A 72,089-nucleotide genomic window follows, 5' to 3' on the forward strand; every position below is an offset into this window, starting at 1 on the left:
TGGAAATAGGAATTAGATTATTAAATTTACAAAATTAATTTTAATTTTTAGGACTGGTATTTAGGGCCCCATTACGATATCGGGCGGATTGCCTCCGCCACGGTGGCGGTGGCCACCGCCACACAGGCGGAGGCAATCCGCCCGACAACCACTCTCGTGTTCCCCTCCACCTGATTAGGATGGCGGAGGGGACAGCGGCGGACGGAAAGACCGTCCGCCACTTTACCCCCGCGGTCGGCTTGCGACCGCGGCGGTAATAGATTAATATGGTGGCGGTGTCCAATGGACACCGCCAGCCATATTACAACGGCAAAAAGCAGAGGCCTTTCTGCGGCGGCAATGCCGCCACTGAAAGGCATGCAGTGATTGCTGTGGGGGCCCCATGCAGGGCCCCCATGTTGGCACCACTGTCTGGGGGGCACATGGGTGGTACCTATGGTACCCCCCGACATTTGCATATGCAAAGCGGCAGGCACCGCGCGAGGCCTGCCGCTTTGCATATGCAAATGCAAAACAGCATTTTTTACTTTGTGGCGGGCGGTGCAGAGTGCACCGCCAGCCACAATGCAAAAACTACAGGATGTGCCCGCCACTGTGGCGGGCACATCCTAATTCCCCCCACGGGACACCCGCCCTTATGGCGGGCGGTCCCGTTCTACGTTAGGGTGGCGGGCGGACAATGTCCGCTCCGTCATCCTAATGGGGCCCATAGTGTTTAAAGGGGATAAAGGTGGGGGGATGATGATAAAAATTGAAAAATTGAAATAATTATTATAAAAAATAAAATAAAATGATGTTTCATTTAAAATATGTAATATTTGTTTAGGAGATTTATGAGTGTGATGTTGGTTTGATAGGGGAAAAGGGTGGTGATTGTATATATAAATATTAAATGTATTATTTCATAAAAATATAGAATAAAAATAATCCTTTGTTATTATTTGTGATTTTTAATAGATTTTAATGATTCTATTGTCATGAATATGTGTTATTTTTTTAACAATATAACACAAATCATAACAAAATAGTTAAAATAATAAAAACGATTTATAAAATAAAAAAATATTTAAAAAACTATTCTATATATTTTTAATTTTTATATTACATTTAAATAGGTTTAGTGTCCAGCATCTACAAAATTAAATGTAAATTACTGTTGGAATAGTAAATTATATAGGTTCAGTGTCCAGCACCTACCCTGATTAAATGTAGATAGGAGTTGGAATAATAAATTAAATAGGTTCATTGTCCAGCACCTACTCTAATTAAATGTAGATTGGAGTTGGAATAGTAAATTAAATAGGTTCAGTGTCCAGCACCTACCCAAATTAAATGTAAATTGGAGTTGGAATAGTAAATTAAATAGGTACAGTGTCCAGCACCTACCCTAATTAAATGTAAATTGGAGTTGGAATAGTAATTTAAATAGGCTCAGTGTCCAGCACCTACCCTAATTAAATGTACATTGGAGTTGGAATAGTAAATTAAATAGGTTCACCAGCAAGCGCGAGCACATTACCTGCACGCCATCGGGCGGACCAGAGCCGTGAGGGGAACGGCGGCATTGAGAGAAACCGGCGGAGGTGCGCTGGACAACACGCCGCACTACAGCCCCCAGCAGCCTTAGGGGCGGCGCGCCTGTGACGCGCTGGAAGCGCCCGGAGGCGCTAGATAACGCTGACCTCCCAGGAGCACAGTGGGGGAACACCAGCAAGCGCGAGCACATTACCTGCACGCCATCGGGCGGACCAGAGCCGTGAGGGGAACGGCGGCATTGAGAGAAACCGGCGGAGGTGCGCTGGACAACACGCCGCACTACAGCCCCCAGCAGCCTTAGGGGCGGCGCGCCTGTGACGCGCTGGAAGCGCCCGGAGGCGCTAGATAACGCTGACCTCCCTCTCGCCCCCGCGAGTCGCGCGCGGGAGCGCCCGGGGCTAAGCCCGGGCAAAGGGCGGGCCCTCTGTGGCCCTCAGAGGCCTGAGGAGACTGGACTGGGCCAGGGACCCTGTAGCGCCCAATTCTGACTGTCATCGTGCTGTGTGCACGTAAGAATTCTACTTTTATAATTTGTTACTATTGTTGTTATTACTTGATTACTTGATCGTGAGTGAGCACGCTAGTGTGTATTTTGACAGCCTCACTGCTTATGATGTCCAAACCCAAATCTGACAAGGTTAAGGTAGGCCCAGCGTCACTGGATAATTTTTTGGTTAGGAAAGTAAACCAAATTAACCATAACAGACGTGCATCGTTGGGGAAGGCCATTATGACAGGGGACTCACTAGAAACACCCCCTGATATTACTCCACCCATAGATCCTGTTGCTAACATTACTGATCTCATTACTATTGACCCCCTTGTGCCCATCTCAGTAAGTGTTGAGGTCTATGCCGAGCCACCAGTACAGCTAATGGACGACACCGATGTTTTGAATGAGATCCAAACTGTAACCCAACCTGAAAATAGGCCCCTGAGAACATGTAGAACAGTATCTCAAAAAGATAATGGTAAACCTAATAACTCCAAGGGTAAAAAAAAGGATGGTAAGATGACTAGTGGCCCTGCTGCTATAACCCCTTTTGTCTTTACGGGCATTAATGGTAATGGGGCTCATCAAAATTCTGACTTGCTTGCCTCTTTATTAAAAAATCTTGAAGCTTCATTAACATCAAAAATTGAAGAGCTTATCAAGCCTTTAACTAACAAGATTGACAATTTAGCAAAGGAAGTTATAAGGCTGGGTGGTCTCTTATCATCACATAAGACTGCAACATTTGGTGGTTCAGTTCACAGTGGGGGGAAAGGGAAAGAATCTGATAAAGCCAATGACACACGGATCAAGGATAGGGATAGGGGGAATACTGTTATAGTGGTACCAGCGGAGCCTGATAGATCCAACATATTGGATACCCCAGTAGTATCAGCTCCGCAACCAGCTCCGCAACCACAACTATCTACAACACCTCAAAACAGTAGAACCCTTAGTCACCCAAGGCACAATCGCTACTTAAACCTACCACCTGATTGTGCTCCATATGTGGCAGTACTAACTAATGTCCCTCCTTGCGGCACACATCCTGCATCTCCTTATGATGAGTCCCATAGTTCCTTGAAAAACAAGACTGTAGCTTGGCTTAACAAAAATTGTGGTTTTCCCATAGCATATTCGGACCAGATCATGGTAGTTAGACGTGTGAATTGGGTGGGACCCTCTAGAAAATCTAGCTCTGGTGACTGTATAGTCATTAATTTTAAACATCCTCAGCATGTGGCGACTGTTCTCTTGAGAGCTTCTTCACTGGTTTATAATGAAAACAGTATCTGTGTACGCCCGCTAGGCTATTTTTATGCGCATCTCTGTAAACCTACACCACAACAGAGCTTATCCAGGCGGGCATTTGAACCTTACACCCCTGTTCAAGATTCTCAATTCTTTTATAACATCATGAATCCTTGTAGGTCAGCTGGACCCATTGATGTTTATAACAGGAGTAATAGTGTTGGCCCCTATCGATACGGCACGGATCTAACTATACAGAACAGGTATGAAGCACTATCTGGCCTTGAAATGTGCGACTGACGGATGGCACCTGCGGCTCAGGATACTGTGGCTACAGGTGAACTTACAAACATAATCTCAGATATTCCGGAGGTTACTAACCCAGCATGCCAAGCTATTTCCTGGAATATTGCAGGTCTTGCGGCGAAAATGTGTGATGAAAATTGGGTGATCTACATCAAACAGTTTTCGATTATCTGCCTACAAGAAACCTGGGAGGTGGGCTGTAACCTCTTTTTGGAAGGATACAAGTCATTTTATGTACCCGCTTTGCCATCTTTAAGGGGTAGGCCGAAGGGGGGCCTGGTAATTTTTATTTCAATACTATTACCTTGCGGAGTACGCAGAGTTGAAGCCAAGCACACAGGTGTATTGGGCTTGGTCTTATCCGGAGGAAATGTCAGTGTGGGTCTGGTGAATTTTTACAATGCTATCTACGACAGTGAGGTTAGGAATGATATTTGTTTCCTACATTCTTTTGTTTCTAATAATATGAAAGACCTAGGCCATAACCTGCTGATTATGGGGGATTTTAATTTACATCCCTGTATAGATCCTTTACATAAAAGTTTACCTGAAATGTTCTGTGAACGTGCATGTTATCTCCATATGGAACACACCAAGGAGGGGGAATTGTGTAACAATCTGATGGATGATCTTGACCTCTCTTTGGGGCTGTCTTTTAAAGACCCGTTGTATTGTTTTGATACCCCAACTTTTAAGGGACATGGTAGGGGTACCTTTATAGACCATATACTGGCCTCTCGGACGATGCAAAATTTTTTAGACTCTTTTTGCATTGTCTCGAGCGAGTTCAGTGACCATAATCCCTTAACAATCTGCTTGAAATGTCCCTGGGCAAAGAAGGGAAATAAGACCATTTCTCAAGGTAGCTTGGGAACAACTGACGGCAGGAGGAGGTTAAAATGGTCATTGGAATCTGCGGATATCCTCTACAAAAATATTGTGGAGAGCTGTACAGAGGAGATTAAAGTTTGCATGATTGAGGGGGATGACCCCAGGCTAGTACTAGAATCCTTTCAAAATGTGTCGGAGAAGGTGTCAGCGCTTCTTACTGTCCCTAATAAAAATCAGGCTAAAACAGGCCCGAAATGGTTCAGCCATGACTGCACCAAAGCTGCTCGCAACCTAAGGATTGCCTTGTCAGCCTCACCGAGGAACCGGGAGGAGGTAAAGGCCTGCAGGAAAGAATATAAGGCTATTACCATCGCCCGTAAGGAGCTCCTTAGGAAGGAGGCTTGGCAGGAATTACTTGATCCCTCCACCCTGAAGAGCAGCACCAAGTTCTGGGCAATGGTTAAAAAACCTTTTTTAACCGATGACCCCTGTAATGAACTTGCTTGCTGCATAACTAAAGCAGAATGGGAAAGCCACTTCAAAAGCCTGTACTTTCTAGAGGGTGCTGGTACTAGTGCTCCAGCCCCACTTGTGGGGAGCAGTAACATAACATTTGAAATAAGCGAGGTTCGGGTTGCCATCTTGGGTCTTACAGCCAATAAAGCACCAGGTCCTGATGGAATTCCGCCGGACCTTTATAAATATGATCCAGCTTTCTGGGCTCCAATTCTGACTGCTGTATTTAATGCTGCGGCCAGGGTAGGCTGTCCGGAAACGTGGGGATTATCAACTATAGTCCCTATCTTCAAGAAAGGCGACAGGGGAAGTCCTCTTTGTTATCGACCAATATCCCTTATCGATTCGCTGGTTAAAATTATGGGGAGAGTTCTACTTCAACGTCTAGTAAGCTGGGCGACTGATAATAACATTATGTCAACTTGCCAATATGGTTTCTGTGAAGGCCGCTCTACCATAACTCAGTGCCTTAATCTGTTTCTTATCTTGAACAAATACACTGTTGTTCAAAAGGGAGTAATTCACTTAGCCTTCATGGATCTGTCGTCAGCCTTCGACTGTGTCAACAGGGGGAGGCTATGGCAGACCATGAGGGACAAAGGCGTTGACAGGGGGATTGTGGATTTCCTTGCGGACCTACACAATGATACAAAAGCCAATGTGAGGTTCTCAGTGAATGGGGAAACCACAGGCAAGTTTAGCACCAACAAAGGAGTACGGCAGGGGTGTATTCTGGCCCCATTTCTTTTTAATTTTTATATAAACGACCTAGAGTCTGCATTGCAAGAGATAAAATCAGATTGTCCAAGAGCAGGAGAGAGGGGCATTCCCTTGCTTCTATACGCGGATGACGCGGTTTTAATATCACGAACAGAGAAGGGTCTTCAAGCACTGCTGAATGCTTTTAATAACTTTATGTCTGACAGGGATCTTATGGTCAATAACTCGAAATCTTACATTATGCATGTTGGCCGTCAACCAAAAAAGAAGTTTGTTTTTAAATTAAATGATGTTGTGATCCCTGTTACTAATACATTTTCATATTTGGGTGTTTTATTTGATACTAAGCTCAACTGGGCTCCACATCTGGCCAGAAAGAAGGGTGAAATGACCAGAGTGAATGCCTCGATTTTTAATTTTGCCAGTAAATTGGGGAAAAAGCCGATGGTTGCCATGATGCAACTATATAGTGCTAAATCCATATCCACCGCAGTATACGGCAGTGAGATATGGGGCTATACAAATGGTGAACAAATACAAATAGCCGAAAATAACTTCTTAAAGCGCTTGCTGTGTGTCCCAGGTAGTACACCGAACTTAGCTGTACATGAAGAGCTTGGCTGTCAGTATGTCTCAGACATTGTCGGTTTGAAACCACTGTTATGCTGGATTAAATTATGGTTAAGCCAGGATATACCCTTAACCCACCAGATACTGGAAGATCTTGTTTCAATGGATTATGCCATGTGTGTACCCTGGCTCAAATATCTGAAGTCCCAATTTTTGAAGCTAGGGCGCCCAAATTTGTTTGAAAATCCGGGGGATATAGTCAAGGGTGATGTTGCAGTAATTAAGAGGGCTTTTTTTATGAATCGCAGTGCCCTAAGAGATGAAGTGGAGCTCATGAAACCAAATGTTAGAAAGTACATTATGTTGAGAACATGTGACACTATGGAAATGTATCTAACAGGCTCCTTTACCTCCCATGACAAGTTTCTGCTGACCCGATTTAGATTCAACATCTTCCACCACATTTTAATTAGACCAAAGTTGGACATTTTTAAAAAATCGGCAGCACCCTGTGGCTGCGACGGGAAGTCTCCACAGGACATGCTGCATTTTATATTTTTATGCACATTTTATGAATATCCCCGCAGGCGGTATCTTGTTACTCTTTTAAGAAAATTAAATTTTAAACAAATCAGACCCGCTCTTGTATATTTACAGCTATTGCATTCTGACTGTGTTCTCCAGGTGTTAGAATATCTAAAATTATCTGTGAGAATAAGAAAATGCTTAGATGAATAACTGTGATTTCCTGCCTGAAGTACCTTTTTGCACTATTGCATATGGGCTCGACTTGCACTTGCACTTTGTCTGTACCGATCTTGGTTACTCACTCTGTCAAGAAATTCATATGTCTTATGTACTTATTTTATATTGTCTTTGTAACTTTGTGATGTTTTTTTAAATGAAATGTATAATGTATCGCACTTTTATGGATTGCAATATATCCGAAATAAAGTTATTTTGACTTGACTTGACTTGACTAAATAGGTTCAGTGTCAAGCACCTACCCTAATTAAACGTAAATTGGAGTTTGAATAGTAAATTAAATAGGTTCAGTATCCAGCACCTACCCTAAATAAATGTAAATTGGAGTTGGAATAGTAAATTAAATAGGTTCAGTGTCCAGCACCTACCCTAATTAAATGTAAATTGGAGTTGGAATAGTAAATTAAATAGGTTCAGTGTCCAGCACTTACCCTAATTAAATGTAGATTGGAGTTGGAATAGTAAATTTAATAGGCTCAGTGTCCAGCACCTACCCTAATTAAATGTAAATTGGAGTTGGAATAGTAAATTACATAGGTACAGTGTCCAGCACATACCCTAATTAAATGTAAATTGGAGTTGGAATAGTAATTTAAATAGGCTCAGTGTCCAGCACCTACCCTAATTAAATGTAAATTGGAGTTGGAATAGTACATTAAATAGGTTCAGTGTCAAGCACCTACCCTAATTAAATGTAAATTGGAGTTGGAATAGTAAATTAAATAGGTACAGTGTCCAGCACCTACCCTAATTAAATGTAAATTGGAGTTGGAATAGTAAATTAAATAGGTTCAGTGTCCAGCACCTACCCTAATTAAATGTATATTGGAGTTGGAATAGTAAATTAAATAGGTTCAGTGTCCAGCACCTACCGTCATTAAATGTAAATTGGAGTTGGAATAGTAAAATAAATAGGTTCAGTGTCCAGCACTTACCCTAATTAAATGTATATTAGAGTTAGAATAGTAAATTAAATAGGCTCAGTGTCCAGTACCTACCCTAATTAAATGTAAATTGGAGTTGGAATAGTAAATTAAATAGGTTTAGTGTCCAGCACCTACCCTAATTAAATGTAGATTGGAGTTGGAATAGTAAATTAAATAGGTTCAGTGTCCAGCACCTACCAAAATTAAATGTAAATTGTAATTGGAATAGTAAATTAAATAGGTTCAGTGTTCAGCACCTATACTAATTAAATGTAAATTTGAGTTGGAATAGTAAATTAACTAGGCTCAGTGTCCAGCACCTACCCTAATTAAATGTAGATTGGAGTTGGAATAGTAATTTAAATAGGCTCAGTGTCCAGCACCTACCCAAAGAAAATGTAGATTGGAGTTGGAATAGTAAATTAAATAGGTTCAGTGTCCAGCACCTACCCTAATTAAATGTAAATTGGAGTTGGAATAGTAAATTAAATAGGTTCAGTGTCCAGCACCTACCCTAATTAAATGTAGATTGGAGTTGGAATAGTAAATTAAATAGGCTCAGTGTCCAGCACCTACCCAAAGAAAATGTAGATTGGAGTTGGAATAGTAAATTAAATAGGTTCAGTGTCCAGCACCTACCCTAATTAAATGTACATTGGAGTTGGAATAGTAAATTAAATAGGTTCAGTGTCAAGCACCTACCCTAATTAAACGTAAATTGGAGTTTGAATAGTAAATTAAAGAGGTTCAGTATCCAGCACCTACCCTAAATAAATGTAAATTGGAGTTGGAATAGTAAATTAAATAGGTTCAGTGTCCAGCACCTACCCTAATTAAATGTAAATTGGAGTTGGAATAGTAAATTAAATAGGTTCAGTGTCCAGCACCTACCCTAATTAAATGTAAATTGGAGTTGGAATAGTAAATTAAATAGGTTCAGTGTCCAGCACTTACCCTAATTAAATGTAGATTGGAGTTGGAATAGTACATTTAATAGGCTCAGTGTCCAGGACCTACCCTAATTAAATGTAAATTGGAGTTGGAATAGTAAATTACATAGGTACAGTGTCCAGCACATACCCTAATTAAATGTAAATTGGAGTTGGAATAGTAATTTAAATAGGCTCAGTGTCCAGCACCTACCCTAATTAAATGTAAATTGGAGTTGGAATAGTAAATTAAATAGGTTCAGTGTCAAGCACCTACCCTAATTAAATGTAAATTGGAGTTGGAATAGTAAATTAAATAGGTACAGTGTCCAGCACCTACCCTAATTAAATGTAAATTGGAGTTGGAATAGTAAATTAAATAGGTTCAGTGTCCAGCACCTACCCTAATTAAATGTATATTGGAGTTGGAATAGTAAATTAAATAGGTTCAGTGTCCAGCACCTACCGTCATTAAATGTAAATTGGAGTTGGAATAGTAAATTAAATAGGTTCAGTGTCCAGCACCTACCCTAATTAATTGTAAAATGGAGTTGGAATAGTAAATTAAATAGGTTTAGTGTCCAGCACCTACCCTAATTAAATGTAGATTGGAGTTGGAATAGTAAATTAAATAGGTTCAGTGTCCAGCACCTACCAAAATTAAATGTAAATTGTAATTGGAATAGTAAATTAAATAGGTTCAGTGTTCAGCACCTATACTAATTAAATGTAAATTTGAGTTGGAATAGTATATTAACTAGGCTCAGTGTCCAGCACCTACCCTAATTAAATATAGATTGGAGTTGGAATAGTAAATTAAATAGGCTCAGTGTCCAGCACCTACCCAAAGAAAATGTAGATTGGAGTTGGAATAGTAAATTAAATAGGTTCAGTGTCCAGCACCTACCATAATTAAATGTAAATTGGAGTTGGAATAGTAAATTAAATAGGTTCAGTGTCCAGCACCTACCCTAATTAAAAGTAAATTGGAGTTGGAATAGAAAATTAAATAGGTTCAGTTTCCAGCACCTACCCTAATTAAATGTAAATTGGAGTGGGAATAGTAAATTAAATAGGTTCAGTGTCCAGCACCTACCCTAATTAAATGTAGATTGTAGTTGGAATAATAAATTAAATAGGTTCATTGTCCAGCACCTACCCTAATTAAATGTAGATTGGAGTTGGAATAGTAAATTAAATAGGTTCAGTGTCCAGCACCTACCCAAATTAAATGTAAATTGGAGTTGGAATAGTAAATTAAATAGGTACAGTGTCCAGCACCTACCCTAATTAAATGTAAATTGGAGTTGGAATAGTAATTTAAATAGGCTCAGTGTCCAGCACCTACCCTAATTAAATGTACATTGGAGTTGGAATAGTAAAGTAAATAGGTTCAGTGTCAAGCACCTACCCTAATTAAACGTAAATTGGAGTTTGAATAGTAAATTATACTATACCTGCTGTTTGCTGTTGGATTGTCGGAGTTGGAGGCGACTGAAGGCTCTCCTTGCTCTGTGAACTCGCTGGGGCTCAGAAAGACTCACAGAAAGACGCTACATCTCGCCGGACCCGCTCCGCAGGTCCCGCTTCGCGCTACTGTGCTGTGCTGACCGGCTACACTTGCAGAGGGCATTTCCACTACAGGGCTGCGAGCGTGTTGAGAGCAGGACTCGGTATCCCAAGAGTCCCTGCTCATCCACTCACCAGAATCACCTGGTGACGCTCTCCCTGGTGGACACGCCCCCCTGCATTCTGCCAAAAGAACGTGGAGTCCGTTTTCCCATTGGATACCTGCTGTTTGCTGTTGGATTGTCGGAGTTGGAGGCGACTGAAGGCTCTCCTTGCTCTGTGAACTCGCTGGGGCTCAGAAAGACTCACAGAAAGACGCTACATCTCGCCGGACCCGCTCCGCGGGTCCCGCTTCGCGCTACTGTGCTGTGCTGACTGGCTACACTTGCAGAGGGCATTTCAACTACAGGGCTGCGAGCGTGTTGAGAGCAGGACTCGGTCTCCCAAGAGTCCCTGCTCATCCACTCACCGGAATCACCTGGTGACGCTCTCCATGGTGGACACGCCCCCCTGCATTCTGCCAAAAGAACGTGGAGTCCGTTTTCCCATTGGATACCTGCTGTTTGCTGTTGGATTGTCAGAGTTGGAGGCGACTGAAGGCTCTCCTTGCTCTGTGAACTCGCTGGGGCTCAGAAAGACTCACAGAAAGACGCTACATCTTGCCGGACCCGCTCTGCGGGTCCCGCTTCGCGCTACTTTGCTGTGCTGACCGGCTACACTTGCAGAGGGCATTTCCACTACAGGGCTGCGAGCGTGTTGAGAGCAGGACTCGGTCTCCCAAGAGTCCCTGCTCATCCACTCACCGGAATCACCTGGTGACGCTCTCCCTGGTGGATACGCCCCCTTCACCTCCCTGACTATATTACTCTTGTTACACTCCCGCTGCGCGGGAGCGCGCGGGAAGCGCCCGGGAGAAGCCCCGGACAAGGGCGGGCCCTCTGAGGCCCTCAGAGGCACGAGAAGGCTAGGCTAGGCCAGTCCCCCAACAATTGCTCCTCCACAAGTTGTCTGATAATGGCCTCGTGACCGCCCTGCCGCACAGGAGATTTGTACCAGAAGGCAGACGCCAACCATTTAGGATTTGTAGTTTCCGTCTGCTAGCTTTAGATTCAATTCATCCAACACAAACATTAGTGATAAATTATTAAGCATTTCATCTTAGGCTTAAAATTTGCAAACGTTTTTTTCAATTCTTTTCTCTGTCTTCTACTGATACTGTTTGCGTGGGATGATGACAAAGAAATTGAGGTCCGGGAGAATACTGGTAGGAAGATCAAGCTCAAAAACCAAATCGAACCCCCTCCGAAATAAGCTTGGTCAGGCCTCCAATCTGAAAAGCACTTGTCAGCTTTTCAATCTTTGGGAAAAGGGTAAGAATAAAGTTGCAATGGCGGATAACAAATCAGTGAACTTTAAGGACTCTGGAGCCATTCTCTTGGATATATTACCCAATACTCCAAGAGAGTTGCCTGAAAATAGAAAGGAAATTGTAGATAATAGTACCGTTGTAACAAAAGTAGTCCCGCTTACAGTTGAGAGTGATTTCTCTCCTCCCCTATTTTCCACAGTGAAAAATAATATCGAATTAGTGCCAGAAGTAATTATAAAAGCTAAGAATGGCGTAGAAGATGATAACTTGCATATAGGGGAAATCCATCAAGTTGATGCCCATCATACATTAAATACATCCTTGACAAAAGTTTCTTTCAATAATGGTCTGTCCCCATTGTTGCTAGATAAAGACTTGTGTCAAAGATATATAGAAAATGACCTCGTCAAAGCTGAGATGGACCTAAAAACCCCGATAACATCGACCCACGCTGGCTTGCAGTTGTATAGTAGTACCCCTTCCAAATCCTCTCATTCAAATTTTTCCATAAGTCCCAACTTAAATCTGACTGGGATAAATGCACTACAATGTCAGGGGACTGACAAACCCATTTCTGATTCCCTCCATATATTAGAACATTTATTGTCGTCCATTTTACAACTATTGGAAAAATTTGTGGGGGGTTCTGACTGCGTTTTAGATACAGTGACCAAAATTTTAAAAGTCTTATTGGGCACTCAAAAAGAGAAGGATACAGACCAAAAAGTACAGTCCTCCCCTTCCCTAGTATTAAATGGGGCAGAAATAAAAGACCAGCGCTCTAAAATCAACAATGTCTTAAATGAAGCATATGAGGATGGAAAAATAAGTGTCCTTTGGGCATCCCCTACCCTTAATTGCCTTCCAGTCAATGACTTAGAAATAAAATCCCATGAGGAATTTCCTCCAAAATTTGAGACTGACCTTTTCCCGATTTTTAAGAAGCAACTGGGTGAAGGAGATAGAGAGGCGGACGATGCTCCGGAAGAGAATGGTAACAAAGGGAAGTTAGAGGAAACAAAAAAGAATGGAAAAAATAAAAGGAAACTGCTGAGACGGATAGAAAAAAATAGGCGGAGGAAAATCCTCTTTAGAAAACACCTTAATTCACCCATAAATAATGAGGTTCCTCAAACTCAGGTGGTAGCTGAAAAGGAGAACAACCCTGAAATTATGAGCAATAAGGAAAACATTGCTCCCCCGCCTTTGGCTACGCCAGCAATATCTCTTATTTCCTTTCCTCCCCCCTTATTAACAGTTGATTCAAATGTCCTCTTTCAACAAGTTTCCTTTAATAGGGATATAATTGGGTCCAAAAAACCTGTATTCCCAGGACAGGATTTTAATTCCCCTAGTAAAGTAGTCCCAATACTTAACCCCTTGGCACCATCCTTTTCGGGAATAGTTGCGAGAGGTGCTACATTGGCAGAGCCCAAAGAAAAATGTATAGATACTGTATGGGTAGAATTCTCTCCCCTTTTTGATACCGAATGCATTTTGAACAGATCCCTCCTACTCAAATACTTTCAAGAATCCGCCAACTTGAAATTAATACAATCAGCTGATCTGGATAGGGTACAAATATTAAAATCAGAAGTGGGGATGACAACTAGGGTGAGGTTCCACTCTAAGTTAGTAGCCAATCTATTTCTGCAACGTTCAGAAGATTTGCAGAGCAGAGGGATAGATGTAATCCCGGTATTGGAGCATATTAGACAAACCAAGGTCCTTAAATCTAAACCCTCCCAGAAACCCCCATTTTCCCTGCTGCAAGCAGCAACAGGGAGTATAAACAAGTCAGGCGAACTTACAGAGTTAAAAATATGTAAGTCTTACTTCGTCGGCCACGGGAGAGGGAGGGGTGGGGTTTCCCGACATGCATTTATACTATAAAGCGGCGCAATTACGAGTGCTGGTGGAATGGTCGCAACCCCTTTCGGAGAAGCATTGGCTACATATGGAGCGAAGTGTGGCTGGGAGATCCATATGGGATTTGGCCTGGAAACCCAAGGTGGACCGGCCCAAGAATGCCTATATATGCACTCCTACTGGTACTGTCCTGAAAGTGTGGGACACGGTCACTGGAGATGACCGATGGACCACCTTTCCGTCACCGTTTACCCCTATCCATAGGAATCCGTCCTTCCCGCCGGCAGAACGCGATGGTCCGTTTACACAGTGGAGTGAGGGGGGCTGCAGAGCGCTTACCCACCTGTTCCATGGGACGGAACCCCTTACCTTCCACAACTGCATGAGGGACTATGGGGTGCCGCCCACTGAAAGGTTCCATCACACCCAACTCCTACATTGGGCTACTTCACCCGCAGTGAGAGATGCTGCTACGAGACAGCTGACGTCCTTCGAGACGTTTATCATCCACACTTCCGGTATGAAGGGTACGATTTCCTTCATATATAAACTGCTCTTGGACACGGTGATATTCCCGAGGCCTCGATATATGGAACACTGGGAGAACTGTCTTGAGCGGGACATTTCGACAGCCGAGTGGGAGGGGCTATGGAGAGACATCAAGGCCCACAACCATTCGCTTGGCCTTAGGGAGGCTCATTTGAAACTTATGTATGACTGGTACCTTTACCCGTCCAAGCTGCACCGCATTTTCCCGTCGACCTCCGACAAGTGCTGGAGGGGGTGCGGTTTGCTGGGAGATTTCCGCCACATATGGTGGGATTGCCCAACCATCAAGCCTTTCTGGTCGGAGATACTGGCTCACATTAAAGAAGTGGTCGGATATCCGATCCCGGAATCCATGGACTATGTCCTATTGGGGCTCCGTGACCCGATGCTGACGCACCAGACTAGAGCTGACAAAAGGATTATATGGTTGTGCCTAGGTGCGGCTAAATTGACACTGGCGGCGGCATGGAAGAAGCCGACGGCGCCGGCGACCTCAGTATGGCATGCGCGGTTGTGGCGACTACTGAGTTTGGAAAGAGTGTCCGATATCTTTCTGGGCAAGTTTAAGAACTTTATGTTTACATGGGGCCCCTTGGTCAGGTTTCTATCCCGGGGCCTTCCATCAGCAGTTTGCCCATCAGCACTGCGAGCACTCCACCTGTTTCAGATTTGATTTGGGAACATATGTGTCTGAGTATGAATGAGTGATGAGCTGCCACCACGGGTGAGGGGGGTGGGGTGGTGGGTTTGGGTTGGGGACTGTTGACTCTTTTGTTTAAGCGACTGCCGGCAATTGGTGCCGAACTATAGAGGACTCCGGCACTGAGATGTACCTAGATGGAGGCGGGGCTTATCGCTCATTGCAACTGATGGAGGTCTGATAAGAGCCACTATTACGATTGGATACTGACTTGGAAGTGACTATGTGGATTATCCTCCTTGCATTTCAGTGCTTTGGCGGGTGGGCATTCCCGGAGTCCCCCCTGTGGGACCCGTTGATTTTTGTCGCTATGTTTGATTGGTTTTCTCTCTGTCTTTAAATCAATAAAAATAACTTTGACAAAAAAAAATATGTAAGTCTAAGGACTCCCGTATGGTGTCCTATCCCCCCCCCCCTGTTATCTTACCAACCAGATACTGGAGACGAAAGTGTCCAATGGAATTGGCTTCCCAGAGTTTTGGCAGAAAAACCCTCAAATAAACATTTAAATAATCCGCATCTTTAGCAAAAAACTATCCATAATATCCTGGAATGCAGCGGGCCTAAAAAACAGTCTGGAGAAATCGGCTTTCCTTTTATCTCTGGAGCCAAATATAATATGCCTCCAAGAGACATGGTGCCCCGATAAAATCCAAATAGGGAAAGACTATTAAGTTTTAGAAGGTAGTGCCACTTTGAACAAAAAAGGTCATGCTAGTGGGGGGATAGCCTGCCTTTTATCAAACAAAATAAATTGGAACTATGGGCATTACATGGACCCCAGTAAACTGTTCCAAGTAGTAACTATATTTAGGTCAGATAATCCAAAAACTAATAATCGTCTGGTCCTGATTAATGCTTACATCCCACCAGAAGTCGGCTTCAATGCAATACTTAAAAGGGTTTTCTTGCACATTCAGAGTATTAGGGAGAAAGATCCGATGACGGATATAATTTTAGTCGGGGACTTAAATTGCAAGATTTCCAATTTAAGCATAAACTTATTCAGCGATAAATCTAGAGAAGAAACCCTCTGTATTCCCCGGGCAGTGTTTCCTGAAAGTATAAAAACAAATAAACGTGGCAAAATATTACTAAAGGAGTTGGTAGAAATACACGGGATCATAGCAAATGGGAGACTCCCCTCGGATTCCCCGGCTAACTTTACACATAAATCCTATAGAGGGAAATCGATTTTGGATTATGTAATAATGGGGATCCATTCATTCAAGTTGTTGAAGGACCTCAATATTATTGATACACCGCTAAGCGATCACAAAATCCTTTCCATCTCGATGAACGTAAAGCCTCCAAGTTGTGATCAGTGGTCGCTGAATAATGACCAAACAAATTTCAACTCTAAATCAGGAAGGTGCTACTGGAATGCGAGGGCGCATCGAAATTTGGAAGTAATGCTGGATACAGCAATTTCTGAGTTCCCGTCCTGGCATGGCTTTGAAATCGAACATTTTTGCCTTTTTATGAAGTCAGTGGTAGCAGGGACAAAAAAACTCAACAGGAAAAAATGTATTAGAATTTCCCCAAGCCCTTTGAGACCTCTGAATACAGAAATAAACAAACTAGTAAGGGCTCAATACCTAAATAGATTGACGGATACAGCACAAAAAATAACTAAGCTAAAAAGGAAAAGGAGAAGGCTATTGTCCAGACTACACAAAGAAAAAGAGGATTTCATTTGGGTAAAAATAAGAGAAGCTGCTATCCATGGGGAAATGAGGCAATTTTGGTCCCTCATAGGCGAGGGGTGTGGAATGAGAACAAGCCCCTCTCCCATTGCTATTGAGGAACAAATATGGAGGGATTTTGTTTCCAACCTCTATGCAAGTAACAATGCGGCGAACTCTCAAGTGTGGCGAAAAGAAATGAGTGTGCCATTAGAACCATTTACAGAAAAGGACATAGATTTGTCTATCAGTGAAATGCGATATTCCGGGGCCATGGGCCCGGATGAAGTGCCCATCAACGTACTAAAACAGAACAGGGCTAAATGGTGCAAGTTACTCTGTCCAGTCTTTAATATTTGTTTATTAAGAGGTAAGGTTTTACCTTCCTGGAAGGGAAGTATCCTGGTACCGTTGTTTAAAAAAGGAGATCGCCTATCCCCTCAGAATTATCGCCAGATTGCATTACTGGACGCAATCAGCAAAGTTTTCACAAGATGTCTGCTCAAGCGAATAAATATCTGGGTGGAGCACTCAGATGTTCTTCCACTTGAGCAGACGGGCTTTAGGAAAAATCACGGTACCCTGGATAACTTGGCAGCCCTTCAGGTAATAACAGACAAATATATTGGAGCCAGAAAGGGGAGAGTCTATGTGGCATTCATAGATTTCTCCACGGCCTTTGATAAGGTCGACCGACAATTACTGTGGAGAAAGCTACACGCTCTGGGAATGCCCCATGGTCTCTTAGGTTTGGTACAAGACTTACACGATAACACATGGTGCAGAGTATTATTGGGGGGGGGGAAGAGGCTTATCCCAGCTCATTCCATCTGCAAACGGCCTCAAGCAGGGTTGTCTTTTAGCCCCCTCTTATTTTCCCTTTACGTTAGTGACCTTCCCCATACTATATCCGCATGTGAAGGCATTGCCCCACGCTTGGGAGACTCATATATCTCTTGCCTAATGTACGCGGATGATATATTGATTTTAGACCTCACCCCAAAAGGACTCAATAACCGTCTTCAATCACTACACACATTCTCCGAAGAGCATTTCCTGAAAATAAATATCTCTAAAAGTAAGGTAATGTGTATGGAGGGGAGAAAAAAACTGAAGTTAGAAAACTTCAGCTGGGAGTTGGGAGGTCAAAAATTAGAAAGAGTGACATCTTACGTATTTTTGGGCAAGGTTGTTAATAGTAATCTAAGTAATAAATCTCATATTGAAAACAGCACCCACAAGGCAAAATCACAGGGAAACGGCCTAAGAGCACTATACAAATCGACTGGTAAAAGGCACTTTGGTTATCTGTTGGAGGCATTCCGGGCAAAAGTCCCTCCAACTCTGCTTTATGGCATAGAGTTTATCGACCTAGTTGAATGGGGCTTCTAAGACACTGTTGAGGGATCCCCCTTGAGAAGCTTAATCTCGGCTAATAATAGCTGTAGTACAGCTGCCCTTCGTTTGGAATTTGGGCTAAGAAGCAGCTGGGCACAGGGTTTGGCAGGAGTCATTCGCTGGGTAATATGTCTGATCAAGGGAAAGCCAGCAACATTAAGATCCCTAATCAAAAAAGAGTTGATGGGCCCACTAAAAGAGTATTCAATGCTTATAAAGAACTATAGGAAGGCCCTCATACTCTTGGATCTGGAGGAAGTTTCCCTCTTAGACCTTTCTACACAACAACTAAAGCTCACATTAAAACATGCTACTTGGAAGTTGAGCTATGAAAGGGATCGTAACCTGATTATACAAAAAAAGGGGACAAACCAAGCTGTTGATTCTTGTTTGTTAAGACAAATACAACCTTATGTCTCTTGGAACATACCCCATGGCTTGCGCCGCTTTTGGCTACTTCTCAGGCATGATCTACTTCCATTGAATAAGCTGCTGGCCAAATGGCATGGCATATCTAATATATGTAACTTTTGTAAGAGTTCAGTCCAAGACTCCATACATGTCTTGTTGGTTTGTCCAGCACTAATGGCTCATCGTCGGCTGTGGGTAAAGCCCGTATGTATTCAGTTTGGTATTTTATCTGCTAGATCTTTGATTGATGCGTTCTTTTGTCCTCCGAATGAAATTTTCTGTAATAGAATTTTTAATTTTTTTAAATGCTTCTTAGAATTGTACTAGTTGAATGGCTTGTCATTTTGTATATTACTGTAGAACAGGTTGATAACATGTGGTCTTATTTTAATATGTTTAATCTGTATTCTTGTAATATGTGGATCTCCATGGAGTTCCAAAATCATATTTATAAATAAATAAATAAATAAAAAATAGTAAATTAAATAGGTTCAGTATCCAGCACCTACCCTAATTAAATGTAAATTGGAGTTGGAATAGTAAATTACATAGGTACAGTGTCCAGCACATACCCTAATTAAATGTAAATTGGAGTTGGAATAGTGATTTAAATAGGTTCAGTGTCCAGCACCTACCCTAATTAAATGTAAATTGGAGTTGGAATAGTAAATTAAATAGGTTCAGTGTCAAGCACCTACCCTAATTAAATGTAAATTGGAGTTGGAATAGTAAATTAAATAGGTACAGTGTCCAGCGCCTACCCTAATTAAATGTAAATTGGAGTTGGAATAGTAAATTAAATAGGTTCAGTGTCCAGCACCTACCCTAATTAAATGTATATTGGAGTTGGAATAGTAAATTAAATAGGTTCAGTGTCCAGCACCTACCGTCATTAAATGTGAATTGGAGTTGGAATAGTAAAACAAATAGGTTCAGTGTCCAGCACTTACCCTAATTAAATGTATATTGGAGTTGGAATAGTAAATTAAATAGGCACAGTGTTCAGCACCTACCCTAATTAAATGTAAATTGGAGTTGGAATAGTAAATTAAATAGGTTCAGTGTCAAGCACCTACCCTAATTAATTGTAAATTGGAGTTGGAATAGTAAATTAAATAGGTTCAGTGTCCAGCACCTACCCTAATTATATATAAATTGGAGTTGGAATAGTAAATTTAATAGGTTCAGTGTCCAGCACCTACCCTAATTAATTGTAAAATGGAGTTGGAATAGTAAATTAAATAGGTTTAGTGTCCAGCACCTTCCCTAATTAAATGTAGATTGGAGTTGGAATAGTAAATTAAATAGGTTCAGTGTCCAGCACCTACCAAAATTAAATGTAAATTGTAATAGGAATAGTAAATTAAATAGCTTCAGTGTTCAGCACCTATACTAATTAAATGTAAATTTGAGTTGGAATAGTAAATTAACTAGGCTCAGTGTCCAGCACCTACCCTAATTAAATGTAGATTGGAGTTGGAATAGTAAATTAAATAGGCTCAGTGTCCAGCACCTACCCAAAGAAAATGTAGATTGGAGTTGGAATAGTAAATTAAATAGGTTCAGTGTCCAGCACCTACCCTAATTAAATGTAAATTGGAGTTGGAATAGTAAATTAAATAGGTTCAGTGTCCAGCACCTACCCTAATTAAAAGTAAATTGGAGTTGGAATAGAAAATTAAATAGGTTCAGTTTCCAGCACCTACCCTAATTAAATGTAAATTGGAGTGGGAATAGTAAATTAAATAGGTTCAGTGTCCAGCACCTACCCTAATTAAATGTAGATTGTAGTTGGAATAATAAATTAAATAGGTTCGATGTCCAGCACCTACCCTACTTAAATGTAGATTGGAGTTGGAATAGTACATTAAATAGGTTCAGTGTCCATCACCTACCCTAATTAAATGTAAATTGTACTTGGAATAGTAAAATAAATAGGTTCAGTGTTTAGCACCTACCCTAATTAAATGTAAATTTGAGTTGGAATAGTAAATTAACTAGGCTCACTGTCCAGCACCTACCCTAATTAAATGTAGATTGGAGTTGGAATAGTAAATTAGATAGGCTCAGTGTCCAGCACCTACTCTAATTAAATGTAGATTGGAGTTGGAATAGTAAATTAAATAGGTTCAGTGTCCAGCACCTACCCTAATTAAATGTAAATTGGAGTTGGAATAGTAAATTAAATAGGTTCAGTGTCCAGCACCTACCCTAATTAAATGTAAATTGGAGTTGGAATAGTAAATTGAATAGGTTCAGTGTCCAGCACCTACCCTAATTAAATGTATATTGGAGTTGGAATAGTAAATTAAATAGGCTCAGTGTCCATCACCTACCCTAATTAAAAGTAAATTGGAGTTGGAATAGAAAATTAAATAGGTTCAGTTTCCAGCACCTACCCTAATTAAATGTAAATTGGAGTGGGAATAGTAAATTAAATAGGTTCAGTGTCCAGCACCTACCCTAATTAAATGTAGATTGTAGTTGGAATAATAAATTAAATAGGTTCATTGTCCAGCACCTACTCTAATTAAATGTAGATTGGAGTTGGAATAGTAAATTAATAGGTACAGTGTCCAGCACCTACCCTAATTAAATGTAGATTGGAGTTGGAATAGTAAATTAAATAGGCTCAGTGTCCAGCCCCTACCCAAATATAATGTAGATTGGTGTTGGAATAGTAAATTAAATAGGCTCAGTGTCCAGCACCTACCCTGATTAAATGTAAATTGGAGTTGGAATAGTAAATTAAATAGGCTCAGTGTCCAGCACATACCCAAATTAAATGTAGATTGGAGTTGAAATAGTAAATAAATAGGTTCAGTGTCCAGCACCTACCCTAATTAAATGTAAATTGGAGTTGGAATAGTAAATTAAATAGGTTCAGTGTCCAGCACCTACCCTCATTAAATGTAGATTGGAGTTGGAATAGTAAATTAAATAAGTTCATTGTCCAGCACCTACCCTAATAAAATGTAGGATTTATTTGGAATAGTAAATTAAATAGGTTAAGTGTTTAGTATTAACCCAAATGTATTTGTTATTGGAGTTGGATTAGTCAATGTATTCTTTTCAGTGTCTAGCACCTACCTCAATCAAATGTAGATTTATGTGTGAATAGTAAATTTACAAAAATATTTTAGTATACTTTTTTCAATGTTTAATATCGATATATATAAATTAAAAAAAATAATAATTTTATATATTGGTAGTCATGATTTTATAATAGGTATTAGACAAAAAATTACACAGTTTAAAAAAATAATTCTTTATTTTTTCATATAGTACGTAATTCAAATAATAATTTTTTTTATAAATGAATGAATACAATTTAAACAAATAAATATAAGTACATTTTAAAATAATGTTTCAATTTTTGGATAGTTGTTCAGTAAAGTACATTTTAGGTATATCTAAATAATATAGTAAATGAAAATACATTGAAGATTACAATAAATAGGGTACATACATTTAGAAAAAAATAAAAATATTTCAAAATTGTTATTACATGAAATTTTTATTAAATTTGTAACATATAAATGTGCTGTTCAAATTATGGTATACATGTTGATATATTTTCAAAAAACAACATTGATAATATATATTGTTAATATCATATAATATACATAATTTTAATAACATTTTTTAATTATAATATCAGGTACATATTTTAATTGTATTAATAATAAATAATTATTATTTAATATTAATAAATTTAAAACATTTGTAAAAAAGTTTAAATAAATACAGAAATATTATACATTTTGTTTCACAATTTTTAACACAACATGTTTTCATAATTATAACATTAAATATTAAACTGTAATAATATTTAATGTTATATTTTTCAAAATATGAATATAATAATCTAGTTATAAAAAAATATATATAAATTGCATAAATGTTGAAAAATAATTTATTACAGTTTTTCTAAATTCTTACTAGTAAAATACATTTTTTAGACCTTTATTTCACTATTTCCTTGGTAATACTATTAATTGGGTCTTTTATTTTGTAACCGCTCTAAGGGCTCCATTAGGATGACGGGCGGACTTTGCCCGCCCGTCATCCCATCGTAAATCGGGCCCGCCCGCCTAAAGGGCAGGGGTCCCGACATTGGCATTAGGATGCGCCCGCCACAGTGGCGGGCGCATTCCTCAAATTAACATTGTTGCGGGCGGTGCTCACTGCACCGCCTGCCACAATGTTAATAACAAATGCACGCATTTGCATAATCGAAGCGGTAGGCACCTCGCGGTGGCTGCTGCTGCGATTATGCAAATGTAGGGGGGTACTACAGGTACCCCCTGTGTGCCACCCCCCTTTGACAGTCACTCTGGTGGCCCACAGGGGCCCCCCAGAGTTAACACCGCAGGCCTTTCTGTGGCGGCATTGCCCCCATGGACAGGCATTGAAAAATGCCTATTCTAATATGGCTCGTGGTGTCTGATAGACACCGCCACCATGTTATCCCGTTTCCGCCCCGGCCGCAAGGCGACCAGGGCGAAAAACAGGCGGGCGGTGTTTCCCACTGCTGCAGTCCACTCCGCCATTGTAATATGGCGGGGGGAATGCAGGGAAGGATGTCAGGCGAATTGCCTCCGCCAGGGTGGCGGTCGCCACCGCCACCATGGCGGAGGAAATCCGCCCGACATCCTAATGGAGCCCTTAGTCTTTTTGGGTCATTTTTGAAGATTTAAGCTCGCGGTTGGAAGCTACTTCACGTCTGAGAAGGTAAGAGGTCTATTCGTTATATTTTAACAATTTTAACTAAGTTTGGTAGGTAGTAGTTTGTTATTTAGGGTTTGTGGACTACTATATTAGGATTTAGTTAGTATGTAGTTGGTTATGTACGATTTTCAGTTTTCTTTGCGTTTCCTAGATTTAGGGCCTTGGAGTTATTGTGTTTGTGGCTGTTTATTTAGTTTTGGTTTTAAATATGTATGTTATGGTCATTATTAATGTATCGTTCTAAGTTTTTTGTGGGTGGGAATGTTTATTTTTCTATTCTAGGTTTTTGGATACAGCCTTTTCTGTTTCCGAGCTGTTACGCTTTTTTTTTTTTAAAGGAAGTGTGTTTCAGTTGTTTTAACTGATATGTATTTTACACTTCCTTTATTTTTCGGGCTTCCTGGAGCGTCCATAATTTCTTTTTACCTTTTTCGGGTTTTTGATGGATTTAGAATTATCAATTTATTTGGATGTTGGATGGATTTTGCACAGTTGTATTTTTTCATTTTATTGGGCTATTTTTTTTATGCTGTGGATTTATTACTACATGGATTGTTATGGATATTTGGATGTGCCTATTACGTTGCTGTGAAAGGTAAGTGATTTTATATTAATATTTATGTGGGTTGGGAAATGTTCAATTTTTAAACAATTTTTGTTCAGTTACATTTTTATTTTGTCTACATATTTTTAAATATTTAAATGTATTAGACAAAATAAATATGTTATAATTTGTTAAGGAGATGTGTTTGGTTATATTTCAGGCATTTTTAGGATTTTGATCATTTTATATGGTTAGTGTTTTCAGTTTAGTGTTTTGGCAATCATTTTCAAGTATTCTAGTCCTCTTGTTGTAGGATAAAGTTGTACTTGTTGTTGTAAATATTGGTACATTTGGGCAGTTTGTCTTGATAGATTAGGTTTTAATTGTAAAACAGATTGCTCCATTCTTAATTCTTGAAAACTTTGTTCTTTTTGGATTGCTGTTAGGAGTTTGTGTAGTGTAGGAGTTGTTTGGCCAGTTGAAGATAGGAAGGCATTATGCCAACCCTCCACTGTGTTGTTGGTCTTGGCTTCTTGGTTTAGGGTTGGTAGATATACATTCCACCAAGGAATTAGGAATTTAGGTTGGCGTCTGTGGCCTGACCTGTGTAGTCTCCCCACCCAGGTGTCCTCGAAATAATCCAAAAGTGGAGCTAGTTTTTGTTAATTTTTTGTATAGAAAGGACTTTCTATTAAAAGGTTATAGTGTTCAGCCACATTGGTGATTGGCACGTATGCTAGGGCTATTAGGTGTTTTATTTGGTAGGCAAATGTAATATTGGTTGCATATTCAACACTAAGGGGCTGATTAGGATGGAGGATGTGGAAAATCCTCCGCGGACCCACCAAGACCCACCGCCACATTAGGATGGCTGGTGGGCCCTGGTTTCCGTCCGCGGCTTTTCCACCGCGGTTGGCTTACAACCTCGGCGGAAAAGCACTAATATGGTGACGGTGTCTCTCAGACACCGTCAGCCAGATTAGGATGTGCTCGGAAACATGCTTTTCCGCTGCGGCTTTTCCGCCGTGGAAAAGCATGTGTAACTTCACTGCGGGGGCCCGTTGCAGGCCACCTAGGTGAAGGGGGGTGGGGGGTGCACATGGGGGGTACCTATGGTACCCCCCAGCATTTGTATGCAGTAAGCGGCAGGCACCGCGCGGTGCCTGCCACTTTCTACATACAAATGCAATGCATGCATTTTTGACATTGCTGCGGGTGCAGCTTGAAGCCGCACCCGCCGCAATGTTAAAAATAGAGGATGTGACCTACATCCTAATTGCACAGGAGGGAACTCCGCAGCCCATGCGGAGGTTCCCTCCTACTCAGGGGTCGCGGACGGACTCAAGTCCGTCCGCGATCCTAATGACCCCCTTAGTATTGATTTTTGCAAATGTCTCCATAGACATTGGTTAAAGTGGAAGTAACATCCTTGTATGGATGTGTGCGGATATATTTTAAGGATGGAATTTATCATTGCTTGTTCAAAGTCTATTATAATTTTTAGGGTAAAGAAGTCTGTTGTTTCTTCTTTTATTTTTCTTAATATTTCTGTGTATGTAGAAGTTTGTTTGTTTGGGAACAAACAATAGATAAATGGTATGCAAATATTATGGTATTGCCCATGTATGGTATATAATTGATAGAATGGTTTAGGGCATATGGTAAATGTGCCACCCATCATCCATGTTTGACTTTCTTTTAATTTTTTTAGGTTGCTGTTTGTAGCAAACATTATTATCCTTTTATCTTTGTTGTTGTTATCGTAGAAGATAAAAGGTTCATCATTATGAGTTATGGTAAGCTCAGGTGAAATTATGACCTCTTCAAAAGTTTATGGTGTTGGTATCGTTGGTCTTGTGGATTTTTTGGTCCTAGCTATGGTTCTTTTTATAGCAGCTATAGTTGGTAATTGACCTCTTGCTTCTCTAGGTACTCTAGGTAGTAATTCCTTAAGTATTACACTTGTTGGTAGGTCAGAGGTGCTGCTTAATTCCTTAATATTTTCTAGAGTAGATCTAACCTCTATTTCTGAGATATTAGGTGGATGGTTGTGTTCAGTTGTATCAATTACACTTGTTTCTCTGGTTGTTGCACACCCATAGCATTTGTTAGAGTAATACTTAGTACATTTCCAGTTTACTTTAAGGTCTTTTTGTTTTACCTGAGTATACGTATACCCCATATAGCATAACAAAAAATTTCCTATCTGAGATGTTACAAATTTTGCTTCTTCTGTCATTGTTGGTTTCTTAAATCTAGAAAGGGTGTATTAAATATTATTAGAAAATGTTTTTTTAATAAATGAGTAAATAATTATGTATGTACTATTTTTAGGTACTTACCAATTGTAATGTTGTAGACTTTCAAAGTAGATGTCTTTTTTGCTTGATGCTTTTATTGATTTTAGTGGTCTCTGGAAAGAAAGTTAAGTATATTTTAGCGAATGTTTACATGTGTATTTTGGTTACACATTTGGTAGGGTACTATATTTTATTATGAAAAAGTTCAGTTGATTTGATCTAAAATAGATATCAGTTTAAAAAAATACATTTTTATAGTTTTAATAAAGTCAAGTACTAACATTGTGGGTTTTTTAAAGATAAATAATAGTACATGTGCATGTCTTCTATACTTACCAAGTGTTAATTCTTAGTTGTTGAATGTAGATCCTTTGTTGATATATTGCTGCTTTTCCTTTTTAAGTTATCTGTTGAAATAAATAAATGTATGATTAATAATTAGTTTAGTATTTATAATTGAAGTTGTTTTTTTAAAAACAAGCATTTCACATTTTCTGTCTTTTAAACATGTGTTTACTATTTAAAATAATTTAGAAAGGTAAGTAGGAGTTTCTTAGATGCTTATAACATTTGAGCTATTTATTTAGCTTTTCCTCAGTGTTTAAAAAGGACATTTAATATACTTACATTTTAAGTTGGTTGTTTTAGTTTTGTAGAAAATGTTAATCTGTTTCCTAAAGTTGAATCTGTTGTGCAAATATGTTGAGATAGAAAGAAAAATCAGTTTTAAAGTTTTGACTATGAATAGTAGGTTACATTTGATGTAACATTTTATTCTGAAACATAAGATTACTTACTTTTGTTGTTTATATTTTTTTTGTTAACAGATGAATCTTTAAGGTAGGCGAAAATATTGCAGTGTTTCTTCAAGCTGAATATTTTCTGCTGGTTTTAGAGTATTTATTTCTCTTCTCTATATATGGTATCTTTAATTAGTGTTTGTTTGTGATTGGTTAGATACCTTGAAATGTGTTTCTATTGGTTAGTTTGATTTTGTAAGCTAATTAATCAAGTTAGTTGTATGTTAAATGGTTATCTAGAGAATTTGTGTATTTTTAAGTATTTTATGAATAGTTTATAAAATTTGTATAGCTTGTAAAAACGTCTAATATTGATGTGAAAATGTGTATATATAAAATGTGTTTGTATAAATTGTTTTCATTGATGTAGTAATTTTTAATATTTTTTTAGAGAGATATATTTATTTAATAGTGTTTTGTATCTAAATACATAGTGAAGTGGGTTTCTTTTTAATAGTTTCAATGTGTAGTGTGTTTAATAAAAAGTGTAGATTACTTTAGAGCTGTCGATATTTAGATAATGTCAATATGTTTGCTGTCTATATTTTTGTAATCGATATTTGTTTAATGTGCTATATTTAATTATAACTGTCGATATTTTTTATTTCGATATATGTGTGTTCGATATTTGTGCAGTCAATGTTTTTGTATATCGATATTGTTTGGTTGATGTTTTAGTACTTTTATAAATAAATATAGGTTGTCGATGTATTTGTATTCGATATTTGAGACACGATATTTGTGTAGGTCAATTTTTGTGAAATCGATAATTTGTCAGTGATTCCTGCCAAAGGGAGGTACCTACTGTCAAAGGCTGGGCTCACAGATGTCTGGCAATCACACCACCCGTCATCAAGAGAGTATACTTTCTACTCATAATCCCATAAAGCGTAATCCAGAAATCACTACATACTGACATCAGGTGCACTGATGCAACAGACACAAGAGGTGGAGATCCTCCCATGTCTTCTGTCCGATCACTCGGCAGTGCGGTCACTCAGCGGTCCGTACGCCACCAACGAACTCCCCGCAGCTTTTGGTGCCTTAGAGAGATGATGTTGTTAGCGCGCCTCTGAAGTCAAGCAATTCACCAACACCATAACTGATTATTTGGCCATTAACAACACTCCAGACACTTCTATAGAAATCATGTGGGACGCCTTGAGGGCGGTGGTCAGAGTGAAGTTCCTAGGGATATCCGCAGCCGATAACAAGATTATGAGGAAGAAAAGGGAGCAACTCTTGAACGCAGTAGTAGAACTGGAGCGCATCCACGAAAGAACAGGCGCACCCAGGGTCTGGAAACAAATCAAAGCAGCAAGATCCCAGTTAGCAGGCCTGGATACAGACATACGCCACCCTCCAACATAGGCCCTCTGACTTAGGCATGCCTTCTATGTGGCGGGAGATAGAAGTGGGAGGCTCCTAGTCAATAGACTACGGATGCAAATACAGTCATTCTACATTCCCATGGTAATAGGTCAGCTAGGACAGGAACAGTTCACTGACCAGGGGATTGCCGAAACATTTCTGCAGTTTTATGCAACCTTATATGGGGCCCAGAAATTACTAGAGGACGGCCCAGCCCAATATTTACAAGGGGTGACCACTGCTAAGCTAGTCAGTCCTGAGTCAAGTGGAGGATCTCAAAGTCCCTATCAGGTTAGATGAGGTCATCTCAGCCATATCATATTTAAAAACGCATAAATCCCCGGGCTGGGATGGATTCTCCTCCGCCTTTTTAAAAACCTTTTGTACGATACTGACCCTGCTGCTGGTGAGGTTGAACAAATCAATTGGAATTTACAATCCTATTCCACCATCAATGTTGGCGGCAATAGTCATGGCGATCCCTAAAGCAGGCAAGGACAAACGTCAATGCACATCTTTCCGTCCAATTTCCCTCCTCAATATGAACCTCAACATTTTCACTGGGATTTTGGCACAGAGACTCTTCCCTCATCTTCCTGGGTTGATAGACTCGGGATCAGTCCAGCTTTGTCTTCAGGCTCATTGCTCTGACAACACAAAACACCTCCTACACCTAGTGGACAGTTCTGAAAGCTTTCCAGCTGAATGCATGATATTTTCTGTTGACACCGAGAAAGCGTTCCACAGGGTCCATTGGCCATATCTCAGAGCAACTTAAGTCCACTTTGCCTGCCACAGCATTTTATCGATCGGGTGCTTAGCTGCTATACTAACCCCACAGCCTCAGTAGGGGTAAACAGGCTCATCTCAAACTCCTTTGCCATCCGACAAGGGACAAGACAAGGGTGCCCACTGTCGCCACTTTTGTTCACCTTGTATATGGAGCCCATGGCTCACGGGGTCGGGATGATCCCTCTATCACAGGGGTGCACAGCGGAGGTCAAGACTACAAAATCAGCATCTATGCTGACGATGTGGTGGCCACATTGGAGCAGTCCAGGGAATCTATCTCCGCCCTACTGGAGGAACTTTATAGGTGCGCTTTAGCATCAGGCTTCAAGGTTAATGTGCACAAGTCACAAGCCCTTAATTTATCTCTCGGCCTTGACACCTTGAAAGTGCTGCAGAGGTCCTACAGTATTCGCTGGGCACAAGATACAATTCCCCACCTGAGCCTGCAGCTCTTAGGTGTTATCCAGAAAACATACTTGATGAACTACACAACGTTCCTATGACATGTGCGAGACTGCCTCTGTAAGTGAAGCCTTTACTCGCTGTAGTGGCTGGGCCGTATAGCGGCCATAAAAATGACTATACTCCCTAAAACAGTTCTTCAAACTGTGGGGCGCACCCTAAAGTCTCCCCATTGTTTCACACTGTCCCAATCGATGGGGCACAACGTTGGAAAGAAAACCATGAGCAGTTCGCTTTCGGTTTCGCAGCACAGGAGACTCGTGCCTCCTCCTCAGCTGAAACATTTCAGCTGTCGGAATTAACTATCTCGGATGGTTAGCTCTTCACACAAAGGAGGCACGGTTTCTCTTTAAATTGCGTAAGTATGAGCATGCCATACACTCACGGTTTTATTGCAAAATTACTAAAGTGCCTGTTCACAGTTGCCATTTTTCATGTTTGTTTAATACATCATGTTCTCTGCAGGTTGGTTAGGCAACTCACTTCATAGGAATTCTTTTTTTGTACAGCTAATAATAACTTTTTCCTCTGAGCAGTTTGCGCTAAGCTGTGTATAAAACAGCATTCAGTGGGCAGATGCTCAAATGGCTCAGAAATTATAATGGGATGCGGGTGCAAAACTTTTCACTTCCTTAAATTAACATGGGGTTTACATAGAAAAGATTTGCCATGCAAAACTCCAAAACCGTTAAATTAAAAGACCATCAAATTCTAATGGCAAACCATTTTTTTCAACCATTCAGTGTTCATTAAGTTTTTGGTTTGGTGAATTTTCACTCAGCTCTTTTGGAGATGTAAGCAAAAATGTAATTCTCCACGCCATGTGCCCGGTCTATGTTTATATCTGATATGGTTCACCATGACTGGAAAAACAGTATAATGGATCTCTCCTCCGTGGTCCACAGCATATTGCGAGTGACAAGGAGCAGGCACCCCACTGTTTGCAATTTACACCTGGTTGCAGTGACAGCTGGTAGTTTCGCTTCTCTTTGGTTCGTAAAATTCAGTGGGCCCACTGGACCCGGACACCTAGCAGCTCTCCAAGTACCCTGTTTGTAATTGTGATCTGGGCACTGGGTTCACTTACACCTCCACAGTTCACAGCACATGATAGAGAACAATTTTAAGACAGATATTTCTGTATAATCGGCTGGAAAGAAATAGCTTAGGGTACAATTTTATTAAATTTTTTAGAGTTTTTATATAGGGCAAAATAGATTCAAAGATATCAGAGCACTTTACATGAGCACCTGTTTCATTGCACAAGGACATATTCATTGTTGTTAGGCACTTGGAGATTAAGTAATTTGCCCAGAATCACAGGATGTTGAGAGTTGTTGCCGAGACTCGAACCTGGTTCTTCAGCTTTGCGGTTGCTTGCTCTTGCTGTAAAGCTTCATCCTCTTCCTGGTTCATGCTACTGTGCGGTTTCACATCTGAGGTTCCCTCATATGACAGAGTGTAATCAATGAAGCGATTACCATTTTATTTTTACTAAGTGAATGGAATTCAAGTGGAAATGCTACTGGGAGTCTCAGAAGGAAATAAAAGAAAGCCAAATCTATGAAGAAGGCCGTTCTCGTCAGTGACAAGGTTGACTTCCTTTGAGTATGCAACCCTGAACCTAAATATTCAATGTCTTTTTTTTTTAGCTCTTACATGTACAGATTGTCCCATGCTAACTTTGAGCCATCAGCAAATGGGCAGTTATGTGAATTGAAAGCATGGCTAGTTCGCACAATTTGCTGCTGTCGCATTTTGCTCCCAAATAGACGCTTCATCGTGATCATGCAACAAAGTGCTTGGACGGTTGGTTGTCTCCAGTCTTGTGAAAAGGCAGAAGGGAGCATTTTTATGATGGGAAATGTTGGCATCCTTCTCGTGCCTGTGTTGAACTGAAGGCTTTCTAGCAATGTATGCAACTCACATCTTATATATATTTTTCACTTTCGCATCTCTGTAAAGTGCCACTTGTCACCTGATTGTATAATGTCTGCACTTTATGTGGCATGCAAGATATAGCAATACACTTGGAAGCATAATGGCAATGAACACAAATGATAACATGACTAACATTGCAGCACGTAGGGGGCTGTGGCCACTGGGCCCAGGGTTCTAGGGCAAAGGGCGATCTAATGAATAGTGCTTCCAACCAGTCCATTCCTGACCTGACTCCACATGTGGGCAGTGCTTGCTTTTTATCGGAGGTTACACGTGGTAGCCCCGGTACTAATTGTTAGGGATCAAGAATTCTTTTTCAACATCCAACTTTGGCGAATAGCAAGATAGAGTAAAAGCAGAATAGGGGAAAAGAAAAAGGACAAGAAATCTGTGAAAAAAGAGACAAAGGGATAACGCAGAGATGAAAAACCACCCACAAGAATGAGACAGAGGCAGGAAAAACAGGGTGGAGGAATAAGGAGGTGTGTGTTGGTTTGTTCAAGACCCGGCATTCCTGGTATACAGCTGCCCGGGCAAGAACCAGCGCTAGCAAAAGTGACGAAATAAAAGCTTTGGCCACTGAACAATTTTTTTATTAATTAAGCACTGCCGTTGGCATCCACCGTAAACCCTTTCTTCCTCTAACAATCTTTTCTACTCTCTTCCTAGACCCACTCCCTGGAGGCTCACGTATCAGTTGTGGCTGGTGCAGGTAAGCGCGATGGGACGGTGGAGTGGTGTGGGGGAACAGAATAGGTTACATTTATTTATTCAATTTGACCTATTCTGTCGACTTTACCGCCCTGCCACTGCCTCACAGCGCTTAACTACACCGGCTGCCGCTGCATTTACATGCACTGTAATGCTGCCAGTTCACTGTGAAGCTGGACCCAGATCCATTTGTTCACCACAAAGGCTGTCAGACAACATTGCTGTGAAGTAAAATAGGCAATACATTCAGTTTTTATTAGTTCTATATTTTTAAACATAAGCCTGACATGTGTCCTACACCCCCACTCAGGGCACATGTCCTAAAAAACAAGTGGGAGGACTAATAATAATACGCAAAGCGCATTGGTGTCACTTGACATCATAGGAAGAGATGTCGCCACCTCAATTGTTACGGTAACAATCAACAATTTGAGATGGTGCAAAAACAAGTCTGGGACTGAGTGGCTCACTTCCATTCAAAATGTTTATGAAGAGGTTGGTAGGTATTTGCCTGACTTGAGGGTACTTACTTACTATGTGACAGGGATGATACAGAGAACACTGTCCCATCATGACTCAACTACATAAGTAAAACCCCAGTAAAAACAATATGTGCGCATTTTATCCTGGACATTTTTTATTTGAACTGTCTAATAGTCCTCTGTCATTTTAACACATCCACTCACAAACCTGCAGTTTACTAAAGACTCTTACTGTGTTTAACATTATTTGATGGATATGGCCTGGGATATCCGAATGGCGGTTGATTTGAGGTGTACCAGATTCCAGAAATTTCTGTCAGGTGGTGGGGGGACCCCGACATTTAAAAGAATTCAGCTTGTGGGCTCAAACTAAAAAAGTTTGAAGACCTCTGCCCTAAGATAAGATATCTATTTCAGACACTCCCACTAGTTCCCCCAGGTGTCTTACTCTCATTAGAAAGGGGTATAGAGTGTTTCATATGGCGGGACTGGAGATCTCAGCCGTGTAGGGAGCTCAGATATAGGGACCCTGTTGAGGGTGGACTGAGAGTTCCTAAATTGCAAGTTGTTAGACCCGGCATCTTTGGCGTGGTTTTCCCCTATCTTTTTGCCTCTACCTCCTGTTTTTTTGATGCTGCGCTGGATTTCGTTTTTGCTTGTTTAGATGCTTTGGACACTCTGCCACTGCTGGTCAGTGCCAGGGTGTAAGTGCTCCCTATGTAAATTGCTATTCTGATTGGATATACATGATTGGCATATTTGTATCACCATGAAGTCCCTAGTAAAGTGCACTGGGTGTGCCAGGGCTTGTGATGACAAATGCTACTAGAGGGCCTGCAGCACTGATTGTGCCACCCACATAAGTTGCCCTAAAATGGTGTCTCAGGCCTGCCACCGCAGTGTCTGCATGCAGTCTGTGAACTGCCATGTCCTCCTGGTCAGTGTCCCCACTGATCAGGCCTAACCCTTCCCTTTTTGTGCACACCACTCACACCTATGGAAGGCCCAAGGTACCCTCCTGGACAGGGTGCAGTGTATGTGAAGGGTAGAGCATGTACTGATGCAGGTAACATGCTCTGGTAGTGAATGGCAGCCATTTTCGTTTTTCACTACTGTAAGGTTATCTTGCTCCATAGATTAACATGGGGGATGCTGGCTACAGTGGCTCCCAGCATTTCTTCTCATAGGAACACATTAGGACATAAGAGTCTAGTATCCCTGAACTCAGAATTTAATAACACATCTTTTAGTAAAGGTTGTTTTTAAATCCTGTGTTTGAGAACAGCACTTTTAGAAAGTTGCTGGTCTCTTGTCTGACCCTTCTGTGTGCCTTGGCCTGTTTGTATATTGACCTTCTGGTTTGAGAGTGACAGGGGCTGGGGATTCCCCAGGAGGCTGGCTGAGTCAGACCTAGGCTGAATGACTGCATTTGCAACCTGAGTGGTGGGAGTAGTTAGAACCTGGGCCTGAATAGAGCTGTGCCTGCCTTCCACAATGCAGGCTCCACCTCCTGCTGGGCGGCTCACGACCCTGCCCCTCACTCTGAAAGGAAAGGAGAAGCCAGGCAAACAAAGTGCTCAAGCAACACCCAGAACTGGTTCAGACCGGGCTCAGGGCCCACTTGCACAAAGAGAACAAAGACTTTTAGGGGTATAAGTACAGGACCCCTGACAACAGAAAATTAGATCATCCTGGAATCAAGAAGGAACCTCTGCCAAGGAGAAATCTGAAACTGAAGAAGGAAGATTGTCCAGCTGTTGCTCTGCTGGATTGCCCTGCTGTTGCTTTGCTGCCAAGGAGAGGGGAAGGACTTTGCTTTGTGCTGTGTTCCCTTGCTTGAAGGAATCTCCAAGAGCCTGGGAAGAGCTGGCTCCCTGTTCTGAAGTCCAAGGAACAAAAGGACTTCACCCCAGCTTCCCTTGAGCTCTACTGAGAGAGTTCTGTCCTTCCTGGAGTGCTTTGCCCATGTGTGGTGTCTCTGGAAGTTGTACCTGTGTTGGGAAGCTGAAAACTAAGCTTGAGAGACTTTGTTAAAGAAAAGTTATTGCATCGCTCGCTGCGGAGCGCATTCCCGACAGTGCGAGAAGATTCCCTCCGCTACGAAGGCCAAGATCATCGCAGCGCCTGTTGCCGCTGACAGAGCCGTCGCATCCTTCGTTTGCGGGACGCACCCGATCAGTGCGGGAAGCCTAAAATCGCTGCGAGTGTCGTCGCAGAGCCGCCGTCGCTGGGTGAAATCGCTGCACCGCCTGCTTGCGGACTGCATCACGTCGCTGCGAGAGTCATCGCCGAAGCCAACGCATCGAGGAGCTGCGAGAGAGAAGATTACCGGTGGTCCGCGCATCGTCGCCCCACAGATCGCCGCACCTCCAAAGGTCATCGTATTGTGCCTTTGCGAGAACAAACTTCCCACGGAACCTACCCACCGGAATCCATACAAGTGGCCTTCCTCCCCATACAGACCGGATTTGTCGCAACACGCCCGCTGCTGCAGCGGGGCTGTCGCAAACGCCTCCCCAGGGTCTCAGGAGCAATGCATCGCTTGTTTTTCCACCGCACCAGCTTCTGCTTTTGGAACTTTGTCGCAACTAAAGGTACTGTGAGCTAAACGTGACGCAATTGTGAACTTTTCACGTAACTGTGGATTATTTTATCGCAACCTAAAGAATTTTATCGCAACCTTAATAACTCTTTTGAAACCATATTATTGAACTGTGTATCTTGGATTTATGTTGTTTTGGTCTTGTGTAGTTTAGATTAAATACCTTTATTTATCTAAAACTGTTGTGGAGTCAGTTTGTGGTGTTTTCATTGTGTTACTGTGAGTGTTGGTACAAAAAATGTACACATTGCCTCTGGTTAGCCTAGACTGCTCACGCAAAGCTACCTAGAGGGTGCGCAGGGGTTATCTCAGAGGGTTTCCTCCTTGCCCTGACTAGAAGCAAGGGTCCCTATTTGGACAGTGGTACCTACCTCTGCCAACTAGAGACCCCCATTTCTAACACAAGTCTTGGTTGAGTGCTCTTGCCCAGAATCTGAGAAACACTGGCTGTTTATGGACAGGTCCCTCGCCAGGCAGCCCCTGTGGGGGGTCCCCTTCCTTACTAAAGCTGCCAGACCTCAGAACTTATACCTTTCTAAGGTTACTTATACCACGTGGGACAAGGTAGCCAGCTCTAGAGGACTTACGACATTTCCAGCTCCGATTACACCTACAGTGAACAACCCAGATTTTAAACCGGGGCTAGACTCGTTGGGGTTCACACACTAGACCAAGGAAGGCCAGCGCACTATAGGACAACTCTTTGACACAACAGGCCCTCTGACCTTTTCCAAATTTTGTGGGAAACGGGACATCCCAGAGATGGAACGATATTGCTACTTACAGATTCGACACTGGGTGCTGCACCCTGTGGTGCGGGAGGATGCAGAGAGGCATCTCACACAATTTGAGAAGTATCTACTCACGAGGCACACATACGCTCACCTGACATCAGACTTGAATAAACTCATCAAGCACATCCCCGGCACTGAGAAATCCCCTGGGCAGTTGCAATGGGAGGGGGAACTGGCCAGGTACCTGATGCAGAAAGAATGGTCAGACAAATACTATAGAGCCCAACACACAGCACTAAATGTAGCATCTACTGAAACATCCATGAAAATTGTCACCTATCGGTACCTAACTCCTTTCCGGCTCCGTAATACCAAAAATCCCCGTCTTCCAGCTTACACTCTCCTGAGTCTCGCCAATCCAATCAACTACCCACTTAAGTCATGGAGGGGCAAGCAAATGGCACTAGCATTGGGGGCAGCCTTACAAAATATCCTCTCCCACTAGGGCACTACGAACACCCCGACTCGTCTGGGATGGCTTCACAGACTGTGAGGCATACTTGGGATGGAGACAATTTTATTGTCTCTCACAAACCCAGATGCCTCCTTCCATAACTAGTGGGAACCCTTTTTAAAACTGTTGACCTTGGAATTTATAGAACTTACTTTCCCCAAATACTTGAGACTGTTACGATTGGCGGACCCACCCACACACGCAGAACTAGGCGAGCACACACAACACTAGTACCTACTCACCAGAGTTGTTTGACTGTGTCGGACTCGGAAGACTACAATACCGACCTTGTTGTATTTCTATCTAGGACCCTAATTCGATATTCCCGATTCATGCCCTTATGTGGTTATAATTAATAATATCCTTATAAAGGCATAAGAATCATATCCATATTCAGTAATAGCCCATGCAGTCCAAAGCACAGCACGGCTACTCCCATCGACTCCTAGAAAGCACAACGCGTTCTTTAAACAAACCAAGCCTCCAGCAGCCCGGGAAAACCCCTGCTTTTGTTTTGATTTGAACAAGAACTCCTGGAGTCCAGAAAGACCTGTTAGTTCTTAGTGACGTCTTATGTCCAACCTTACGTCAAACCCGGCACCTTTCAGGTATAAATATACCAACAGTTGCCTTAAGCAAACACACGGTGGTTGGGAGCAGAGCAGCTATCTACTTGCCCGAGAGCCCAGCTGATGCTGAGAGCCCACAGAAGCCGCCCCTCCCCTTTGACGCGCTGGAGAAGCTGCTTTTTCTCACGCCAAGAAAATCTAGCTCCGGTGTTCCCGAGTCACCCTCGCGGGTTGCTGGGCGATCGAGTCCTGAAGAAAGAGATACCAGACCTCCCACATTCTATTACCAAGGTACGGAGCTGACTAAACCCTTAAGAGAATTCTTGATTCAGGTTCTTGGCAAAAACAAGCTTAACCAACTTAACTTAAACTGTACTTACTTACTCCTTCCCAAGTATTAGGCTTAGGTCAGGTACACCGGGGTAGGCGTAGTTAGAAGCACCAGTTCAGTAAGTTTGTCAATGTTTTTATGTATGTATATATTGTATCCATTTTAAAGTATCATATGGCTAAGAAACCATATCAATGCTTTTACAGTATTATTTCATAATACTACTTTTACTGTACGCACTTTACTTTATGATAAGTATTGCAATTGTGGCAATTCATTTCTCTTGCATGAGAAAGAAGACTGCTCAATAAATACCACAGTTTATTGAAAACGCCCGTCTCTCTCTTTTCTCTGCACTCTGGTGAAACTAAGTATGCACAGTTGACTGAGTGAAATAGCTGCCTATTGTTTTCACACGACTCTAGAGATACACTCTTTTCTGAGGGAGCAAAGTTGTCATGTTTGTATGGCTGTCAGAAGCTAATCCCTTCTTGTCTAAATCCGGAGAGTTAACTCTTTCCTGAAGATTCGAGAAAGTTTCTAGTGACCTCTGAGCTAGCTGGCAAAACTAATTAAGTCTAATATAGTCAGTAGAGACCTAGTCGACCTCAGTCCTACGTCTACACTGCTGTTTATAATATTCCAATGCGCAGAGCCTAATGGGAATATAGGAACTACACTACATGGCGCCCAACGTTTGTTAAGGCGATAATCTAACGCAAGACACTAGAGTAACACAGTCGTTCTTTTTCACACAGAACCCTTTTCCCGTAAAAACTCCAAAAGACGTCACGAGTGGGTGAAAGGTTAATATCCGCCGGAACTTAGTAGGAAGAGATCCCTATGTATTAGTTTTTGCTTTAGTCAACGTTGAAGAATACAGTGTTCCAAAATATTGTGCACCTAATCTTTGTTTCCTTGAAACTTGATCTGCAACAAAACTTTCTGTCAGTAAAATGGGTGAAAGTGAAGACGAAAAGGAGCAAGCTAGAATAGCAGCTCAACCCATAGAGGATGACACAACCATCCAAGAAAATGACCCGAGTGCTATACTCATTCCGGTCAACGTAAGAAAAACTATAACTCTTAAACTTATAGAAAATGGACTGACATCATGAGGTGGTACAGTCATATTCGTGGTAGAGGGCCATGAATATCGGCAGACAGAGGTATTCTATTCATGGATACACTTTCCAGCAGCAAACGCTGTAACAAAAGAATTCCACTATTACAAAATAGAGGAACTTCCGGATATATACACTCCTTTCTAGGACGTTGAAATCCCACTAAATTACCAAGAGCACCTGCTCTGGTTTAATGGCGCCCTAAAACATCAAAATCACATCACCAGGCACGGTCCAATAGGTAGACCAGGAGCAACATGGCAGGTTCTAGCCAGCTACGCAACACACCCAGACATTGAAACAATGTCGAGCGAAGAACTCCTAGTTAAACTAAAAGAATTAACAAAGGCATATAGAGAATTAGTTCAATTGGCAAGGGACGATATAAAGTACCTCCAGAAATTGAAGGAAACAGATATAGCTGACCAACCATTTTAACTTGCCAGAATCATAGAAAAATCCTATGAATAACTAGGAAGAGAAAGTTTGGGTGGGAAACCAGTAAAACCCCAACTAACTGAAAAACCTGAAATAACCTTTATTAATAATATTCTGAATACTCCAAAAAGGAGTTGGGATGGTAATAAACAGTCCACTCCGAGGGAAAAACGATTCCAGTCCAGAGGAAGGTCTCCTCAATGGAGAGAAAATTCTCCAGACCGAGGAAACAAGTCTCCCCAAAGGGAGCCCTCTGAGAAAAGATACAACCTTAGAAATAGGGATAATTTGAAAAAACCTGATAGATATCAAGATGTTGATACACGTCCCTCTCGATCTATTCAGACTTCCTCACAGAAATCGGAAAGAAGAGGACGGTCAGAACACAGAGAAGAGCACGTCAAGTCCAAAGACAAGGAACCTGCTCATCAAAGTAAAAAATTACAATATCCAAGAAAGAAGGTAGCTAGTATTAAAATTAAAAATGCCTAGGATACTGAGGACACAACCGAAAAACGGAGAGTGGGCCCAGACAATCTAGACAGTGCAGCAGAAGTGATCATAGCTCGCAAGATCCTGATGAATCTTCTGGAGACAGTGGACAAGAATTAATACATTCAGGTGGAAACTGAAGACACGCAAGTTAGCGTGCCCCATAAACTATATAAAATAACATTACATATAGAGGGAGATAAAACTAGGAAAATAAAAGGTATCTTTTAGGAGAATCTATCTAAAGGCTATGACATCCTGTTAGCTGAAAAAGACTGGCCACCAGAGTTTGTCAGGGAGTGCCCTCATGGCGAAGAAATGATTATGCCTGCCTTCTCAAATCATGCCCTGATTCATAAAAAATACACATTTGCAAGAAAATGGGCAGTGGCCCAAGCTCCCGCATTATATAAAAATCATGTAGGATGGGATGAGGATTCGCCTCACCACAAAATCCAGTTAAAAAATCAGCCCACTGCACAAAGGCAGTACCCAGTTAAACAAGAAGCTAAAAAGCAAGTCAGGGAGATCTTAGATCAACTTGAATATCAAGGGGTGATTGAAACATGCACCTCACAAATGAACAATCCTTTTTTTCCTGTCTGCAAGCAAGACGATTCATTTTGTCTAGTTTTGGATTACAGACACCTTAACTCCTGTTGTAAAACATTTGCAGTACAAAACGCACATAGTGCAGCACTAATAAATAACATTGTTAGCAAAAAATATAAAGAAATCTCTAATGGATTCTTTTGTCAAAACATTGCACCTGAAAGCAGGTATTTGACCGCTTTCTCAATAATGGGGTTACAAAAACACTTCTGTCGACTCCCACAGGGATTCAAGAATAGCCCAGGATTATTCTCAGCAAGGGTAACAGAGTTACTACAAATATATGATGATGAGGCATTATCCAATGTCGATGATATATATCTCACAGATGATGACCTGGAGACTCACTTAAAGAGAGTGAACACCATAATACTTGGGTTTGCATCAGAGGGCTACAAATTCAACTTTAAAAAGTCACGAACTGCCCATCTAACTGTCCTGTTTTTAGGATATGAATTATCAAGTGATGGCAAGAGCCTAGCTGACAATTTCTTAGAGAAAAGTGCTTTACTCCAAGCAACAAAAACGCTGAAGAATTTACAATCAATACTAGGTTTCCTGAATTTCGTAAGAACATACATTCTAAATTATGCTGAGAGGGTTAAACCTCTCTATGAATTGATAAAACCTGATTTCAAACCAATCAATTGGACTCAGAAACACACAGAGATTTTGAGATCATTGCAAACAAACATGTTAGCTGAAACAAAATTACATACTCGCGAAAACGTACGCAACCTTGTAATCCGAGTCATCCCAGGAAGATGCGGATTTATGTACCTGACCTCTAATGAGGGAGAAACGGTACCAATAGCTTACAAATCTCATTTGTACACACAAGGTGAAATGAAATTAAGTTCTACTGAAAAAATTCTGACTGCGGTTCAAACTCCTGTAGCAAAAGAAAGAGCCCTAGCCCAAGGCAAGAGAATAAGTGTTTATACAGCAGAATCAGCCCTTGAGGCATTAAGTCCACGCAATCTGAATACAGTGGCATTAGATCCAAAATGGATACAATGGGAAAATTCTCCTGCTACAGAAGACGTGAAATACTATTTTGACCCGAAACTGAAAAAACGAGAGGATCTAGAATACGAACAAGAATATCCTCTGCCAATCGAAATTCTGCCTCTGGAACAATATACATGAGTAATCAATATGGACAGATTCGCACAACACTACGATGTAGATAAAAATGTTTACAATGCAGCGTGCGCGATTGTTAAAGGTCGCTGGCGCTCTGGTAAATTCAAACCGATGATTACCAAAACTGAATCCCTCAGAAACTGTTCAGCTCAGTGAGCTGAAATAAGATCTTTAAAGAAGGCGCTTGAAAATGCCGATCGTGAATTCCCGACACTAATAATGTGTGATTCGCATTTCTGCGTCAAGTCATACAACAGTGACATGCAGACATGGAGTAAAAATGGTTACAAAGATGACACAGGTGCCACAATAAAGCATAAAACACTTTGGAAACAAGTAGTTCTTTTAAAGAAAGAACTACAGAAGACTCATGTGATACACGCACTGAGTCATCAACGTGATGGCGTTGACGTTGCAGGGAATTCATTGGCTAACACAGCCACAGCGGAAGCGGTTCAACCGGCTTCCATAGCCACTGAAAAGTATTCAGAAAAACACACAGAGGGGGAAACCATGCTGGCAGTAAAAGCCTCATTAAAAGGCGATTTTGCAGCATAACCTCTCAACTATCCACTCAGTAATACATACATAATTGGTGCAAACTCCATTCCTTTTGCTCAAATCCCTGGAGTGGGGGATAGAGTAATTCCAAACACGAACCGGATAGTTTTCTTGATTGAAAGCGCACACATGGGACTGGGTCCGAGGCACCAACAGATCTTGAAGTCTCTAATAGAATTACAATTAGAGTACTGGTGGCGGGGAATGAGCGTACAAATTTACAAATTTACAATGCAATGGATTGTCCAGACTGCAACAGAGATCGCAGTTGTGAACCGGACCGGACTATTGTCAGGACATCTTTGTTAGAAAGCATCAGGCTATCTATAATGCAGAAATCCAACCGGAGAAATGCGTCCCCATAATTATTAAGAGACAATTAACTTAAAAATGTAGACCAGCAGCACTCGGCTGACGCCAGAACTCTTATAAAAAGATTTGCGAGTCTTTATCGGCATATACGCAATAGGCATGTTACATTCAGATCAGGGTCCTGTGTTTAGCTCTTGAGCTTACAAAGAGGCCATGAACAGCATGGGCATTGCATTGTGGTACTCTTCTCCCTTCCATCCTGAGGGAAATGCGGTAGTGGAAAGAAAAAAACGGGACATAAAGCAATCTATAACGGCGAGGGTATTAGGTTCGGGTGATGGGTGGGTCAAACATTTAACAAGTGTCCAACGTAGTCTTAATAATCTGCCAAGAAATTCTCTAAAAGGTCTTACTCCATACGAACTATTGTTCGGTACTAGAATGCACATTCAGGATCTTGATTGTCACACTTCAGTGGTAGAAGAAAATACCTTTGATATCAAAGACCGTTTGGCTGTTTTACAGGATTTAAATGAAACAAGAAAAAGCCTGAGTAACATAAAGTTGAAACAACAGCCGACAGCCACTGAAGAAAAACCACTTGTCCCAGCAAGACCTGTCTGGATTCCAAAGATTGGGGATCTGGTCAGAGAAAAGATCGCGGTGAAGAAGGAATTTGGGCCTTCTTACAGAAAAGCAGTACCTGTCTTATCTGTCAGCGGAACAAGATCAGTTGTACTACCACCCCTTGCTGGTAAAAAGGAGGACAGAGTTGTATCCATCGACCTGGTAAAACCACAATCATGTGGCCAATAATAAGTAGTAGGCCCAGTGGACTCCCAAGAAATAGCAGAATACCGAAATTTGCTACAATCCAAGAGGCTCAAACTGAGAGACTAATCACATTTGATAAGCCTGCAGTGAATAAAAAAGGACTATGCAATAATGCCATGGAACTTGTGCCTCTTGAAACCCAAATTGCAACAGTTCATCAAGAAACACAAGTCTACAATGATGTAGCCTCTGACTATGCTAATGAAACAAAGAAAAACGCAAAAGCAAATGAAAATCCGGAAATAATTCCAAAAATTGACAGAACCGCATCTGGCTATTTCATCAATTTCGACGACTTTTCTGAAGATCCAAGCGAGCATGAAGAAACGCCTGCAACAAAAACTTTCAAAGACAAAGTAATTGAACTTTTTCACCAACTTAAAGAAACATATCTGATTTCACTAGGGATTGCATTTTGGATTTTGTTAGGTGTACTTACTCTCCTGCTTTGGCTCATCATGGTTCTATGTTTGGGAAAATTCATTGATGGAAAATATAGTACAATGGACACAGCAAGTCAGAACATCAACTTAGTCCTAAAACCTCCCACATCCTCCCACATCGAGAAAAGAGAACGGTCATCAGTAAACATCTCAGCCAATCCAATACCCGGTGGGGTAGCATGGGACAGAACTGATTATGACATTTTTGGCCCGGTTGAGCTCTTGAAATATATCCACACCAGTTCAAGGTTTCATTAATTGACTTTGTGACACCAAGTACCTTCTCTGATGATTGGGACTTTGAAAACATTAATAATATGATGTCAGATTTAGTAATGTCAGCCACATTTACAGGACATGATTACTTACAGGGTTCATCGAATTATGAAGAGTTATAATGTTATAATCATTTTGGTGATCACTATTTGCATAAAACTGCTCAGCCTAGAAATGTTTTATCTTATAACCAATGGGAACACTGTCCAACTCTGCCAAATAGCAGCGTGAAAACATTTTATGAGAAATTCTAGTACTTCTCAGGGTTTAACAACAGTGATCCAGAAACGTTTTATTTTAAAATGTTAATTAGGACAGGAATGAAAACAATGTTGACAAACACTAAATTGATTTATTTTGAAACATTTTATGACAAAATGTCTACATTTGGTTTCGAATTTTGGAAAAACAACACTGAAACAAAAACGTTCTGGGGTACCAAAGATTGGCAAGTACAAGGCCTAGAAGCATTATTTAGGGCCTGCATGATCTCAGAACAAATGATATTCTTGAATGACACAATTCAACAAACTACTTGTCTTGGCCTAGCTAAGATAAAAGACTTAAATACACCGTCTATTCCGAAACCCATAACTGATAGTGATAGCACTACAGATGAGGAGATAGACGTATCCCATATTTTAAACCAAAACAGAACACATCCTGATTGGAAAAAGTATTTGATCTGGTCAACAGACACAAATAACTGTCAAGATAGATTCCTGAACAAAACACAGGGGTTCAAAATGACCAGGCCAGACCCAAGATACTCCCAGAGACAACATCCAGGGATAGTTAGAACATACAGTGTAGGGAAACTATGCCTTGAGTGGCTACAGAAATCCACACTGGCTGAAATTAAGCAACACTTGACTTTACTTAAAGGCGGTGCTGACTTGCATGATTTCATACTGGGACCACGCACGCAAACAGCATCAAAAACATTTCATTGCGGCCGGTATATACGCTGCGTACAACGAAGCTTGGAAAGTAATGCAAATTGAAACAGCAGAAAAAATATGAGAAATTGATCGTATAAATTTAGAAAAAACACTTTCTGTAGTGGACAATGGGTTAACGACTCTGTCCTTCAGAATATATTCACTGGACAGCATTGTATCATCTGCTATTGATATAATAGAGCAGGACTTACTAATGTTACAACATGGTCAGTCTCAATTACGTTCTATTATACAGCTTGGTTGGACGTTGCAAAATCTGCGTTCAGGCTACGTACCATGGCGTTTAATCAACACAACGTCATTATTCGGTATCTTTAACCTTACTGATGAACAAATCAGTTTGGCACAAAAAGGAGCAGACTATACGATTCTGAGCATTGAAAAACTTGAGAGATTACCATTGACAATGTCAGAGAGACCTGTCATTGAATGGATAATACACGGAACAATTACAATTCCTATAACAACTTTCCAGTTTAAATACTGCCAAGAGTATATACCTGCAGGCCAGTATGAAAGGTTGGGTAAAGAGTACATCAAATCAACCTTTGGTTTACCTTATACACACAGATGTTATAGTGAAGGGAAAAAGGAGGTATTCCTTAGTAAGTATGGGCGGGAAATCCGTTCCGCTCGCGGATTTTGCGGATTTTCGATAAATTCGCAATCCGGGAACTCTCGCGAATTTAATAAAAATCCGCAAATTCGCACGCAGCGGATTTTTTTTCTTGGGGATACAATATTGCGGCGTGCGGCGTTCACTTACCGTCATTCAGCGTTTGCCGAGTTGTTTTTCTCGATATTGTCTTGAATTTAAACATCATGGAGGGCATGGATGGCATGGGATTGTGCTGATTTTTCTGTGTTTTTCGATTTTTGGGCTGTTGTTGTGGCCTTTTGACCAAGGGTAGTGAGTGGTGCATGGGCCTAGTCTTTCTGTGGGGTGTCTTGAATTTAAACATCGTGGAGGGCATGGATGGCATGGGATTGTACTGATTTTTCTGTGTTTTTCGATTTTTGGGCTGTTGTTGAGGCCTTTTGACCAGGGGTAGTGAGTGGTGCATGGGCCTAGTCTTTCAGTGAGGTGTCGTGAATTTAAACATCATGGAGGGCATGGATGGCATGGGATTGTGCTGATTTTTCTGTGTTTTTCGATTTTTTGGGGTGTTCATGGGGACAGTCCATGTGGGTGGGGGCCATTTTGAGTGCTGGTACAGGCAGGCCCTGGCGATGTGCTGGGAGGCAAGGGGCCATTTTGAATGCAAGCAGTGTTCTTAGGCCTGCAACCATTTTTCCTAGCTTTCAACCATTATGCCCAGGGTTAGTGAGTGGTGCATGGGCCTAGTCTTTCTGTCGGGTGTCTTGAATTTAAACATCATGGAGTGCATGGATGGCATGGGATTGTGCTGATTTTTATGTGGTTTTCGAATTTTTGGGCTGTTGTTGTGGCCTTTTGCCCAGGTGCAGTGAGTGGTGCATGGGCCTAGTCTTTCTGTGGGGTGTCTTGAATTTAAACATCATGGAGGGCATGGATGGCATGGGATTGGGCCGATTTTTCTGTGTTTTTCGATTTTTTGGGGTGTTCATGGGGACAGGCCATGTGGGTGGGGGCCATTTTGAGTGCTGGTACAGGCAGGCCCTGGCCATGTGCTGGGAGGCAAGGGGCCATTTTGAATGCAGGCAGTGTTCTTAGGAGTGCAACCATTTTGCCTAGCTTTCAACCATTATGCCCAGGGGTAGTGAGTGGTGCATGGGCCTAGTCTTTCTGTGGGGTGTCTTGAATTTAAACATCATGGAGGGCATGGATGGCATGGGATTGTGCTGATTTTTATGTGGTTTTCGATTTTTTGGGGTGTTCATGGGGACAGGCCATGTGGGTGGGTGCCATTTTTAGTGCTGGTACAGGCAGGCCCTGGCCATGTGCTGGGAGGCAAGGGGCCATTTTGAATGCAGGCAGTGTTCTCAGGCCTGCACCCATTTTGCCTAGCTTTCAACCATTATGCCCAGGGGTAGTGAGTGGTGCATGGGCCTAGTCTTTCTGTGGGGTGTCTTGAATTTAAACTTCATGGAGGTCATGGATGGCATGGGATTGTGCTGATTTTTCTGTGTTTTTCGATTTTTTGGGGTGTTCATGGGGACAGGCCATGTGGGTGGGGGCCATTTTGAGTGCTGGTACAGGCAGGCCCTGGCCATGTGCTGGGAGGCAAGGGGCGATTTTGATGCAGGCAGTGTTCTCAGGCCTGCACCCATTTTGCCTAGCTTTCAACCATTATGCCCAGGGGTAGTGAGTGGTGCATGGGCCTAGTCTTTCTGTGGGGTGTCTTGAATTTAAACATCATGGAGGGCTTGGATGGCATGGGATTGTGCTGATTTTTATGTGGTGTTCGAGTTTTTGGGGTGTATAACTGAACTGATGTTCCTCTGTCTTCCATTGCCTTTAGGTGCACAAGACTCAAGAGAACCACCAGTGCCAGGAAGAAGTCCTGCAGCGGTGTGTGTGTGCAGCATAACGCCACGCGACGTCACGTCTGGCCACAGACAACTCTGCAACTCGTGCAACTGCAGCCTGCTGTTCTGACCTCTGAAGAAGATGGCCCCAAAAAAAGTTCCCCGTAGCTCCTCTACCAAGAAATTTGCCAGTAAGGAGCAGAAGAAGCAAGTTACCAAGGAGACTGGTGTGCCGCCCGCCACATTTTTTGGGAGTAAAAAAAAAAGTACGCCTGCAGCAGCAGCGGGATCTGCTGGGGACCAAGCTGGGAGCAGCACCCCCGCACCATTGGGCTCAGTGCCACCACCACCACGCCAACTTAAGTCCAAGCCCCTGAGTGCTCCAGAGGCACTTAGTCTAGTTGTTCAATCACCATCGACCAGTGATGTTGGCTCATCGCAAGAAAGTAGCAGCAATGTCCCTCAATCAACACAGGTTGTTGTAACTCATCTGATGAGTGTTGAACAACCATAGCCGCAACAACAACCACATGTGCAAGTACAAGCCCAAGTACTTGTGGAAGGAGAGGCAGCGCAAGGAGATGCACAAGCAGAGGTGCATGGAGGGTCACAAGTGCCCACAATTGTTGTTCCTCCTGAAGTAGGGGCACATCAGGAAATCGACAATCAAGACGAGGTATCATTTGAGGAAGCCACTCCTCCTGATGATCATTCATTGTCTTCCACATCCCTAGCAAGGAAAAGATCAAGGGTGGTGTCTACATCTTCTTCAAGCCCACCTCCTTCTGATGATACAGATCTAAATTGGGAACCATCACTGCCATCTGAGAGTGAGGCACACCATGATCTGACAAAGGTAGTTAAGCGTAAAAGGAAGGTCGTCAAAAGTCTCATAGTTATGGAGTGTGATGAGGCTCAACAAGAAGTGGTGGATACTCCTGCTTATGAAGACTCTCACGACAACGACGCAGTCATCATAGGCTGCACTCCAGCCTCAGCGGGCATGCAGCAAACAGACATTTTGACCCTACCGCGAGAAGCTGCTGAACATGATGATGATGTTGTCAACGCGGAGGCAATGGCAACAGCACAATCATTGGAGTTAACTAGTACACCACCACCTACCGCTTCCATATTTCTTCCTCGCCAGAAGGGACCTCCATCCACCTCGACCTCAATTAGTGGTGGTGAAAGTGCACAACGTAGTAAAGTTCGGCAATACACATCCTCCACTTCATCTGGCATTAGCAGCATGACCACCACCAGTATCGCCCACACAGACATTTCAAGTCCGCAGTTTGGGACTTCTTTAGTGTTTGCCCAAAAAAGGAAAACTTTGCCATTTGTAGCATTTGTAAGCTTGCATTTAGTCATGGTAAGTTTGGTACCAACTATGGTACCAGAGGCCAAAGAGGTCATCTTAAGAGACAGCACGCTGTCCAATGGTTTGCGCACCTAAAGGAGATCAAGGAAGCCCGAATTTCAAGTCAAGAAAACGTTGATGTTTCATCTGATGATGAGAAGGAAGAAGTGTCAAACACTTCACTTACACCCAGTACCCCTGTCAGCAGCACACCCCCTGTGAGCCACACTAAGAGTGTGGGAGAGAGTGAGACACCAATGCGAAAAAGTTCATCAGTGAGCGTAACTGGGTCGAAGAAGTCATCATCATCATCATCATCCCGTAAAAGCATGGTCCAGGCCAACATTAGAAACATGTTGTTTTTAGAAGCGCCATATGATCGCAACCACCCACTGACGCGTCTGTATAACACTAAGCTGGCTAAAATGCTAGCTCTGGACCTTCTCCCTTTTTCTTTTGTAGAAGGGGTTAGTTGTCTAGAATTAGTGGCAACACTCAGCCCTAAATGGAAGGTTCCTAGCCGGTTCTATTTTGCCAGAGTTGCGGTTCCAGCACTACATGAAGATGTGCTGGAGGTGATAGGGGCAGCTTTGCAGAAGAGTGCTGTTCACACTATACATCTGACAACAGAAATGTGGACCAGTGGCGCAGGCACTGATTACATGTGTATCACTGCACACTGGGTCTCTTTTTCAGGGGTTAAAGCAAAGCTAAATGCAGGTGTTGACCCGGACCAAGTTTTTAAAGCTGCTTGGAAACATGCAACACTAGCCCTGTTTGGCTTGGAGAAACGTCATACAGCAGAAAACATTTTGAATGAGTTTAACACAAAGGTCTTTCACTGGCTGTCCCCCAAAAAACGCCAGATTGGTTATGTTTCCACGGATAATGGCACCAATGTAGTTAAGGCCATGGATTTGGGTCACTATTTCAGAGTGACGTGTTTGGTGCACTGTATAAACCTGGTTGTTAAAAAATTCTTGAGTGATGAAGACAGTCCAGCGTGCGAGTTAGTGGCCACCTGCCGAAGAATGTGCAACCATTTCAGCCATTCTTTTAAGGCCCGGAAGCATCTGAGGAGCCTGCTACATGAACGTCGAATGCCAGTGAAAGCACTCATCCAGGAGGTGCCAACACGTTGGAACTCAACCTTCTACCTGCTTGAGCATCTGTATGAGCAGTATACAGTACTCGATCACTATTTCTTAACACTGGGTACAGCTCAGAAGGACCTGAGGCTAGATGCGGCGCAATGGAACCTAGTTAAAAGCCTGACAGACATGCTTCATCCTTTTGAGGTCTTCACGCATGCAGTCAGCAAGGAGGACTGTAATTTGGGAAAAGTTATCCCATTGTTGCGCATGCTGGAGCGCCAACTGAAGGCAGTGTCTTCTATGTTTCAAAAAGATGAAAAAAAGCAAGACGCTTTTGTTTTGGCGGAGAAATTATTAGAGCGCCTACTTGGCGATGAACGTCTTAAAATGATCCACTCAGAACAGCATTACATTTTTGCTACTATTCTGGATCCACGCTACAAAAAGGTGCTGGCAGGCCGAGCATTCTTTCCTTTTGATGATGAAGATGTTACAAAGTACAAACGTTGGCTAGCCTTGTCAGCCATGAGGTTTGAAAGAGAAAGGCAGCAAATTGAAGGAAAAGGCAGTACATCAGCATCAGCAGGCCATCCCCAGTCAAAAGAATCAACTTCTGCACCTGTGGCTGTGGCACAAGTGACCTCTCAGCCGTTAAAGACACCGGCAACCGGATCATCTGCACCAGACACAACAGTAACATTGGGTGAAGAAGAGGATTGGCTAACTTGGCTTGGGTTTGGTTCTCAAAAGGTCCCAGCAAAAAGTAAGCAAAGTGGAGGAACCTTGGAGAACCTTGAGTCGATGGTGCAGGACTATCTGAATGACTCAACAGAGGTCCATGTTAATGCTGACCCATTGGCGTATTGGCATGGGAAAAAAGAATTGTGGGCACAGCTCTCCAACCTGGCTATAAACTACTTGTCTTGCCCACTCGCAAGCGTGTCTTCTGAACGTGTTTTCAGTGCTGCTGGTGGCATTGTAACTTCCAAACGGACCGCCTCTCGCCCAAAAATGTGGAGAGGTTAACAATGATCAAGATGAATCAGCACCTCATACCACCAGATTACAAAGTACGAGAACGAACACCGGATGAAGACGAGGACAGCAACTTAGATGAGGGAATTTCTTCTCTGTTAGATGACACTGTCACTGACCTACTCCTGCCTGATTCGCAGAGTATGAGGACGAACTCTTATTCTTTTTCCCTGACACAGAGGCCTGAAAATGAGCCAATGAATCAATAACTTTCTTTTTCATCCTTATTCACTTTTATTCCTGTGTGTCTGTCTTTCTTTGTTTTGCACAGTTAATATAATTTAAACTTTAATCACCTAATCACAAAAACAAGCCCATCAGCAGAACTGTCTTCACTTGTTTGCTTATTGATTTGAAGGTGCCGCAGTCTACATTCCTCAGGTTCACAAGTTCACAAGAATATGCTCCTCTATCCTTCTCCTCCAGACTCCTATTTACCTCAAAGCAGACGGCTGGATCACGCCCAATGAAGAAAGACTCTGCACTTATGGGGGTGTTCTACTTCTTTGCGGGTGAGTTGGCGGGTCTTGGGGCATTGCTGGGTAGCTCTAATACCGGATAAAAGTGGTTTGGACCTAATCGGAGGCGAATTTATTTTGAGTTTTTGCTGACTTGCTTGCATTTGAGCTGCTCTTTGGGGGGGTTCCGGGTGTTTGTGGGTGGGTTTTGGGGTCTGGGAGCACTGCTGGGACAGTCTAATTTTGATTGCATTTGCTTTTCAGGAAATCCGTGGAGGAAAACTGGAGTTATGACCTAGCTGCACAGCGCGTTTGGACCGAAGGCCGATTAATATTGTAAGTATGAGATTTTCCTTTTTGGCTGTTTGGGGGTGTTGTGCTTTTTTGCGGCTGGGTTGGCGGGTCTTGGGGCATTGCTGGGAAGGTCTAATACCGGATAAAAGTGGTTTGGACCAAATCAGAGGCAAATATTTTTTTGCGTTTTTGCAGACTTGCTTGCCTTTGAGGTGCTCTTTGGGGGTGTTCCGGGTATTTGTGGGTGGGTTTTGGGGTCTGGGAGCACTGCTGGCTATTGATACTTTTGATTGCAAGAAGTTTGAAGCAAATCCATGGTGGCAGAGGGGAGTTAGGGCCTAGCTGCAGAGTGCGCGTGGAGTGATTTTGGAAATTGCCATGAAAATGACTAAGTCCCCATTTGTGTACTTTTGCTTTTTGGCTGTTTGGGGTCTTCTACTACTTTTCGCCTGGGTTGACGGCTCTGGGGCCATTGCTGGGAAGCTCTAACACCGGATAAAAGTGGTTTGGACTAAATCGAAGGCGAATTTTTTTTTGCGCTTTTGCTAACTTGCTTGCCTTTGAGGTTCTCTTTGGGGGGGTTCCGGGTGTTTGTGGGTGGGTTTTGGGGTCTGGGAGCACTGCTGGGACAGTCTAATTTTGATTGAATTTGCTTTTCAGGAAATCCGTGGTGGAAAACGGGAGTTATGACCTAGCTGCACACCGCGTTTGGACCGAAGGCTGATAAATATTGTAAGTATGAGATTTTCCTTTTTGGCTGTTTGCAGGTGTTGTGCTTTTTTGCGGGTGGGTTGGCGGGTCTTAGGGCATTGCTGGGAAGGTCTAATACCGGATAAAAGTGGTTTGGACCAAATCGGAGGCAAATTTTATTTTGCGTTTTTGCTGACTTGCTTGCCTTTGAGGTGCTCTTTGGGGGGTTCCGGTGTTTGTGGGTGGGTTTTGGTGTCTGGGAGCACTGCTGGCTATTGATACTTTTGATTGCAAGAGGTTTGAAGCAAATCCATGGTGGCAGAGGGGAGTTAGGGCCTAGCTGCAGAGCACGCGCTGAGTGATTTTGGAAATTGCCATGAAAATGACTAAGTCCCCATTTTTGTACTTTTGCTTTTTGGCTGTTTGGGGGTCTTCTACTAGTTTTCGCCTGTGTTGACGGCTCTGGGGCCATTGCTGGGAAGCTCTAATACCGGATAAAAGTGGTTTGGACCAAATCGGAGGCAAAAATATTTTTGCGTTTTTGCTGACTTGCTTGCTTTTGAGGTGCTCTTTGGGGGGTTCCGGGTGTTTGTGGGTGAGTTTTGGGGTCTGGGAGCACTGCTGGGACAGTCTAATTTTGATTGCATTTGCTTTTCAGGAAATCCGTGGAGGAAAACGGGAGTTATGACCTAGCTGCACAGCGCGTTTGGACCGAAGCCTGATAAATATTGTAAGTATGAGATTTTCCTTTTTGGCTGTTTGCAGGTGTTGTGCTTTTTTGCGGGTGGGTTGGCAGGTCTTGGGGCATTGCTGGGAAGGTCTAATACCGGATAAAAGTGGTTTGGACCAAATCGGAGGTGAAATTTTGTTTGCCTTTTTGCTGACTTGCTTGCCTTTGAGGTGCTCTTTGGGGGGGTTCCGGGTGTTTGTGGGTAGGTTTTGGGGTCTGGGAGCACTGCTGGCTATTGATACTTTTGATTGCAAGAGGTTTGAAGCAAATCCATGGTGGCAGAGGGGAATTAGGGCCTAGCTGCAGAGCGCGCGCGGAGTGATTTTGGAAATTGCCATGAAAATGACTAAGTCCCCATTTTTGTACTTTTGCTTTTTGGCTGTTTGGGGTCTTCTACTAGTTTTCGCCTGGGTTGACGGCTCTGGGGCCATTGCTGGGAAGCTCTAATACCGGATAAAAGTGGTTTGGACCAAATCAAAGGCAAATTTATTTTAGCGTTTTTGCTGACTTGCTTGCCTTTGAGGTTCTCTTTGGGGGGGTTCCGGGTGTTTGTGGGTGGGTTTTGGGGTCTGGGAGCACTGCTGGGACAGTCTAAATTTGATTGCATTTGCTTTTCAGGAAATCCGTGGAGGAAAACGGGAGTTATGACCTAGCTGCACAGCGCGTTTGGACCGAAGCCTGATAAATATTGTAAGTATGAGATTTTCCTTTTTGGCTGTTTGCAGGTGTTGTGCTTTTTTGCGGGTGGGTTGGCAGGTCTTGGGGCATTGCTGGGAAGGTCTAATACCGGATAAAAGTGGTTTGGACCAAATCGGAGGTGAAATTTTGTTTGCCTTTTTGCTGACTTGCTTGCCTTTGAGGTGCTCTTTGGGGGGGTTCCGGGTGTTTGTGGGTAGGTTTTGGGGTCTGGGAGCACTGCTGGCTATTGATACTTTTGATTGCAAGAGGTTTGAAGCAAATCCATGGTGGCAGAGGGGAGTTAGGGCCTAGCTGCAGAGCGCGCGCGGAGTGATTTTGGAAATTGCCATGAAAATGACTAAGTCCCCATTTTTGTACTTTTGCTTTTTGGCTGTTTGGGGTCTTCTACTAGTTTTCGCCTGGGTTGACGGCTCTGGGGCCATTGCTGGGAAGCTCTAATACCGGATAAAAGTGGTTTGGACCAAATCAAAGGCAAATTTATTTTAGCGTTTTTGCTGACTTGCTTGCCTTTGAGGTTCTCTTTGGGGGGGTTCCGGGTGTTTGTGGGTGGGTTTTGGGGTCTGGGAGCACTGCTGGGACAGTCTAAATTTGATTGCATTTGCTTTTCAGGAAATCCGTGGTGGAAAACGGGAGTTATGACCTAGCTGCACAGCGCGTTTGGACCGAAGGCTGATAAATATTGAAAGTATGAGATTTTCCTTTTTGGCTGTTTGCAGGTGTTGTGCTTTTTTGCGGGTGGGTTGGCAGGTCTTGGGGCATTGCTGGGAAGGTCTAATACCGGATAAAAGTGGTTTGGACCAAATCGGAGGTGAAATTTTGTTTGCGTTTTTGCTGACTTGCTTGCCTTTGAGGTGCTCTTTGGGGGGGTTCCGGGTGTTTGTGGGTAGGTTTTGGGGTCTGGGAGCACTGCTGGCTATTGATACTTTTAATTGCAAGAGGTTTGAAGCAAATCCATGGTGGAAGAGGGGAGTTAGGGCCTAGCTGCAGAGCGGGCGCGGAGTGATTTTGGAAATTGCCATGAAAATGACTAAGTCCCCATTTTTTTACTTTTGCTTTTTAGCTGCTTGCGGGTCTTCTACTAGTTTTCGCCTGGGTTGACGGCTCTGGGGCCATTGCTGGGAAGCTCTAATACCGGATAAAAGTGGTTTGGACCAAATCGGAGGCGAAAATATTTTTGCGTTTTTGCTGACTTGCTTGCCTTTGAGGTGCTCTTTGGGGGGTTCTGGGTGTTTGTGGGTGAGTTTTGGGGTCTGGGAGCACTGCTGGGACAGTCTAATTTTGATCGCATTTGCTTTTCAGGAAATCCGTGGAGGAAAACTGGAGTTATGACCTAGCTGCATAGCGCGTTTGGACCGAAGGCCGATAAATATTGTAAGTATGAGATTTTCCTTTTTGGCTGTTTGGGGGTGTTGTGCTTTTTTGCGGGTGGGTTGGCGGGTCTTAGGGCATTGCTGGGAAGGTCTAATACCGGATAAAAGTGGTTTGGACCAAATCGGAGGTGAAATTTTTTTTGCGTTTTTGCTGACTTGCTTGCCTTTGAGGTGCTCTTTGGGGGGGTTCCGGTGTTTGTGGGTGGGTTTTGGGGTCTGGGAGCACTGCTGGCTATTGATACTTTTGATTGCGAGAGGTTTGAAGCAAATCCATGGTGGCAGAGGGGAGTTAGGGCCTAGCTGCAGAGCGCCGCTGAGTGATTTTGGAAATTGCCATCAATCAGTGACACTTATATAGCGCGCTACATACCCGTAGGGTCTCAAGGCGCTCGGTGGGGGGGGGGTGCCGCTACTGCTCAAACAGCCAGGTCTTCAGCTTCTTCCTGAAGGAGAGGTGGTCTTGGGTCAGGCGCAGGTCGGTCGGGAGGGAGTTCCAGGTCCTGGCGGCCAGGTAGGAGAAGGACCTTCCTCCTGTAGTCGCTCTTCGGATGCGGGGGACGGCGGCGAGGGCGTGGTTGGCTGATCGGAGGTGGCGTTTGGGAGCGTAGAAGTTGATTCGGCTGTTGAGGTAGCTCGGGCCTTGGTCGTGTAGGGCTTTGTGTGCGTGGGTGAGGAGGCGGAAGGTGATTCTTTTGTTGACGGGGAGCCAGTGAAGGTCTCTCAGATGTCCGGTGATGTGGCTGGTTCGTGGGATGTCGAGGATGAGTCTGGCTGAGGCGTTCTGGATCCGCTGGAGTCTCTTCTGGAGCTTGGCGGTGGTACCGGCGTAGAGGGCGGTGCCGTAGTCCAGTCGGCTGGTGACGAGGGCCTGGGTGACGGTCTTCCTGGTCTCGGTGGGGATCCACCAGAAGATCTTCCGTAGCATGCGTAGGATGTTGAAGCACGCTGAGGAGACGTTGTTGACTTGCCTGGTCATGGAGAGGGAGGAGTCCAGGATGAAGCCCAGGTTGCGTGCATGGTCTGTCGGTTTGGGTGCGGTGCCCAGGGCGGGAGGCCACCAGGAGTCGTCCCAGGCGGAGGGTGAAGAGCCCAGGATGAGGACCTCCGTCTTGTCAGAGTTCAGTTTCAGGCGGCTGGTCGTCATCCACTCGGCTACCTCTTTCATCCCTTCGTGCAGGTTGGCTCTGGCGGAGGCGGGGTCATTGGTCAGGGAGAGGATCAGCTGGGTGTCGTCGGCGTAGGAGATTATGCTGAGGTTGTGTTTGCGTACGATGGCCGCGAGGGGGCTCATGTAGACGTTGAAGAGGGTGGGGCTCAGAGATGACCCTTGAGGGACGCCGCAGATGACTTCGGAGGCCTCTGACTTGTACGGTGGTAGGCGGACTCTCTGTGTTCTTCCATCGAGGAAGGAGATGATCCATTCCAGCGCCTTGTCCTGGATTCCGACGTTGCTGAGGCGCTGTACTAGGGTGCGGTGGCAGACAGTGTCGAATGCCGCGGAGAGGTCTAGGAGGATGAGGGCCGCTGTTTCTCCATTGTCCATCAGGGCTCGGATGTCATCGGTGGCGGCGATGAGGGCGGTCTCGGTGCTGTGATTGGCTCGGAAGCCGGACTGTGAGGGGTCGAGGGATCCGTTCGTCTCGAGGAAGGCGGCCATCTGTTTGTTGACGGTCTTCTCGATGACTTTGGCTGGAAACGGGAGGAGCGAGATGGGGCGGTAGTTCTTGAGTCCCCCTTAAGTCCCCATTTTTGTACTTTTGCTTTTTGGCTGTTTGGGGGTCTTCTACTAGTTTTCGCCTGTGTTGACGGCTCTGGGGCCATTGCTGGGAAGCTCTAATACCGGATAAAAGTGGTTTGGACCAAATCAAAGGCGAATTTTTTTTTGCGTTTTTGCTGACTTGCTTGCCTTTGAGGTTCTCTTTGGGGGGGTTCCGGGTGTTTGTGGGTGGGTTTTGGGGTCTGGGAGCACTGCTGGGACAGTCTAAATTTGATTGCATTTGCTTTTCAGGAAATCCGTGGTGGAAAACGGGAGTTATGACCTAGCTGCACAGCGCGTTTGGACCGAAGGCTGATAAATATTGTAAGTATGAGATTTTCCTTTTTGGCTGTTTGCAGGTGTTGTGCTTTTTTGCGGGTGGGTTGGCAGGTCTTGGGGCATTGCTGGGAAGGTCTAATACCGGATAAAAGTGGTTTGGACCAAATCGGAGGTGAAATTTTGTTTGCGTTTTTGCTGACTTGCTGGCCTTTGAGGTGCTCTTTGGGGGGGTTCCGGGTGTTTGTGGGTAGGTTTTGGGGTCTGGGAGCACTGCTGGCTATTGATACTTTTAATTGCAAGAGGTTTGAAGCAAATCCATGGTGGCAGAGGGGAGTTAGGGCCTAGCTGCAGAGCGGGCGCGGAGTGATTTTGGAAATTGCCATGAAAATGACTAAGTCCCCATTTTTTTACTTTTGCTTTTTAGCTGCTTGGGGGTCTTCTACTAGTTTTCGCCTGGGTTGACGGCTCTGGGGCCATTGCTGGGAAGCTCTAATACCGGATAAAAGTGGTTTGGACCAAATCGGAGGCGAAAATATTTTTGCGTTTTTGCTGACTTGCTTGCCTTTGAGGTGCTCTTTGGGGGGTTCTGGGTGTTTGTGGGTGAGTTTTGGGGTCTGGGAGCACTGCTGGGACAGTCTAATTTTGATCGCATTTGCTTTTCAGGAAATCCGTGGAGGAAAACTGGAGTTATGACCTAGCTGCACAGCGCGTTTGGACCGAAGGCCGATAAATATTGTAAGTATGAGATTTTCCTTTTTGGCTGTTTGGGGGTGTTGTGCTTTTTTGCGGGTGGGTTGGCGGGTCTTAGGGCATTGCTGGGAAGGTCTAATACCGGATAAAAGTGGTTTGGACCAAATCGGAGGTGAAATTTTTTTTGCGTTTTTGCTGACTTGCTTGCCTTTGAGGTGCTCTTTGGGGGGGTTCTGGTGTTTGTGGGTGGGTTTTGGGGTCTGGGAGCACTGCTGGCTATTGATACTTTTGATTGCAAGAGGTTTGAAGCAAATCCATGGTGGCAGAGGGGAGTTAGGGCCTAGCTGCAGAGCGCCGCTGAGTGATTTTGGAAATTGCCATCAATCAGTGACACTTATATAGCGCGCTACATACCCGTAGGGTCTCAAGGCGCTGGGGGGGGGGTGCCGCTACTGCTCAAACAGCCAGGTCTTCAGCTTCTTCCTGAAAGAGAGGTGGTCTTGGGTCAGGCGCAGGTCGGTCGGGAGGGAGTTCCAGGTCCTGGCGGCCAGGTAGGAGAAGGACCTTCCTCCCATAGTCGCTCTTCGGATGCGGGGGACGGCGGCGAGGGCGTGGTTGGCTGATCGGAGGTGGCGTTTGGGAGCGTAGAAGTTGATTCGGCTGTTGAGGTAGCTCGGGCCTTGGTCGTGTAGGGCTTTGTGTGCGTGGGTGAGGAGGCGGAAGGTGATTCTTTTGTTGACGGGGAGCCAGTGAAGGTCTCTCAGATGTCCGGTGATGTGGCTGGTTCGTGGGATGTCGAGGATGAGTCTGGCTGAGGCGTTCTGGATCCGCTGGAGTCTCTTCTGGAGCTTGGCGGTGGTACCGGCGTAGAGGGCGGTGCCGTAGTCCAGTCGGCTGGTGACGAGGGCCTGGGTGACGGTCTTCCTGGTCTCGGTGGGGATCCACCAGAAGATCTTCCGTAGCATGCGTAGGATGTTGAAGCACGCCGAGGAGACGTTGTTGACTTGCCTGGTCATGGAGAGGGAGGAGTCCAGGATGAAGCCCAGGTTGCGTGCATGGTCTGTCGGTTTGGGTGCGGTGCCCAGGGCGGGAGGCCACCAGGAGTCGTCCCAGGCGGAGGATGAAGAGCCCAGGATGAGGACCTCCGTCTTGTCAGAGTTCAGTTTCAGGCGGCTGGTCGTCATCCACTCGGCTACCTCTTTCATCCCTTCGTGCAGGTTGGCTCTGGCGGAGGCGGGGTCGTTGGTCAGGGAGAGGATCAGCTGGGTGTCGTCGGCGTAGGAGATTATGCTGAGGTTGTGTTTGCGTACGATGGCCGCGAGGGGGCTCATGTAGACGTTGAAGAGGGTGGGGCTCAGAGATGACCCTTGAGGGACGCCGCAGATGACTTCGGAGGCCTCTGACTTGTACGGTGGTAGGCGGACTCTCTGTGTTCTTCCATCCAGGAAGGAGATGATCCATTCCAGCGCCTTGTCCTGGATTCCGACGTTGCTGAGGCGCTGTACTAGGGTGCGGTGGCAGACAGTGTCGAATGCCGCGGAGAGGTCTAGGAGGATGAGGGCCGCTGTTTCTCCATTGTCCATCAGGGCTCGGATGTCATCGGTGGCAGCGATGAGGGCGGTCTCGGTGCTGTGATTGGCTCAGAAGCCGGACTGTCAGGGGTCGAGGGATCCGTTCGTCTTGAGGAAGGCGGCCATCTGTTTGTTGACGGTCTTCTCGATGACTTTGGCTGGAAACGGGAGGAGCGAGATGGGGCGGTAGTTCTTGAGTCCCCCTTAAGTCCCCATTTTTGTACTTTTGCTTTTTGGCTGTTTGGGGGTCTTCTACTAGTTTTCGCCTGTGTTGACGGCTCTGGGGCCATTGCTGGGAAGCTCTAATACCGGATCAAAGTGGTTTGGACCAAATCGGAGGCGAAAATATTTTTGCGTTTTTGCTGACTTGCTTGCCTTTGAGGTGCTCTTTGGGGGGTTCTGGGTGTTTGTGGGTGAGTTTTGGGGTCTGGGAGCACTGCTGGGACAGTCTAATTTTGATCGCATTTGCTTTTCAGGAAATCCGTGGAGGAAAACTGGAGTTATGACCTAGCTGCATAGCGCGTTTGGACCGAAGGCCGATAAATATTGTAAGTATGAGATTTTCCTTTTTGGCTGTTTGGGGGTGTTGTGCTTTTTTGCGGGTGGGTTGGCGGGTCTTAGGGCATTGCTGGGAAGGTCTAATACCGGATAAAAGTGGTTTGGACCAAATCGGAGGTGAAATTTTTTTTGCGTTTTTGCTGACTTGCTTGCCTTTGAGGTGCTCTTTGGGGGGGTTCCGGTGTTTGTGGGTGGGTTTTGGGGTCTGGGAGCACTGCTGGCTATTGATACTTTTGATTGCGAGAGGTTTGAAGCAAATCCATGGTGGCAGAGGGGAGTTAGGGCCTAGCTGCAGAGCGCCGCTGAGTGATTTTGGAAATTGCCATCAATCAGTGACACTTATATAGCGCGCTACATACCCGTAGGGTCTCAAGGCGCTCGGTGGGGGGGGGTGCCGCTACTGCTCAAACAGCCAGGTCTTCAGCTTCTTCCTGAAGGAGAGGTGGTCTTGGGTCAGGCGCAGGTCGGTCGGGAGGGAGTTCCAGGTCCTGGCGGCCAGGTAGGAGAAGGACCTTCCTCCCGTAGTCGCTCTTCGGATGCGGGGGACGGCGGCGAGGGCGTGGTTGGCTGATCGGAGGTGGCGTTTGGGAGCGTAGAAGTTGATTCGGCTGTTGAGGTAGCTCGGGCCTTGGTCGTGTAGGGCTTTGTGTGCGTGGGTGAGGAGGCGGAAGGTGATTCTTTTGTTGACGGGGAGCCAGTGAAGGTCTCTCAGATGTCCGGTGATGTGGCTGGTTCGTGGGATGTCGAGGATGAGTCTGGCTGAGGCGTTCTGGATCCGCTGGAGTCTCTTCTGGAGCTTGGCGGTGGTACCGGCGTAGAGGGCGGTGCCGTAGTCCAGTCGGCTGGTGACGAGGGCCTGGGTGACGGTCTTCCTGGTCTCGGTGGGGATCCACCAGAAGATCTTCCGTAGCATGCGTAGGATGTTGAAGCACGCTGAGGAGACGTTGTTGACTTGCCTGGTCATGGAGAGGGAGGAGTCCAGGATGAAGCCCAGGTTGCGTGCATGGTCTGTCGGTTTGGGTGCGGTGCCCAGGGCGGGAGGCCACCAGGAGTCGTCCCAGGCGGAGGGTGAAGAGCCCAGGATGAGGACCTCCGTCTTGTCAGAGTTCAGTTTCAGGCGGCTGGTCGTCATCCACTCGGCTACCTCTTTCATCCCTTCGTGCAGGTTGGCTCTGGCGGAGGCGGGGTCATTGGTCAGGGAGAGGATCAGCTGGGTGTCGTCGGCGTAGGAGATTATGCTGAGGTTGTGTTTGCGTACGATGGCCGCGAGGGGGCTCATGTAGACGTTGAAGAGGGTGGGGCTCAGAGATGACCCTTGAGGGACGCCGCAGATGACTTCGGAGGCCTCTGACTTGTACGGTGGTAGGCGGACTCTCTGTGTTCTTCCATCGAGGAAGGAGATGATCCATTCCAGCGCCTTGTCCTGGATTCCGACGTTGCTGAGGCGCTGTACTAGGGTGCGGTGGCAGACAGTGTCGAATGCCGCGGAGAGGTCTAGGAGGATGAGGGCCGCTGTTTCTCCATTGTCCATCAGGGCTCGGATGTCATCGGTGGCGGCGATGAGGGCGGTCTCGGTGCTGTGATTGGCTCGGAAGCCGGACTGTGAGGGGTCGAGGGATCCGTTCGTCTCGAGGAAGGCGGCCATCTGTTTGTTGACGGTCTTCTCGATGACTTTGGCTGGAAACGGGAGGAGCGAGATGGGGCGGTAGTTCTTGAGTCCCCCTTAAGTCCCCATTTTTGTACTTTTGCTTTTTGGCTGTTTGGGGGTCTTCTACTAGTTTTCGCCTGTGTTGACGGCTCTGGGGCCATTGCTGGGAAGCTCTAATACCGGATAAAAGTGGTTTGGACCAAATCAAAGGCGAATTTTTTTTTGCGTTTTTGCTGACTTGCTTGCCTTTGAGGTTCTCTTTGGGGGGGTTCCGGGTGTTTGTGGGTGGGTTTTGGGGTCTGGGAGCACTGCTGGGACAGTCTAAATTTGATTGCATTTGCTTTTCAGGAAATCCGTGGTGGAAAACGGGAGTTATGACCTAGCTGCACAGCGCGTTTGGACCGAAGGCTGATAAATATTGTAAGTATGAGATTTTCCTTTTTGGCTGTTTGCAGGTGTTGTGCTTTTTTGCGGGTGGGTTGGCAGGTCTTGGGGCATTGCTGGGAAGGTCTAATACCGGATAAAAGTGGTTTGGACCAAATCGGAGGTGAAATTTTGTTTGCGTTTTTGCTGACTTGCTGGCCTTTGAGGTGCTCTTTGGGGGGGTTCCGGGTGTTTGTGGGTAGGTTTTGGGGTCTGGGAGCACTGCTGGCTATTGATACTTTTAATTGCAAGAGGTTTGAAGCAAATCCATGGTGGCAGAGGGGAGTTAGGGCCTAGCTGCAGAGCGGGCGCGGAGTGATTTTGGAAATTGCCATGAAAATGACTAAGTCCCCATTTTTTTACTTTTGCTTTTTAGCTGCTTGGGGGTCTTCTACTAGTTTTCGCCTGGGTTGACGGCTCTGGGGCCATTGCTGGGAAGCTCTAATACCGGATAAAAGTGGTTTGGACCAAATCGGAGGCGAAAATATTTTTGCGTTTTTGCTGACTTGCTTGCCTTTGAGGTGCTCTTTGGGGGGTTCTGGGTGTTTGTGGGTGAGTTTTGGGGTCTGGGAGCACTGCTGGGACAGTCTAATTTTGATCGCATTTGCTTTTCAGGAAATCCGTGGAGGAAAACTGGAGTTATGACCTAGCTGCACAGCGCATTTGGACCGAAGGCCGATAAATATTGTAAGTATGAGATTTTCCTTTTTGGCTGTTTGGGGGTGTTGTGCTTTTTTGCGGGTGGGTTGGCGGGTCTTAGGGCATTGCTGGGAAGGTCTAATACCGGATAAAAGTGGTTTGGACCAAATCGGAGGTGAAATCTTTTTTGCGTTTTTGCTGACTTGCTTGCCTTTGAGGTGCTCTTTGGGGGGGTTCTGGTGTTTGTGGGTGGGTTTTGGGGTCTGGGAGCACTGCTGGCTATTGATACTTTTGATTGCAAGAGGTTTGAAGCAAATCCATGGTGGCAGAGGGGAGTTAGGGCCTAGCTGCAGAGCGCCGCTGAGTGATTTTGGAAATTGCCATCAATCAGTGACACTTATATAGCGCGCTACATACCCGTAGGGTCTCAAGGCGCTGGGGGGGGGGTGCCGCTACTGCTCAAACAGCCAGGTCTTCAGCTTCTTCCTGAAGGAGAGGTGGTCTTGGGTCAGGCGCAGGTCGGTCGGGAGGGAGTTCCAGGTCCTGGCGGCCAGGTAGGAGAAGGACCTTCCTCCCATAGTCGCTCTTCGGATGCGGGGGACGGCGGCGAGGGCGTGGTTGGCTGATCGGAGGTGGCGTTTGGGAGCGTAGAAGTTGATTCGGCTGTTGAGGTAGCTCGGGCCTTGGTCGTGTAGGGCTTTGTGTGCGTGGGTGAGGAGGCGGAAGGTGATTCTTTTGTTGACGGGGAGCCAGTGAAGGTCTCTCAGATGTCCGGTGATGTGGCTGGTTCGTGGGATGTCGAGGATGAGTCTGGCTGAGGCGTTCTGGATCCGCTGGAGTCTCTTCTGGAGCTTGGCGGTGGTACCGGCGTAGAGGGCGGTGCCGTAGTCCAGTCGGCTGGTGACGAGGGCCTGGGTGACGGTCTTCCTGGTCTCGGTGGGGATCCACCAGAAGATCTTCCGTAGCATGCGTAGGATGTTGAAGCACGCCGAGGAGACGTTGTTGACTTGCCTGGTCATGGAGAGGGAGGAGTCCAGGATGAAGCCCAGGTTGCGTGCATGGTCTGTCGGTTTGGGTGCGGTGCCCAGGGCGGGAGGCCACCAGGAGTCGTCCCAGGCGGAGGATGAAGAGCCCAGGATGAGTACCTCCGTCTTGTCAGAGTTCAGTTTCAGGCGGCTGGTCGTCATCCACTCGGCTACCTCTTTCATCCCTTCGTGCAGGTTGGCTCTGGCGGAGGCGGGGTCGTTGGTCAGGGAGAGGATCAGCTGGGTGTCGTCGGCGTAGGAGATTATGCTGAGGTTGTGTTTGCGTACGATGGCCGCGAGGGGGCTCATGTAGACGTTGAAGAGGGTGGGGCTCAGAGATGACCCTTGAGGGACGCCGCAGATGACTTCGGAGGCCTCTGACTTGTACGGTGGTAGGCGGACTCTCTGTGTTCTTCCATCCAGGAAGGAGATGATCCATTCCAGCGCCTTGTCCTGGATTCCGACGTTGCTGAGGCGCTGTACTAGGGTGCGGTGGCAGACAGTGTCGAATGCCGCGGAGAGGTCTAGGAGGATGAGGGCCGCTGTTTCTCCATTGTCCATCAGGGCTCGGATGTCATCGGTGGCAGCGATGAGGGCGGTCTCGGTGCTGTGATTGGCTCAGAAGCCGGACTGTCAGGGGTCGAGGGATCCGTTCGTCTTGAGGAAGGCGGCCATCTGTTTGTTGACGGTCTTCTCGATGACTTTGGCTGGAAACGGGAGGAGCGAGATGGGGCGGTAGTTCTTGAGTCCCCCTTAAGTCCCCATTTTTGTACTTTTGCTTTTTGGCTGTTTGGGGGTCTTCTACTAGTTTTCGCCTGTGTTGACGGCTCTGGGGCCATTGCTGGGAAGCTCTAATACCGGATCAAAGTGGTTTGGACCAAATCGGAGGCAAAAATATTTTTGCATTTTTGCTGACTTGCTTGCTTTTGAGGTGCTCTTTGGGGGGTTCCGGGTGTTTGTGGGTGAGTTTTGGGGTCTGGGAGCACTGCTGGGACAGTCTAATTTTGATTGCATTTGCTTTTCAGGAAATCCATGGAGGAAAACGGGAGTTATGACCTAGCTGCACAGCGCGTTTGGACCAAAGGCCGATAAATATTATAAGTATGATATTTTCCTTTTTGGCTGTTTGGGGGTGTTGTGTTTTTTTGAGGGTGGGTTGGCGGATCTTAGGGCATTGCTGGGAAGGTCTTATACCGGATAAAAGTGGTTTGGACCAAATCGGAGGCGAATTTTATTTTCCGTTTTTGCTGACTCTCTTGCCTTTGAGGTGATCTTTGGGGGGGTTCCGGTGTTTGTGGGTGGGTTTTGGGGTCTGGGAGCACTGCTGGCTATTGATACTTTTGATTGCAAGAGGTTTGAAGCAAATCCATGGTGGCAGAGGGGAGTTAGGGCCTAGCTGCAGAGCGCGCGCTGAGTGATTTTGGAAATTGCCATGAAAATGGCTAAGTCCCCATTTTTGTACTTTTGCTTTTTGGCTGTTTGGGGGTCTTCTACTAGTTTTTGCCTGGGTTGATGGCTCTGGGGCCATTGCTGGGAAGCTCTAATACCGGATAAAAGTGGTTTGGACCAAATCGGAGGTGAAAATATTTTTGCGTTTTTGCTGACTTGCTTGCCTTTGAGGTCCTCTTTGAGGGTGTTCCGGGTGTTTGTGGGTGAGTTTTGGGGTCTGTGAGCACTGCTGGGACAGTCCAATATTGATTGCATTTGCTTTTCAGGAAATCCGTGGTGGAAAACGGGAGTTATAACCTAGCTGCACAGCGCGTTTGGACCGAAGGCTGATAAATATTGTAAGTATGAGATTTTCCTTTTTGGCTGTTTGGGGGTGTTGTGCTTTTTTGCGGGTAGGTTGGCGGGTCTTGGGGCATTGCTGGGAAGGTCTAATACCGGATAAAAGTGGTTTGGACCAAATCGGAGGTGAAATTATTTTTGCGTTTTTGCTGACTTGCTTGCCTTTGAGGTGCTCTTTGGGGGGGTTCCGGTGTTTGTGGGTGGGTTTTGGGGTCTGGGAGCACTGCTGGCTATTGATACTTTTGATTGCGAGAGGTTTGAAGCAAATCCATGGTGGCAGAGGGGAGTTAGGGCCTAGCTGCAGAGCGCGCGCTGAGTGATTTTGGAAATTGCCATGAAAATGACTAAGTCCCCATTTTTGTACTTTTGCTTTTTGGCTGTTTGGGGGTCTTCTACTAGTTTTCGCCTGTGTTGACGGCTCTGGGGCCATTGCTGGGAAGCTCTAATACCGGATAAAAGTGGTTTGGACCAAATCGGAAGCAAAAATATTTTTGCATTTTTGCTGACTTGCTTGCTTTTGAGGTGCTCTTTGGGGGGTTCCGGGTGTTTGTGGGTGAGTTTTGGGGTCTGGGAGCACTGCTGGGACAGTCTAATTTTGATTGCATTTGCTTTTCAGGAAATCCGTGGAGGAAAACGGGAGTTATGACCTAGCTGCACAGCGCGTTTGGACCAAAGGCCGATAAATATTATAAGTATGATATTTTCCTTTTTGGCTGTTTGGGGGTGTTGTGTTTTTTTGAGGGTGGGTTGGCGGGTCTTAGGGCATTGCTGGGAAGGTCTAATACCGGATAAAAGTGGTTTGGACCAAATCGGAGGCGAATTTTATTTTGCGTTTTTGCTGACTTGCTTGCCTTTGAGGTGATCTTTGGGGGGGTTCCGGTGTTTGTGGGTGGGTTTTGGGGTCTGGGAGCACTGCTGGCTATTGATACTTTTGATTGCAAGAGGTTTGAAGCAAATCCATGGTGGCAGAGGGGAGTTAGGGCCTAGCTGCAGAGCGCGCGCTGAGTGATTTTGGAAATTGCCATGAAAATGACTAAGTCCCCATTTTTGTACTTTTGCTTTTTGGCTGTTTGGGGGTCTTCTACTAGTTTTTGCCTGGGTTGATGGCTCTGGGGCCATTGCTGGGAAGCTCTAATACCGGATAAAAGTGGTTTGGACCAAATCGGAGGTGAAAATATTTTTGCGTTTTTGCTGACTTGCTTGCCTTTGAGGTCCTCTTTGAGGGTGTTCCGGGTGTTTGTGGGTGAGTTTTGGGATCTGGGAGCACTGCTGGGACAGTCTAATATTGATTGCATTTGCTTTTCAGGAAATCCGTGGTGGAAAACGGGAGTTATAACCTAGCTGCACAGCGCGTTTGGACCGAAGGCTGATAAATATTGTAAGTATGAGATTTTCCTTTTTGGCTGTTTGGGGGTGTTGTGCTTTTTTGCGGGTAGGTTGGCGGGTCTTGGGGCATTGCTGGGAAGGTCTAATACCGGATAGAAGTGGTTTGGACAAAATCCATGAGGAAAGCCTTCTGGCACTTTTTGTAACTTAGGGTTCGTTAGGGTTAGCCCTAGCAGCAGGATGGCATGTGTTTTGGGGTGTTCTAGATTTTTGCAACTGAGTTCTGGGGTCTTAGAGCACTCGTGGGAATGTGCAATTGTGGTTGCAAGTGATTTGAAGAAAATCCATGGTGGGAAAGGGGGGATTTGGCATAGTTAAAGAAAGCATATGCCACTATTCTTAACTTAGGGCTCGTTAGGGTTAGCAGTATTTGTATTGTATGTGTTTGGGTGGGGGCTGTTTGTGGGGGGTTTGCGAGTCTTGGAGCAATGCTGGGTATGGATACTTTTGCTTGCTTGCAAGTGGTTTGATTACAATCCACGGTGGGTAAGGGGGTATTTGGGCCTACTTTTACTTTCAAAGTACGTTTTGTCACCAGTTTTCTACTAGGCCTCGTTTTTTGAGATCTGATTGGGGGTCTTCTACATTTTTGCGACTGGCTTTAGTAAGCGTCTGGGTGGGAGCACTGCTGGGAAGGTCTAATTTTGTTCTAAAACACAGTTTACAGTACACCCAGCTTGAGAGGAAAGATCCGCTAAATTAATTTGCCCATACTTATTTATCCTTCAAAAAGGCGACTCAGACAGAGTACGCACTTTCAAAAATATTGTACTGTCTATTAGGAAACTCAAAGTGTGCCTTTTTGCACTACACAGCGTACATACCTTATATTTATTTATCAGTGGTGTTCTAATATCACTTCCTGTTTTTCCATCAATAATTACAGGCCGGGTTTCAGTCTGTGCAATGGGAAAAAAAGGATGAAGTCAGGCTTCACATTAGCGAGCCGCAATTCAGCATCCGCCAGGCAGGCAGTGGACAGGGTGTCTTCTGGTCACCAACATTGATGGATGAAGCGTCAGCTGGAATGGAGGAGTGCCGCTAATAAGAGGAATGGTTTGATGCGTGCAACTTACTTACCAAATTCAACAGGACAATTACAACAACATACAGATACAGTATCCATTGTTTTCAAATTATTTTTTAAGTAATGTTATTGCTGTGATCTTCTATGAGTGTGACTCTGCATTTCTTGGATCTCTCTCTGCTTCTAAATTGATCCCTACAGCCATTCTATAGGTTTTACTTCGGCTATTTTTTAAACCTAATTTAATGTAAGAAGTGTTTCTCTGTGTGCAGAGATAGGCAAGTGAAAACGCTGCAGCCCTGTACTGTCGCATTCTGTCATTCACGGTTGTCGAAAGTACTACTTACTTTTCAGTAAGAATGCATGCAGTAGTGCATGCACTTCCTTTATGTCACTTAAAAGATTTATGGTTAGCTTTGTACCCAAAGATTTCTTTATCATCAATTATTGTTTGTCCATGCTGTGTTTTTTTTGTTCTTCTCTCAACAAAACTTACCCAAAAAGAAACCCCCAATTCCCATCCATTTTCCAAACCCTAACCCTCTTGCCCCGGGCTGTGTGGTTTTGATTGATGTGTGACTAAATGACAGCAATAATTCCACACACTTGCTGAGGAGGATAAGATCATAGCAACAGGCTGGTGAAGGAATCCGAGGATATATTCTAGACTTACTCAGCTTCAGTACTATTTCTTGTAGTAGTAGCCAATGTCAAAGAAATTCAACGCAAGTACACTAGTTATACTTTCAATACTTTACCATTTGTTAGGCTACATTGTGGCACTGTTCTAGTGTACTGTCTCCTGCTATATTCTCTATCGTACCGTTGTAATGCTCCAGTAAGGACAAAGCAGGTTTCATTTTCTTTTTTTACATAGGCATGCAACTGCCACTGTGCCACACCACTAGGACCACCGCAATGAGGACATTTCATCCGCCCAGGATTGCCAACCTTAATCGCCATTTCTCATGGAGCCAGCCCTGGGCCTAGCCCTACTTTCAAACACAAATTACAGGTAAGATAAGCGTTTGGTGGGAGGTAGTATAATGGAGTATTAGGAGAGACGAGAGATTGACGGTAGTACTACTAAAGTTCTAGGACTCTTGAATTCACTTACTCTGTGAGAGGCACTTAGTGTTGAAAACATTTAGCCATTTACACTTAAAGGAAGAAAATGACACAGACTTAAGTTTCAGGAAAACAATCTTACTGTTAAACCCCCACCCACCAGACTCAAAAGCAGTAAAAAACAGGTATGCTCAGATAAAGTTTCAAAAAGTATATTTGTGTAGTTCTAACAAAATAATCTCCCGCAAGACCCTCTAAAACCCCAACGATTGTCCTTCAAAAGTCCCAAAAAAAACTCAACTCCCAATTCCCACCCCCCAAAGGTCTCTAAAAAAGGGGCAAGAGACACTACGGTAGGATGCTGTTCACTTTAGCGGCCAGGGCATCATACTCCTTGCGGAGGGTGGCATGGTCGGAGCAGAGGCCCTCCACCAAGGTCTGATATGTTAGGACCTCCTGCTCCAGGTAGGACACTCTGAGGCATAAGTACAACTTGCAACTAGAAAGCACAGTACATAACTATTGAGGCCAGTATCTATTTAACCTCCCACTTATTCATCCTTGCTCTAACATTAGTGGGAGTTTAAGGAACAAATTCTACGAGCACTATGGACTTCCATTACAGTCGACTATGACAGTACACCAGTCTTATTCTTATTCTTCTCTCTTGTTTAGGAAAGTTGGTACGTTATCTTATGCAAGCCGGCATAATGCCAGCGCAGTGAACTTGCACCCGAGAAAAACAGACGCACACCATGATGAGTGAGACAGACTTGCGTTACTGTACCGGTCCAGTACATGCAGGTGGTGAAGCTCTTACTTTTCTATTACGGGTGGCACTGAGAATACTCTGTTAAAAGGGCTACTGCTTAATTAATTTAACTTTCACCCTACAGTGCAAATGAGTACTAGAAAAGGAAAATGAAGAAGCTAAATAATCTGATTATCTATCACTTCACATGGGATGTATTTGATTACATATGGGATGACTTTAGGTGCTTTGCTTTTTATTGAGTGAACAGTGATACACCCACACATGAATGACGTACTACTACTAAACTAAACTTATTAAGAGAGGTAGGGAGTGTCCACCGTAATAACCGGATATATGCCGTGCTTGCAGTTGCAATACAAACTACTGCTACTATTTAGGGTAGTATTTGGACAAAATTACAACTTCTTTTCCTTGCCTTTCCTACACTGGAACGGACGTGCGGGTGCGGTGTTACATGCTCCCAGCCACCTCGGGGACCAAACAAACACATATCATTCTTCTTTGCCAGTCATCATTAAATTTCTCGTCCTTCCACACTTACTTACACCCTTCTTTCGCTTTTTGTTCATCCCATCCATCAAGTTCATCTCAGACCTGATTGGGATTCTTCTTGCCAAAAACTTCACAGCTAAGTCGAAGTACATTTATAGGAGGCTACTACCTGGTTGATTTATAATACACCCGTGCAGAAAGCACACTCTGCAGTCTTCAATCTCAATAAGTAAGGACTATATAGCTTACCTCTGCCCGCCACCACCGTGTGAACCCTCACAGGCACATTGGTGTCGTCCGGCACTTGCACCGCCTCCTCCCCGGAACTTTCTTCCTCCACCTCCGCGCTGGGCCCAGCACCAGATGTTCCACCTACAAAGTACATTTAAGAATGTTAGAATACAACACTCACTACTATATAATATTTGGTCTAGGAATAAAGAAATGTAAAAAAAAACAGAAAACAATGTAATAATTTGTGACTGTCTACTCTAAAGTAAAAATGTCCCTTTTTCCAGGAAAGGCTGTTGTCTTTCTGCACTTTTTGGCAGAACTGATGAACGCTTGCTCTTTATTTTTAACACGCACCACTTTTTCTTCTAACAGACACAAGCTTGACTTTTAAGAACACAAGCAAGATCAAGTTCAAACCAGGTGAGAGCTCGGCTCGACCACACGAAATGTGTTCAATTGATCGTCAGCACTAAGCACTTTTCCATTTTCAGTTAAACGTTTAGTTTTATGACAAACTTGATTTTAATAAATGTGTTTACTTTTAATAAAGCTTTTAAACTTAAATAGACTCTGTGGTTTTTGGTCCTCCAGACTAGAGTGGCTAAGCTAAAGGTTTTGCAATTTTTGCAAGCATGAGTCTGTGCCTCTGACACTTCTTGACTCTGACTCTGTACTCTTGTCCTGCGTTGGATAATCATCATTGGGGATCAATCATCAGTGACTTTGGGAGCTAAATGACTCTGCCACACTATCTAGTCAGTAAGGTGATTGGGGGTTCAACTACAAAGTCTGTTATCACTGAGGTATGTGGAAAGTCTAACAGCGCCTATTATAATTGATAAGCTAAGCAATGCATTATTTAGTGTCCATAGTTCTGTTTGTGCAGATTTAACCCTGCAACAGTAGTAGAATGGATTGTCCTCCTATCCAAACCAAAAGTAAAGTAGTATCTAATTCTTTCTTGGTGGTCATTCACCTTATTATTGTTGGCAATTGTCAAAGCATAAACATTTAGAAGACTTGAAAAGACATTATGAACAATCATAGAGGACTGCACTCAGTGCATAGAGCTATTGCTGACTAGAATGGGAGTCCAATGGAATTGCCAAATGTGCAATCTTTGTTAGTTACACAGACAGACTAATAAGAATAATCTAGTAATACCACAGGGAGTCATAGTCGAGGCAGGATAAGAATTTAGATACAGTCTACAAGAAGATCAAAGACGATTTAGAAAAAATCAAATGAGGAACGCTAGGAAAAAATAGGTACGCTATATTAAAATTAAAACTTACTGGGGCCAGTAAAGGAGCCCTCGCCTGACCGATCCTGTTCAGCAGCAGCAGCAGCCTCCTCCAATGCCCTCTTGCCCCTGGGGGGAGCTGATGTACAACATGAAAGAAAGAAAGACCAGAAAACATGGATGATATTTGTCAACCAAATCAAACATTTCAAAAGAACAATAACAAAATATTTTGGCGAAATAGCAAATAGACAACTATTCCAAGGGATATATTGACCGATCTCATGTGGTCTACTACGTTATTAGTATTGCTTGATTTGCGAACCGTCGACTTGGAAAGTTCTTATCTAACTCTCTAAACAAACTACAAAAAGGTTCGCCTAGGACTGGCAGGCAGCAGTCCGCAGCACGTGAAGTGACAGACAAAGTCCATCGTGATTGCAGATCAGCGACAACACTAAAAAGTTTCCTACTACATTAACCAGTAATTAAAATACTCAAACTATCAATCCATAACCACTATTTCTTCTTATCGCCATGTGTTCAAAGGAAGGACTGGACTTGAGGCTGTAGGGGCTGATTTAGAAGCCCCTTGCGGCTCTTTTGCTCCATTGTTGCGTGACTTTTGTGACGCAGCGGCAGAACAAAAGAGGCGCCATGGTGCGGCGTATATTAACAACGTGACGCATATGGGAGATGCATCACGTTGTAAAGCCCTGCTCCACCAGGGAGCGTTCCGGCGCAAGGGAGGGTGTTCCTGCGCAGGAACGCATCCTAAAAGTGGCTGAGGGAAATCTACAAGATTTCAATCAGTCACTTTGAGGACAAT

Source organism: Lissotriton vulgaris, chromosome 3_1 (assembly GCF_964263255.1).
Source record: "Lissotriton vulgaris chromosome 3_1, aLisVul1.2, whole genome shotgun sequence".
NCBI lineage: Eukaryota > Metazoa > Chordata > Amphibia > Caudata > Salamandridae > Lissotriton > Lissotriton vulgaris.